This window comes from Daucus carota, chromosome 5 (assembly GCF_001625215.2).
Source record: "Daucus carota subsp. sativus chromosome 5, DH1 v3.0, whole genome shotgun sequence".
Lineage (NCBI taxonomy): Eukaryota > Viridiplantae > Streptophyta > Magnoliopsida > Apiales > Apiaceae > Daucus > Daucus carota.
The window spans coordinates 14,464,265-14,536,353 of record NC_030385.2 but is presented as its reverse complement, the minus strand read 5'-3'; the positions used below and the strand labels follow the sequence as shown (position 1 = coordinate 14,536,353).

General features: G+C 34.1%; 2 protein-coding genes and 1 long non-coding RNA gene across 3 annotated transcripts; all 3 read right to left on the bottom strand.

Moving 5' to 3' along the window:
• Window positions 1-45,986: 45,986 nt before the first annotated feature.
• Window positions 45,987-47,627, bottom strand: LOC108222354 (uncharacterized). The gene is made up of 2 exons (XM_017396274.2): window positions 47,331-47,627; window positions 45,987-47,012 (listed from the first exon to the last, which is right to left on the bottom strand). The coding sequence occupies exons 1-2, from the start codon at window positions 47,497-47,499 to the stop codon at window positions 46,093-46,095; spliced, it is 1,089 nt and encodes a 362-aa protein (XP_017251763.1). The 5' UTR covers window positions 47,500-47,627; the 3' UTR covers window positions 45,987-46,092.
• A 3,300-nt stretch (window positions 47,628-50,927) lies between these two features.
• Window positions 50,928-52,648, bottom strand: LOC108220388 (peroxidase 72). The gene is made up of 4 exons (XM_017394140.2): window positions 52,345-52,648; window positions 52,047-52,238; window positions 51,759-51,924; window positions 50,928-51,513 (listed from the first exon to the last, which is right to left on the bottom strand). Exons 1-4 carry the CDS (start codon window positions 52,561-52,563, stop codon window positions 51,101-51,103), a joined length of 990 nt encoding a protein of 329 aa, XP_017249629.1. The 5' UTR covers window positions 52,564-52,648; the 3' UTR covers window positions 50,928-51,100.
• Window positions 52,649-59,108: 6,460 nt separating this feature from the next.
• LOC135152602 (uncharacterized) lies at window positions 59,109-61,961 on the bottom strand. The gene is made up of 2 exons (XR_010291922.1): window positions 61,214-61,961; window positions 59,109-59,429 (listed from the first exon to the last, which is right to left on the bottom strand). It is a non-coding gene; the product is annotated as an uncharacterized LOC135152602 (long non-coding RNA).
• Between the last annotated feature and the right edge of the window lie 10,128 nt (window positions 61,962-72,089).

Sequence of the window (72,089 nt, the reverse complement as noted above, 5' to 3'; positions counted from 1 at the left end):
TCAAAAGTAAAATACAACAACAACAACAACCCTATCAACTAGTCAGCTATGCTAGTCTATATATGTATGTCAAAATCTGCTGACCTGATACATGCTACACACTACACACTAATATACATGGCACCTCCACTCTAAAACTACTATCATTTAGCTTCAAGGAAAAGTAGGACCTCCAAGAGTGCCTAAATCTCCCATCATCCAAATAGCCCAGTCTGCTAAGTCACCATAACCCTCAGTCACTATATTAAGCTTCGTCATCGCAGTCATCCTTACATCCACAATCCTCTGCCTCAGCTCTCGCTCAGCTCTACTAGGGTCCATCATCTGTATGATACGCTCCATTTCTCTGACCTGTCCAAGTAAGTTGTTCCATCCTCATCGCCTCAAACTCATGATAAGGAACATGGTCTAGTGCAGTACAGAAAGAAGTGTGAATAGAAGAACTTCGGGCGGAACTGGGGGTACTGGGTGGGGGTCCACGTATAAAAGGCCTAGCATGATAAGTCGAGGGTATATCTCTGAAAGGAATCACTGCTGCTGCGGCCAACACATCCTCTAAAGAGGGTGAAACAAGGGGGTGAGGCTCATGTCTCTGAGGAGGTGGGGGTTCATTAACTGTGGTGTCTGAATGTTGTAGATATAGAGGAATGATACGATCTGACATCGTGAATATCTATAAATCAATATAACAGGACACATACAAAAATCCCTGATAGCACAAGAGCCTACTTCTCACTAATACTCACCTCTCAACGTTCTATCTACCTACCACTCTTCTCTGATCCTAACCCTCTACCCAACCCAACAATCTAGGCTTGTTTCATTGACATATAACCTGTCGCTCTGATACCAACCTGTGGCGCCCTCCAAACCCGGGTCAGAAGTTTGGGTTCCACTACATAATATAAACCTATAATTATCATAATATGTGCAATGACCCTTAATAATCCACGGATCGCAACAGGTTAAAGTATAAAACAAGCCACAGCATAACTTAGTTATTACAAACCCAAATCCCAAATATAAACTTAAGTCTTACATAATAACGTGCTTACAAAGCTTACATATTAATAGCGCCACACTATCCAAAACTATTAAACATAGCCAAGTGCTGCTAATAGCTTCCTCCAACTCTCAGCCGGGAATCCTGGCCTTACCACTAACCTGCGGATCATCATTACCAATCTTCTCTGCCTTCACTGGAAAGAACATAAAGTATCGCAAGAGTGAGCTAACTAGCTCGGCAAGTATAACAATAACAAATTAAATATGACTTATAAGCTGATGATAACCAGTGTTCAATAGAATCAAATCAAGATATCAGGTTCATTCTGAGATATCAGTCAGAATTGGATATTCAATTTTATTTTTAAAAACAAAAGGTTAGGCTGCTGATCAGTCAGACACTAACCCCGAGCAGGCCCCGCCATGCTCTATCACTGGATCCAAGGCACACATTGGCCTAATGCGATCACTCATCTGGTCTGACCACTCATTTGGTCCACATTGAGAAAACTATCCAATTCTATCACAATTCAAGATGATCAACACTATAATTCAATAAAATAGAAACATCAACATCATAAATAAACTTTGATGCAGAAGCAGAATGCTACTCAGAGTATCTCAAATGTATTTCAAAGCAGGAATGAGAATTAACTTTAGGGTTTATCAAAGAATCAGGTATCGCATGATTGGATGTGAAAGCATATCAAAGATTATTGTTTATATGAAGAAGGGTTCTAGGTTTACAAAAGGATCTAAGTATAAATGAATGCCTTCAAGATCAAAGAAACCTGGGTTTATGGAAGGAAACAAACAACTGTAAGGTATATGTCATAAAAAGCGTTATTTGGTATTGATCAACTAGTTAAGGTCTGAAGGATATGTAATTAAAATGAATTAGGTCCCAAATGGTATTCATTCAAGGGTTTCAAGAATTGAAGGTATACAATTGAAATAGGTTACATAACAAGTATCAAGCAATCTGGTTGAAGGTTCAAGAATCAACAGGGTAAGCAATCCATGCTATAATTCAATGGGTCACAAGGCTTAAATAGAAAGCTCACCAAGTAATCACAACAGATACAATATATATTCGAAGGAAAGTTTCAAGGAACTTGCCTTATATTGATGATCTCAATTTCCACTGCACTTGCTCGATATACTATTCTATTGCCACTTGCTTTCCTTTTCTACGTCTTGCTTCCTCTGCTAATCACAATAATTATCTATCAATATGTGATCTTATACTATTCTCATCATCACACAATCGAAACGAGCTTCAATCTACCCTTTATTTTCGCCAAATCCGATTTACGGATTGAAAGATATGTCAAAACCAATCATATAATGTTCACATAGACACGTAACATATCAATCAGATAGCACATAACACGCATCACATAAGGTATTCAATAAAATTTATTTTTCAAAGAAGGTTTGAAGTCAAAAGGATTTTTCCGGTATTTATTACGAATTTTTGAACATTTTTCGAAATAAAAACAGATGAAAGAATCATTTTATAACCAAATAATCAAGTCTGAATGCTCGAAATCAGGTCTGAAATCATTTGAAATCAATTAACGAGCCTCGAACATATTTTAGAAAAATATTTCAAAACTCGAAACTATTTTTCGAAATTTTAAAATCATTTAAAATAATTAAATCTAATTAATAAATCAATTAAAATTAATTAATAAATAATTAAAATAATTAATCAACTAATATTTAAATTAATTGACTAATTATAATAATTAATTACTAATTAAAGTTAATTAATAAATCAATTAAGATTTATTTTTGAATTAATAAATATTTAAAAACTATTTTTGAAAATAATAAAACATTTTTTGAAATTAAAAGTAATTAAAATAATCGAATAAAACATTTTTTTGAAAAGTTTTGAAATTATAAGGTTTAAAATGAAAGTTTGACAAACTATCCGGGTGACTGATTTGTAAGAATTAAAACTATAGTCTTATAATTCCACCGCCTTCAGAAGTTCAGGGATGAAAATGATAATTTCACCTCGTCACCTCCTCCGGCGGCCGGAACGCGGTGGGGCTCTGCCTACTCGCCCAGATTTGCACATAAAAGTGCAGATTTCTTCCTCTCGAAGCCAACAACCTAACCGTGTGCTTGTCTCTGCAATTCGATCATCCATTTCGCCGAAAAAATCGAATTAAATGTCGCCGCCGGCGAGCTTCAATTCGAACGGCGAGCTCCGTTCGTTTCTCCTCCGGCTTTTATGATTACACGAAACGATTCAGCATCACACGCTCTAACTGTTTACACTCTCCGAACGTACCCAGAATCAATAACAAAGAAACGCCTAAATTTTAATTAAAAACATTCATCGATATTCAAGAACATTCAAGAACAGATTCAAAGAATCAAACCTAATTTTCTCTATGATGCCGAGCTCAAAATCTAACATATGATATACCAAATTGACCAGATTACTACGTACTACAATATAGCATCATCAAAACTATCAAAATCCATCAAAATCAAAAAGTCCCAATTTAAGCTAATTAAGTTCGAATTAAAAATCAAAAATCCGTGCCCACCTGTTGTTGATGCACTGATTCTGCTAGAAATGGATTCTACACCTCAAAACCTTCGACTTGGATACTTGAACGCTGAAATCCGAGTTCGATAACACTACCAAATCCTCGTTTGAATCTCAAGAACACGAAGAACACTCTCTCAATAAACCTGTATTTAACTGATATAATGATTTACCGAATAAAATAAAATACGGTTTAGGCTATTTATATTTATGAACAATTAATACCCCTCTGGATCATATATGACATGAAAATACGATGTTTAATAGATTTATATTAATAAAGCGGGTCCAATCGGTACTGGTTTTCGAGATAATTATTAAAACGGGGCTTTTTAAATCAATCATTAGTATGCGGGTCCCATTTGCACGTATTACGATAAAAGAAATAATATAATAATCAAAATATCTGGCTTTCATGTATATCGAGACAACCAGATAATTATCGATAATTAAAATACCCGAAAAACTCCGTCAGACCGGCTCTGGGGCAAACCGTACTCCGGATCGAAAAAGTCAAAACATGAAAAGTGTCCGGAATATTCTAATTAGGCTAGAGGGAAGCTTTGTTGAAATTTTCGGGAAGTAAAATCTCGGTACCGTTGCGGGTTGATAGTTTTCGAAAAATCAAAATAATTAATAATTAAATATAATATACGTAATTAAATCCATAAATTAATTATAAAATCATACGACAATACATAAATCAATATGAAAATATCTAAATAAACTATATCTTATCCTGAGCATATAAAAATTAATATTCCTGAAATTTGATCGTATAACAAGCAGCCAAATTAATAGGACAAGAAACAATTAATTCACAAAAATTCGCATAATATTCATTAATCTCTAAAATAATTACACGGATAATCCCAGATGTTACATTGAACATCCACTATCAAGATACCAAAGATTCTTTCTTCCTCCCTGCACAGATTCAAAACAATTTAAGTTGATTTTGGTACCCAAGCAGTCTTGGGTCCAGTTTTGTTAGACACAACCTTTGGTCTAGAAGAATTATTTTCCTTGGATTTGGAAGGTTTAGAAACAACTTCATCCTCAGAGTTAATCTTCTTAACTTTAGGCATCACAGCAGAGTTAGAGGAACCAACATTTGTAGAGTTCACAGAAAATTGATTAACATAAGCATGATTCATGTTATCATGATGATTGGGCATATCAGACATGTTAAATGCACCAAAATATGGATTAGGCATGAAAGGCATATTAGCATATTGAATGGGAGCATGTGGAAACATGGGCATATAAGATAAGTGAGCATTCATCATAGGATTAGGCATGTAATGATCAGATAGAGCATTTTTGCAGTTAACCGCAAGATGATTAACACTACCACATTTAGAACAGGTTTTTCTAACAGCATTTTTGTCTGGTGTGTAATCATTCTTTTTGTTGATCCCAACTTTGCCATTCCTAGAGCTCTTCTTCTTTCCTTTTCCACTTCCATTCTTCCTTCACTGTGACCAATCCCTTCTTTCTCAATTTTCTTGAAACTACTAGATTCCTTCACAAAGTTCTTATTGATGGGCCCATATTTCTTATTCAACTTCTTGAGTTTGTTGTCATCAACTGCTGTTTGACTCTTTAATGGATAGCTTTCATCCGTTGATGGGGCATCTATCAATGGATGATCACTATCCACTAAGAGATCAGATTCATCTAACAACTTTTTGTCCTTTTTCCAGGAATTTTTACATGATTCCTCAAGAACTTGTGTGGAGCACATGTTCTCAAGAACATTCCTAGAATCTTTCTATTTAGCAATTATCTCTTGTTCCCTTTCCAATTGCTTCTTGAGAATTTCTTCTCTTTTCAGAACAGTCAGTAACTCATCCTTAGCAAGCTCAGAAGCCTTTTTGAATTTATCCAATTGGATTAATTCAGTTTCTAGCTTTCCATTTCTTTCAGCAAGCAAATCATTAGTCCCTTTAATTCTAACATTTTTTCTTTTGTTAGAGATTTAAAAGAAACTCTAAGATTATAGATTTCATTAGACATATCATCAATGATTTGTTTGCATTCAGACTTAGTGAGATCAGATGTGTTTGTGGTTTTTACCTATCCACTACTAGTGATAGAAGAATCTACTTCATCTCCAATTGCCATTAAAGCAAGATTGATATGCTCCTCATTGTCAGAATCTCCTTCTTCAGCAGCCCAGTCACCATCCTCAGTTATGAATGCCTTTTCCTTGCTTTGCTTGAGTAGATCAAAATACTTTCTTCTGTAATCCACATTTTATGAGGAGGATCCTTTCTTTTCAGCAGAAGGTCTTCTGCACTCATTAGAAAAGTGTCCAAGCAGACCACAGTTGAAGCATTTGAATTTTGATCTATCAACCATACCAGATGGTTTGGATTAATTTCCTCTGTTGAATGGTCTAGAGCTGACAGCATTTCTTTTGAATTTGAGCTTGGAGAATTTTCTGGCAAGGAATGCTAGATGCTCATCAAGATCATCTAGCTCATCTTGAGCTGAAGATTCTTCATCTTCTTCAATGATTTTTCCTTTCTTCTTTCCATCTTCATTCTTTCCTTCACAGGCAGAGCTGCTTGAGGCCTTACCAGCAATCACAGACTTTAATGCCTTCTCTTCTTCCTCTTCCTTTTCTGCTACAAGAGCCACAGTTTTCTCCCTCTTGGAGTTCTTTTCCAGTTCTTCATCTTGCTGTATTTCAAGGTCATAAGTTTTAAGAATACCATACAATTTGTCAAGAGAGTATTCAATAAAATTCTGAGCCTGTCTTAGAGCAACAGTCATGGGTTTCCAATCTCTAGGCAAGGCTCTCAAGAATTTGAGATTTGAATCCTTGACCATATAGACTCTACCGTACAACTTTAATCCATTTAACAGTTTTTGAAATCTGTTAAATAAATCATTTAAAGATTCTCCAGACTTAGAATGAAAGCTCTCATACTGTTGAACAAACAGCTGCATTTTGTTTTCCCTAACTTGATCAGTGCCTTCACATAAAGTTTGAATAGTGTCCCATACTTCTTTTGCAGTAGGACAGTTGATAACACTATCAAACATATCGTCATCAATACCATTGAATAGGATGTTCATGGCCTTGTTATCCTTGTGCGCTTCTTTCTCATCTTATTCAGTAAACTCGGAGGGATTTTTAGGCACTTCAACATTTTCTGCTTCACTTCCATCAAGTCTCAGGGCAGTGTTGATTTTGACTGGAACATGTGGTCCATTCTCAATACAGTTGATGTAGCTAGGATCTAAGGAGAGAAGATGCATCCTCATTTTTACTTTCCAATGAAAGTAATGTTCTTTGACCAGCATTGGAATCTTGACTCCTTCATCTCTTCTTCCCATTGTTGATTGTCTTTAGGATCTGAAACTTCTTGTATGTTAGAAGCCCGGCTCTGATACCAATTGTTATTTAGACAATGCAAACAATAAGTTAGATTGTAGAAGGGGGGGTTGAATACAATCTACAAAAATTTCAATAAATTCTTGCACAACAGATTATATTCAAACTATAAGAGAACATGTAAACTAAAACAGAAATTTAAAGAACAAGGATCTTAAAAATTTCAGGTGGATTGTTTGATCCACCTGAGAGATTTTTATATTAAGAACCTTCCAAGTAGAATTACTTGGCTGCTTACAAAAGAATGAAGAGCAAAAGCTTACAATTGCTTGCTAACTTTCTCTAGTGCTTTGCTCTTCAGTTCTTGGTGTTTGAATACTTTGAAATGTAAATTACAAAGTGAATATATACTACTACAAACAAAACTAGTCTGTAAAAGTATTTTCCTACTCACTTTCTAGCTAAAACAAACATAGAATTTCTTGGACTTGATATTGCATTTGGCAGCTTGAAATTCTTGTTGCTTTGCCAGAAATGGTAGGCTTCGAGGTTCTCAATATTTGACTAAACTACTTTTGGTTTAGCTTCCAAAGCTGGTGCAGCATCTGTCACATCAACCCATGTGCTCTTTGAAAGGATATCTTCGATATAAATTTATTTATATTTGTTTTGGTATTTGTGATAAACATTAAATTTAAATTCACTTAGTAATCCTCCCAATAGGTCATTGATTTAATTGATTAATCAAAAGTTAAAGAGTTATTTTTGGCAAGTCATTTTAAAATACTTGTTTATTCCTTCGTACTAAAAATACATTTATTTTTAAAGGAATATTTCTGTTTCGCAATATGCGTGTTGAGGAATCGTAAGATATGATATCCTTCATCTTCCTATTGCAACATTAAAATACATGAAGCTCGAAAAAGGATTATCCTTGTGTGATATTCTTTAGACCACTCATGTGACATTAAAACAAAAATTTCAATTTAAAGTAATTTATTCCATATTTAAATGTTTTATTATCTCTCGGAATAAATTATTTTAAATCTTTTAAAATCATAAATCCTTTGATCTTCAATGATTTAATTTTTCTAAATCAAGGATTGTTAGGTCCTATGAACTCACTATATAAGTTAATATAGTGAACACAATCAATAAAGCAGAATGACAATATAAGAGATTGAAAGCAATTAACTCTTATTCACAAAGCTTGAATGGTTACAAAAACTCTCTCAGTGATTTATATATTATCACTAAGAGCTGCTAGGGTTCTTAACAATGTACTCGATAACTCAACTCATCTAGAGTAACCCTAATCTGTGTTTATATAGACACAGTTACAAAATCAATCTCTGATTTGATATCCTATAAATCAGCTATGTATTCTATCAATCAAAGATTGCTACTGTTTTCTGTTTAGTTTCCATAGTCAGCAAATCACTCCTCCGCTTCTATCCTTCCTTGAAGTATATCCGCTTCTGAGCTCTTTCCACGTGTAAACTCTGACGAGTCTTGACTATGTAAACTCTGATCAGACTTTATCAAACTCTGGTCAGACTTTATTAAACTCTGATCAGCTTCATCAAACTCTGATCAGCTTCCAGCTTAAACTCTGATCACTCCTGTTCTAAAACAAACTTTAAGAACATTAGTAATCATCAATTATATCTAACAATCTCCCCCAACTTGTGCATAAATATGTTATGTGCAAGTTAACAGATAATTGATGATGTCAAAACAGTTAAGTCAAATGCAACAGAGTTTAGCTATATAACAGAAAACTTTTAAAACTTACAGATACTTTACTCCTTAGCTTCATAGACACCATGAGCTGTCTTTAGATATTCTCTGAGGAGTTCTCTTTCAGCTTCTTCAAGTACTGTGATCATCTGTCTCTTGATCTCCCTTAGTTCTGGATCTGAAACTCCAGTTTGGTAAATTGCAGCTCTGACATCATAGATCTTGCTTCTTCTCAAGTCTCTATCCAGCCTGATATTGTAAGCTTTATCAGACTCTTCATTGAATGCAAGAGTACTGATTCCAGCTATTGTTACTATTTTTGCTGAATTTTTCTTCATCTCAACCAGCTGTCCTTGATGATTGAAGTATTTAGGAATAAAAGGTCCAGCATTTTTGTTTCCTGTAATACCCATCTTTCTTCTGATTTGATCTTTGAGCAGATTAGAGATGTGTTGACATGACTTGTTCTTTACTTGAAATATGTGTGAGACATATCTCAACTCCTCCCAGTGTTTAGCATAGAGATCAGCTTCAATTACTCTAAACACTGTTCCATCAGACATGAAGTAGATAAGAATGTTATCTCCTCTGTCATTCTTCACCAGTTGGACTGAATCCAGTTTGTCCATTCTTTCTTGCAATGCTCCAGTCTTGGGAGCACAGAGAGATGAGGGGTCTGTTGACATTGATCCTATACTCTGATCAAATTTTTCATATTTAGATCCTAGTCCTCCTTTATCTCTTCCTGCTTTTCGATGAGAGATTGGTTGAATTGAGCCCTTTTCAAAATTTATCTCAGTCATCAGACTTGGCTTTGCAAATCCTGGTAATGGAGTTGTGGTTGGTTTGAACACAGCTTGAGCCTTGTCAGAGGTTGTGTCTTTCTTTGCTTCTTTATTAACTTGAGCTGTGTCAGAGGTTAATTTTTCTTGTTGTGATTCTGCAACATGAGCTTTGTCAGAGATTGCAGCTTCTGTTTTCTTTTCCTTTACAACTTGATCTTTGTCAGAGGTTGTAGGCTTCTTCTTAACCCAGCCTTTCTCAAGGTTATCATCTAGTATGCTTTTTCCCTTGGATGTATACTCATCTTCAGAGTATCTTTTTGACTGGTAAACTCTGATCAGCAACAGTAACTTCCTTGATCAGTATTCCTTTCTCCTTTGGTCTGGCAGTTGATTTTGCAGGTTTCTGGATTTTTCCTGAATTTATAGCTTCAACATGTTCTTTCTTCAGTTCTGCTTCCTCTGCAGCAATCAACTCCAAATCCAATTTGGCTTCTGGATTCTCTTGTTCAAATATCAGTCTGGCAAGTTCTTCATCAGTCAATGGTTTATCTGCTCCAACCACTGGTCTTTGTTTTGATCCAGATGTGACATTATGTGTTGGAACTGGAACAGACTTTGAGCTTTGCTTAGACTTTGAACTGTCAGAGTTTGAAACTCTTCCACCAGTTCCTGCTTGAAATCTCTTGTGCTTTGTAAAGTCATCCACATCATCATCATCATCATTTTTCTTTCTCTTCAGAGTTTGAGAAGTAGACTTGCATTTGACTTGTGCTACTCTCTCCCCCTTTTTGACATCATCCTCATCAGGAATCAGTATTGAAGTTATCAGAGAAAGTGAAGATTGGATGGCTTCAAGCTGTTTGGACATTTTCTCTTGAGTAGACTCAATGGTGGACATCCTATGTTCCAAAGATTGATTTGCAGAGACCAGCTTCTTCACATCTTCTTTCAGAGGTAGGAGGTGCCTTTTCTTGTCTATGTTCTGAGTTTCCTTGAAACTGGCTACCTCTGTTCTGAGACCATCTATAGACTTAGATGTCTGATCATGAGCAGGATGAAATGTCTTCAGATAAAGAACTGTAGCTTTGAGGCTGGACATGACATCAGAGTTTGTGATTTTATTCTCTGTCATAGATAAGAATTCTTCAGCTTTAGTTGGCTCCAGAGAATGCTGGTGGCTCAGCCAGAGTTTATCCCATACCTCATTTGGTGGATCAACCTGAAGATCCCTGGGAAGAGGCTCAGAGTTTGTGTTCAGAGTTTGCAGCCTGGCATTATATTGGCTGGTAGACTCCCACTTTTGTTGTTGATGAGACAGAGGGACTTCATCATCATTTTCATCATCTGAACTTTCATCATCCTCATCTTCATCAGATGCAGGATCTTCAACATTCTCAACAAGAACAGATTTTTCTTGAACTTGAGTTTTTGATTTGCTAGGCTCTTCACCAGCCTTAGCAAGGGACTGCAGGGCTTCCAATGCTACTTTGTCAGATTCATCAACTACAGCATCTGACTTGTAGTTTTCTGGTGCTGTATCATGAATAATGGCACCCTCAGGAAACTTCAATGGAGAGTGAGGAATTGGAGTGGAGGGTCCATGATCAGATATTGGAATGTGAGAATCAGACATTGTTGTTCCAACTTCAGTTGTAACTGGTTCATCACATCTTATTTCTTCATCTACTTCAGAGGATGTAGTAGATGCTGTAGCACCATCAGAGATTGGAACAGTCTGAAGAGGAAGCACCATCAGAGCTTGAGAAGATTCTTGAAGTGTGGTAGATGGTGTTTGCTCTTCATTAACAGTAAAATCTGTGATCTCAGTAATGGGTACCCTGGGCCTCTTAGGCTTGTTTGCCCTTCTCTTAAATCTAGCTTTCTTTGCCTGAGGGCTAGCCTCAGAAGGTTCAGAGTTTGGTGCATGTGAAGGTTCAAGATCATCATAATCATAAGCAGCAACCAGTCTCCTTCTTTTCTGCTTTGGAGGAGAAGCAGCTTCAGTGTTTACAGCATCAGTTTTTACAGCATCAGAGTTTGCTAGTTTATCAGACTTTGTCTTCAGAACTTGTGTAGCAACAGAGGTTCTGGTCTTCACAGTGGAGGGATTTTCATCAGACTTTGTAGCCTTTTTAGACTTGGATGCAGAGGATCTGGGTTGTCTGGTGGCTGTAGGAGAAATTTGAGGTTGAGGCTGTTGTTGTTGTGGTTGTTGTTGTTGGACTGGTGGCAAATCCATCCTAGCTCTAACAGGAGCTGGAATTAGGAGGGGCCTCTGAATTGGATACTTCTCATCCTTGGAGATGATGTCCTTGAACACCCTTTTATGAAGCCTGAATGGCTTGATCTCATCATCAACATTAAAATCCACCTCACCAACAGTGGCATTAAACAATAATTGACAGAATCTTGAGAAATATATGACTTGTCTATTCTCATGCATTCTTTCACCAATATTTCTAAGAACTAATCTACCAAAATCAAAATTAGTAGAGTAGATCAGAGAATACCCAATCTGCAGCATGTCCATGGGTATAGCATCCCAGTTGGTAGACTTCTTCTGAAAGGCCCTGGTGATGCAGTCGAAGAAAAAACTCCATTCCCTTCTGAGCCCTGGACGCTTCAATTGTCCCAATTTTTCTAGTGATTCACTGTATCCCAGAGCATTCATCATAACCCTTAGATTTGTGTCTCCATTTGTTATATAGGCTGCACTCTCTGGCATGTTGAATGCCTGACGAACTGTGGCTGGAGTAACAACATACTCCTCCCCTTCATATGAGAACACAATTGATGGTGATCCATCTGCACTACCATTGTCATATTGACCCGTCCTCCAGAAATTGATGATTTGGCTTCCAGAGAGTCTGGCAAGAGCGGTAAGGGCGGTACCAAGGGCACTCTGTGCCAAGAATTGCTGGATGGGATGATAATCCCTTGGAGCATCGGCTGTGTTGAGAATGGCTGCATGGTTGTTGGGAACAAATTCAACACCTGCAAAGGTAAAAGCTGTAGTGGCCATTAGAACAGAGTTTGTGAAGGAAGGTGTTTGAGAAAGTGTGTAAGAGAAGATTTGAATTACAGAGAGAAGAGCGTAAGAGTTTGTTGAGAGAGTGTGTGTAAAGATTAAGTGTATAAGTGAATAATAAGCAATAAAATCTGATGTGATAAACTCTTCAGATTTTGTTGAGCTGTACACGCTTGGGCTTTTTGTTCAGCTGTACACCTGTCAGATTTTAACTCTCTAGGGACAAAGACAAACAAGTCCAGATTGGGCGCTTGCTCGTAATTTTTTAGTTTACCCAAACCTAATCTTGTCTTAAGAGACTTAATTCCATTAATTGAATGTAATAACCTTCCTCTTGTTTAGAATAAAGAGATCCTAATAATTTTTGGCTACCCCATTTAATTGGCATGGAGAAAAGAGAGTAATAATCATGAGCGCAGTAAAACATGTGCAGTTATAAATGCTGATTACACGTTCTCTTATTAAAATGTTTTTCATGTAAACCCACTAACAGTACATCCGTTTGGAACACTCTCTTCACATTCTCTGAATATTTGAACTCCTGAAATGTATAAGATTTTAAAAATCAAGATCAAATCCCTCGAATTTTAAACTCTGAGATTTAAAACAAAGAAAATAAATTTCTAAGTACCTCAGAATAAGACATAATGTTTAGAAAATTCATCAAAAAAATCAGAGTTTGTCATAAAATCCATAGCTCAATAATGTGCTTGTGAAATAATGTGTGTGATTTAACATATTAAATCAGAGACTAAAGAATTTCACAATTTCGTAATTATAAGGTAGACAAGAATAATTTATTTAAACTCTCAAGACATAGACAACAGACATACTCTGATGAAGAAATATATAAAATAAGCTAACCCCCTTTTTTTTTTTTCAGGACGCTTTTCAGTGTGAATGAATCACGACCTTTAAATATAATTGTGCAACAGTATTTCTCCAGTAATCAGAGATTGTGACTGGTCACCATAGATTATAAAATCTTGGCAATTACTTAATACCAGTAAATGTTTGGGTCTTCCCAGTCACTGTCATATAGACATCTAAGATCTCAAAGGAGTACTATGCTTATTTGCAGGGGTGTGTATAGCATCAGAGTTTATAATCACTGTCTAATTTACTGAGAGAAAATGCAAATTAATCAGTCTCACTTATAATTAAGATATGTGAAGTAATAGAGTCTCAATGATATCAACATGCATATAGTGTAAAATAGTAGCACAAAATTGAGATCAAGATTAAAGAACTTAACTGAGATTCATGATTACTAGTTCAGATCATGCTTCATAGCATCTTCACAGGTTATTTGTCTCAGAGAAATAAAATGAGATCATTTATCAAGATTCAGAGTTTACAAACATCAGAGAATATTGTCAGAGAATGACAATCAGAGTATGACAAACAGAGTATATCATCAGAGAATGTCATCAGAGTTTAACAATCAGAGTATATCATGACAAATTTGTGAGCAATACATATGGTAATTTGACAATTGAAATTTGAAAGATCTGACCATTATGTTTACTCAGTTCCTGATATCATTCCTAGCTCATTCACCAGCCTAGTAAAGGTTGCTTCACTTAGTGGTTTGGTGAATATGTCTGCTAGCTGCTGTTCTGTGGGAACAAAGTGAAGTTCAATGGTTCCTTCCAGTATATGCTCCCTTATAAAATGATATCTTATACTGATGTGCTTTGTCAGAGAATGTTGAACTGGGTTTCCTGTCATAGCAATAGCACTTTGGTTATCACAATAAATAGGAATTTTAGAAAAGGATAACCCATAGTCCAACAATTGATTCTTCATCCAAAGAATTTGAGCACAGCAGCTGCCTGCAGCTATATACTCTGACTCTGCTGTTGATGTTGATATTGACTTTTGCTTCTTGCTGTACCAAGAAACAAGTCTTCCACCCAGAAATTGACAACTCCCACTTGTGCTTTTCCTGTCAATTTTGCAACCTGCAAAATCTGCGTCAGAGTATCCAATTAGACTAAAATCTGATTCTCTAGGATACCATAATCCCAATGATGTGGTTCCCTTGAGATATCTGAATATCCTCTTTACTACAATCAGATGAGGCTCTCTTGGATCTGCCTGAAATCTTGCACATAGACATGTGGCATACATTATGTCTGGTCTACTTGCAGTCAGATAAAGCAAAGATCCAATCATTCCTCTATAGTTTGTGATATCCACTGATGCACCAGTATCTTTGTCTAGCTTGGTTGCAGTTGCCATAGGAGTAGTTGCAGCTGAACTGTCTTGCATACCAAATTTCTTCAAAAGATTTCTGGTATACTTGGCTTGATTTATAAAAATCTCATCTTTAGTCTGTTTAACTTGTAAACCCAGAAAATAACTGAGTTCCCCCATCATGCTCATTTGGTACCTAGACTGCATGAGCTTGGCAAATCTTTGACAGAGTTTAGCATTAGTGGAACCAAAAATGATGTCATCAACATAGATTTGAACTAAAAGCAGATCATTACCATGATTCAAATAAAACAAGGTTTTATCTATGGTACCTCTAGTAAATCCACTTTCAAGAAGAAATTGAGCCAGAGTTTCATACCATGCCCTTGGAGCCTGCTTTAGTCCATAAAGTGCTTTGTCCAATCTATACACATAGTCTGGATGCTTTGGATCCACAAAGCCTGGAGGTTGTTCAACATATACCTCTTCATCCAGTTTCCCATTAAGAAAAGCACTCTTGACATCCATCTGGAATACTTTGAATTTCTTGTGAGCAGCATAGGCCAGAAAGATTCTAATTGCCTCCAATCTTGCAACTGGAGCAAATGTCTCATCATAATCAATACCTTCCTGTTGTGAATACCCTTTTGCCACAAGCCTTGCTTTATTCCTTGTAATGACACCCTCACTGTCAATTTTGTTTCTGAAAACCCATTTTGTACCAACTATGGATCTATCTTTTGGTCTTGGTACTAGGGTCCATACTTTGTTTCTCTCAAACTCATTTAGCTCTTCTTGCATTGCTTGAATCCAGTCAGCATCTTGAAGAGCTTCCTCCACCTTTTTAGGTTCTGTTTGTGACAGAAAGCAATGATGTAAACACTCATTTGCTGTAGCTATCCTTGTTTGCACACCTGCTTCTGGATTTCCAATTATCAAATCAGGTGTATGTGATTTTGTCCACTTCCTAGCATGTGGAAGTTGGCTACTTTCATCATTGGATCCTCCCCCTTGACCCATGCTCTCTTGATTCTGTTGATCATTCTCTGTAGCTCCCTCTAAATTTGTGCTATCAGAGTTTGAATCAGTATTCTCTGATGAGTTTGAGTCAGCATTCTCTGATGAGTTTGAGTCTTGGTTAGAGTCTGAAACATTCTGATGCTCCCCCTCAACATGTGCTTCATGAACTTGTAAGTTTTCACCAGAGTTTGCTGTATTTTGGTCACAGTCAGAGTTTGACTGTTCATCAGAGTTTATCGAATCAGAGAATATTTCTTCATTTTCAAAATGCAGTTCTTCATGATCATCCATGTCTGCCAAACCCATAATTCTCTTGTCATCAAATGACACATGTATGGATTCCATGATCACTTTGGTTCTTAGATTATAGACTCTGAAGGCCTTTGTTGTCAGAGGATAACCTACAAAGATGCCTTCATCAGCTTTTAGATCAAACTTGGTAAGCTGTTCTGGATGAGTCTTCAATACAAAGCATTTGCACCCAAATATATGAAAGTACTTCAGATTTGGCTTCTTTTTCTTCACCATCTCATATGAGGTCTTGCCATGCTTATTAATCAGAGTTGCATTTTGAGTGAAACAAGCTGTTTGAACAGCTTCTGCCCAGAAATAAGTAGGTAATTTAGCCTCATCAAGCATAGTTTTGGCAGCTTCTATAAGAGTCCTGTTTTTCCTTTCAACTACACCATTTTGCTGTGGTGTTCCAGGTGCAGAAAATTGTTGCACTACACCTCTTTCTTTGCAGAACTCTTCCATTGTTGAATTTCTGAACTCAGTTCCATTATCCCTTCTAATGATCTTTACTTTGTCTTCAGATCCATGGTCCAGTTGCTTCACATGATCCATCAGATGCAAGGCTGTTTCATCTTTAGAGTGAAGAAAATATACCCAAGTGTATCTGGTATACTCATCAACAATGACAAGAGCATATTTCTTCCTTGCAATGGATGGTACATTAACTGGTCCAAATAGATCAACATGTAGAAGATGATATGGCTTCTTTATTGAGAATTCAGTCTTACTCTTGAAGGATGTCTTTCTCTGCTTGGCCTTTTGACATGAATCACATAGACCATATGAAGTGAGTAGTGATTCAGGTAGTCCTCTCACAAGCTTTTTCTTTATAAGCTCATTTATGGAGTTGAAATTGAGATGTGAGAGCTTCTTGTGCCACTTCCAACTTTCTTCTACAGAGATTCTTGTAGATAAGCAAATTGCTTTTCCTTCAGAGTTTGTAGGCAAGTGGATTTCATAAATATTTCCATGTCTGTGAGCAATCACTGCCACCTTGCCTGTTGACTTACTAACTATCTCACTGTGTTCTTCATAGAAATCAACATGATATCCTCTGTCACAGATCTGACTGACAGAGAGTAAATTGTGTTTTAGCCCTTGAACAAGAGCTACATTTGATATGATGACATTTCCAAGATTGATGTTGCCATATCCCAGAGTCCTTCCTATGTTGCCATATCCATAAGAAACACTTGGGCCAGCTTTCTCCACAAACTCTGACAGCAGGGCCTTATTTCCAGTCATGTGTCCTGAACATCCATTGTCCAAGACTAGGATATTCTTCCTGTTGCCCTGCAATCACAAAGACCACTAATTGTTAGTTTTAAGGACCCAGACTTGCTTGGATCCCTTGGCCTTATTAAGTTTGTTAGCTTTTGCAGCGGAATTATCATTATCAGAGTTTGAGCTAACAGACTTTGGATCAGAGTTTGCACTAGAAACAGATTTTGTACTTGCAGAGTTTTTATTAACCTTTCTCAAAGAAGGTTTCAATTGATAATAATCATAATACAAACTATGATATTCTTTGCAAGTATAAATAGAATGCCATAAACTACCACAATGAAAACATGGATCTTGTGGTTTATATCTAATACTACTTTTTCTAACTCCAGACTTTGTAGGTAAGGAGTTAATGTCTTTGTTCTTCCTGCAAAAATTAGCAAGATGATTAGTATTTCCACAGTTATGGCATGTCTTCCTAGGTGCATTTGGAATAGGCATGTAGTTATTACTCTTGTCTATTCCAATCTTGCCATTTCTATTTTTCCTAGGCACCTTGTTTTTGTCATCAGACTTTACCTCTTTAAGCTTATGTTTAAGCTGTTTCTGAGTCATCAGTCCTATGTTAACCTGTTTGGGCTTATCAGATTTTAAATTGTTGTTATTCTCTGATTCTGGTCTAATCTGTTTAGACTTAGAGGATTCAGCAACAAATTTAACAGGTTTAACCTTAGGTTTTTGAGTTTTAACAAACTCTGCTTTTGATGACTCAGCTTCTGAGTTATCAGTGTAACCTAGTCCCTTCTTCCAGTTTCCACTACCTAAGATATCCTGAGTAGTTTTGCCTGAATTAGTCCATGTTTTAATAATATCCCTTTCCTTAGCAAGTTCTGATTGAAGAGATGCATACCTCTTTAATAATTCATCTTTGACAATGACAGCATCATCTCTCTCTTTCTGAACTTCTAACATCTGAACTAATTCTTTTTCTAGATAATCATTCCTTTTCTTTACATTTAGAGTTTCAGATTTTAATCTCTCATTCTCTAAAGTCTGATCTCTAAAGCTGATATGCAAAGTTTTAAGGAACAATCTTAACTCAGTTATATCTTCAGTATCAAAGGCAAGAGTAGAATGAGGTACCTTAGCAGTAGATTCAGAGTTGTTGTCAGTGTTTGCCATCAGAGCATAATTGACTTCTTCTTCTGAATCAGATGTATCTGTCCAGTTTCCTTTCTTGGTGATAAAGGCTTTTTCCTTTTCTTTCTTGGCTTTCTTGCATTCAGATGCAAAGTGACCCTTTTCACCACAGTTGAAACAGGTATACTTGTCAGCTTTTCCAGCTTTCCCTTCCTTGCTCTCATTCTTCCTAAAGTTCTTCTTATCATAAACTCTGTCAGAGTTTCTGTCTTTCCTTGAAAAACTTTTGCCTTTGTTGAACTTTTTGTAGGCCAACTTCTTGAAGCTTTTCACCATCAATGCTGCTAACTGCATCATCTCATCATCACTTTCCTCAGAGTCTGAGGGTACATCAGAGTTTGAGTCATCAGAGTTTGATGACTCAATGTCAGACTTTGTGACATGAGCTTTTCCTTTGCTCTTAGCAGCTTCCTCTTGAACTTTCAGAGCAACAGACTTAGATTTTCCTCCATGACGTTTGCTCCTCTACTCCATCTCAAGTTCATGAGTCTTCAGTCTTCCATAAACATCATCAAGAGACATTTCTCCAAGATCAAGATTGTCTCTTATTGTAGTGACTTTCAAATCCCATTTTTCAGGAAGAGCCAGAAGGAATTTGAGGTTTGAGTCTTCAAGATCATATTCCTTGTTCACCAGAGATAAGTCATTCAACAGTTTGACAAATCTGTCATACAGATCTGTCAAGGACTCACCAGATTTTGAGTCAAAGTGCTCATACTCCTGTGTAAGGATTGTTTTTCTGTTTTTCTTTATGGCCTGAGTTCCCTGACATCTGGTTTCCAGAGCATCCCAGATTTGTTTGGCAGTTTTGCACCCAATCACCCTATTAGACATTGCATTATCAAGGGCACTGTGCAGAAGGTGTTTCACCTTAGAGTCTTTACCAATTGACAAGGTGTCCTCAGGGGTATAATCGTTTTTTTCTTTTGGAACCATCTTCTGAGGTTCATCTGCAAGCCCAACAGAGAGCTTGGTGGGCATATGTGGTCCATCATAGATCCTGTCAAGGTATTCTGGATCAACAGAGTCTAAGAATATGATCATTCTCTCTTTCCAGACTGGATATTCAGATGCCTTAAGGATTGGAACTCTAAAAGATGAAGCTTGTGATTTTTCAGACATGATTGTGATTAAGATCTCACTGTAGTTATCTTAACAGAGCTGGCTCTGATACCACTTGTTAGGTCCTATGAACTCACTATATAAGTTAATATAGTGAACACAATCAATAAAGCAGAATGACAATATAAGAGATTGAAAGCAATTAACTCTTATTCACAAAGCTTGAATGGTTACAAAAACTCTCTCAGTGATTTATATATTATCACTAAGAGCTGCTAGGGTTCTTAACAATGTACTCGATAACTCAACTCATCTAGAGTAACCCTAATCTGTGTTTATATAGACACAGTTACAAAATCAATCTCTGATTTGATATCCTATAAATCAGCTATGTATTCTATCAATCAAAGATTGCTACTGTTTTCTGTTTAGTTTCCATAGTCAGCAAATCACTCCTCCGCTTCTATCCTTCCTTGAAGTATATCCGCTTCTGAGCTCTTTCCACGTGTAAACTCTGACGAGTCTTGACCATGTAAACTCTGATCAGACTTTATCAAACTCTGGTCAGACTTTATTAAACTCTGATCAGCTTCATCAAACTCTGATCAGCTTCCAGCTTAAACTCTGATCACTCCTGTTCTAAAACAAACTTTAAGAACATTAGTAATCATCAATTATATCTAACAAGCATTTATCTTCTCCATATTAATATTGGTCTTGAAAAATATTAATATCGTTTTAAATGTACCTTTGGAATATTTTCTCCCAGTCTCTCAAATTCTTTATTTTTCGGAGAAAAATATTCACAATACTCAGAAAGGCTTTTCAATGTATCAAAATCATGATTTATCATGAACATTTTATTTCTAAGTATTTTGGTATCAAAGTATTCGTCAAAAGGTCTTCTCGAGTATTTAAAAGACGAATTGTTTCGGTTTTTCGTAAACCAGCTTAAATCTTAGAAAATCGGTTTAAATACTTTAAAATAGTTCTCAACCCACCAAAGTATTTTATCTTTATGGGAATATATTTTAAGTATTTATTCAAGTTTTAATTTTGGCCTAAATCCCTCTTCGGATATTTCAAAAGAATTGTCGTATTTTATTCGAAACCCGAAAGGCTGATTTAATCGTTTTAAATCCAAATAAAATACTTCCACTTGCCAAATTGACTTGAAACTTGAGATTATCCAGTTATATATTATTCTTAATGCATGATAAAAGTTTCGGAATTTTTCGAGAACTTTCATTTTTCTGCGTTTTCTAGCTGTCTGTCCGAACTTCGGCTGAACGTTTGACCAAGCTAGGCTTGACCAAAAATCACCAAAATTTCCAGAGTGCCATTTTCCAATATTCTAAGATTTATCATAATTTTTCTGGAATTTATTTCGCACGTTCAAAAAATCACATTATTTAAGTGTAACGGATTTATTACCGTTATCTCGATTTGCGTGCAACTTCTAGAAGCTTTTTAAAGTGCTGAGAATTCAAAAGGAAGGTGCTAGTTGGCTTCCTTAATTGAACACATGGGATAATGGAAGTACTTGGTGGCCAAGGTTTGCTTGTGTCATGGATGACTTCATCTTTTGCTTATGTCATGCATGACATCATCCTCCACCATTTGCCTATAAATACCAAGCCTTCCCCCACCCATTTTCTTCGAGCTAAGAGCCAAATATATTCTGAGATTTTGAAGTAAAAATACTCTCCCAAAGTTTATTCAAGCACCCACCATATTTACTTCATCTTTAAAACCTTCGATTCTTCATATACTTCGTTATATACACAAGGTTTTAAACCCCGAGGCTTCGTTCCACCCAACCTAGCCAAATCTCGCCTAGCTCATTTTCATACCACTCTTTTTGTCCTCCCGAAGGGCTCTCCAAAGTTCGTGTGCAAAGCCAAAATCCGGTCGAACCTCCGACGAATTTTTCCGGCGAACTTTTTATAAGTGGTTATTTTATCTTCGTTTTACTCGTGTCTTAACCGACCATTTTTGACAAAGGGCTTTTGAACAAAAATATTCTCTTCATCTTTAAAGCTCTCCTTGTTTACAAAACACACGAGTTAGCCACTCGTTATATATTTGTGCGTGTGTTTTGTCCCAGAACCTAACTCGTATCCTTTGAGATTTCCTCACCAAACTTTGGAGGGATCTTTGCCTTGGCACGGAAAGCCGGATATAAGGCCAAAGGTAATAAGTTAGTTATTGTTGTGCGTGTTATCTGTGCTTAACTGATTATATCTCTACGCCCAACATACCCTTTCTCGTTTGGTGAACGTTTCCATATGTGTCGTGCTTCGTGGAAATACTAACCTTACGAGTTACGTGGTTCCCGATCCCGTGTGTGTGAGTGTGATTATCGACTGTGTAAGTCTAAATGTAAAGACAACCCTATCTGTTACATAGGGATGATAACTCAACAATAGAACAGGACAAGTAAATAATACTACGCCTGCACCGGAATCGGAAGATACGAAGACAAAGGTTGAAGAAGCCATCTACAGTCTTGAAGGAATAAGTTCACTGGAAGAAGTTCATTAATATGTTCATGCCTCGGTGAAGAATAAAGATTGAAGTATTCAAGATTGTTGAAGCAATGAAGATGTTGTCCAAGTACTCGAAAGATTTCAGTGCAACCCCTGAAGCAAGATATTTCTATATATCTTGGTTGGTTATTTATAATCAACAAACTGAAGCATAAACTAACCCGGAATGACTGATCAAGTATATTATCAAGCAAAGGATTCAAGGAATCATTTCAGTTCGAGTCGTTCGTGAACCAGACCAGTGCACAGGACGTCAGGACGTACGAAAGTATTCAGTGGATTCGATCAACGAATTAATTGATCAAGTCAATCGAGCTGCTCCAGGATATTGCCAAAGGAATTTATTAATATATATATATGTATATATATATATATATATATTAATTGTGAATTACTTGAACATAAATAAGTCAAGTAATTATTTAAACACAATTAATTCTATATATATATGTATATAAATATATATTTTAATAAGTGTTACAAATGAGAAGTTCAAGGCAAAATCTCCTAAGTATACAACCATTGTATACACTGTGAATAAATCAGGCGCCAAGTTTGACCAAAAGTCAAAACTTGCGCTTGGTTTATTCATCAGGATTTTGGCTAAGTGAAGCTATCAGTATACTGAAGGAAGGAGCGCAACATTTGACTAAAGTCAAATGTTGCGCCTCCTGTCATCCCTCTTGGCGCAACTCTACACACATCTCTTCTTCTAAGTACTGTCTACAGTGGAGTCACCAGTAGTGGAGCGCAACCTTTGACCAAGTCAAAGGTTGCGACTCCCACCCATCTCTCAAGCGCAACTTCATGAAATTTACTAAGTCATTTCTACAGGGGCTCAGTGGAGCATTGTGAAGTCAAGCGCAACGTTTGACCATTTCAGGTCAAATGTTGCGCCTCTCACTCTCACCATAATACAGGCGCAACTTTCACTCCTTGAAGAATTTCTCCAAGTACAAATCAACAGTAGCATCAGTGAAGTATTGAGGCGCCATGTTTGACTTTCATGAAGCGCAAACTTTGACCCTGTACTTAGAATTCTGTCTAAGGCAATACAGTGAAGTAAAAGAGGCGCAACATTTGAATATATGTGTATATATATATATCAAGCGCAACTTTGATATATATATACACACTGTATACCTCAGGCGCCACTTTTACCTTATGGAGTTAGATTTATTTTTATAAATCGAATCCGTCCAGGACGAACTCAAGTCGTCCAGGACGAACTCGTTAACCATGGTTAGTTTATGAAAGCCTATAAATATGTGATTGTGGTTCTCACAATTCACATCATCCTTCGGGATGGATGGCCAAGTGCTTTGCACAAACTCTCTCAAATATACACACACCCTAGCCTAGTTTTGTACCATAAATATATGTAGTGGATAGGGCTTGTAATATTTAGAGGAGTGGTCATTGTAGCCAACCTTCGGGTTTGGATTTGTAGCACCCTTCGAGGTATTTATCAATATACAGATATACCTTGGAAAATATTGTGTGTTGGTTTAATATTTTCATATCCTCAGAAACCGACCCAATAAATATCCGGAACACGAAACCCATTACAGAACTGCAATTTGTTTATCCGCAAGATTCGAAAGAATTTTAAATTGTAGTGAGTATCGTATTCAACCCCCCCCCCTTCTACGATACTTTGGACCTAACAATTGGTATCAGAGCCAGGTTGATTGATATACAAATCAGGATCCTTATCGTACGGAAAATCAAGAACCTAGCTTTTGATATTTGATTAGGGGAAATGTTCTTCCGGTTTGTGTTGCTGAATTTGTCCGTAGGCCTAAGCAAGGATTATCTGTCGGATACTGAATTTTGGACCGGGACTTATAAATTTATACTTTAAATTTTAAAAAGTTTATTTTATAAATTTGACTTAATTTATTTTAAACTTATTAATTGAGTTTATTATGAATTAATTAAATTTATCTTATAAACTTAATTAAATTTACTTTATAAACTTTACTAAATTCATTTAATAAATTTGCTTAAATTTATTTCAGACTTGTAAAGTTTACTCTTAGACTTTATCAAGTTTATCATAAATTTTTATAAATTTATTATTTAAATTTGTATAGTTTATGATTTAAATTTAAGTTAAAATATAAAATATAAATTTAAGAGGATTTAACTGATTATGGATATAAGTTCAAGTTCAAGTTCAACGGTTCAATTTAATTTGTTCTGGAAGCTATGATTTAATTGGAGACGAGACACTTGAATATTTTCAAAAATTAAATTTATCTAATAAATTTTAATATATTTACTAAATGAATTTGAAATAAATTTGTTCTAAACTTATTCAGTTTATTATGAATTTATTTGAATTTATTTTTTAAATATAATTAAATTTACTTTATAGATTTAACTAAGTTTATTTTATACTTTATTTTCTTTATAATTTAAACTTAGTTTAAATAATCAAGTGTCCCGTAACCTTTTTAATAATTCTACTCCAAGACAAATCAGATTGACATTTAGTTGAGACAGATCAGGCTGACAGATTACAAGACAAACACCGGTCTTTCAAATACCAGATTCTCAGAACCGGTAATGGAATTACATTGATGACCCAATCCAATTGATTACTCAAAGGATTATTAGAAGCAGTTTTCTATGTTCGACAAAGCTGATTGTGATTCGAAGAAGATTCTATTGAAGACTAATTTGGTACTACTGACAGTGGACTTTGAAGAAGGTACTTCAGGCCTTGATCTGAGTAATTACTCCTACTTGATTATCAGATCACCAGATCAGGATGGGAACTTGCTTTATGTGTTGAGTGCATCTTCCCAGGGCTCGAAATGTCAACTTTGAATGGCACCACTGGTATTAGGAAAATAGAAGTTTTTACGGATGAATCTTCAAGGATTTCAATCTAACTCAGTGATTCAGGGATATACAATTACACAGTAAATTGTACCAATGCTAAATCTATTTGGAATCAGCTGAACCAAAGACAGAGAACTGTGGAGGTTTATGGATATAATTATCGAGTTACTACCGCACCAAATCAGTTTCGTGCATTTATGTCAGAACCTTAGGATTGAACAAAAGAGTTTGTAACTGCTGAATTTGAGGAAGCTCAAGTCGACGAAAGTTAACACTTTCGAAGAATGTGAGGACAGAACTTCAAGGATTAGCATAACACTGTCTGAGAGGTTTAGTCATGTCAAATTCAGATGGAATCCATTGGTTTCAAGTGGAGACTCTTCGAGGTTCTGTTCGACAGGTAGTTTGAAAACTGAGTTGGTCGGTACACACAATATTGATTGGTATCTTTAGCAAAGAAAGGTTGCTATATATATTGAAGCCTCGACAAACAAGGATGATAGGGCTTGTCTGAAATTCAAGTGGATGTTTTGAAACAAGCATCACAACAAGTTCTTATGCTATTTTAGGAAAGGTGTGAGATGGATCAATTGCCGATGAGAAGGATGATTATGGTTATCTGGATATCCTAGCATTCTCTGAAGATGACTCACCTCGCACTTCTCAGGTACGAATTCTTTCTAACTATGCAATACTTATTTCTTTATATTTAAAGCATGTTATAAATCTTCGAGTAGAATTGTTTAACACACAAGCACAAGCATGATAGCATCACAATAGATAATGTTAAACTAGTATGCTAGATGACTATTCTGGTAACTAGGACTGATGATAATCTTGTGCATGTGTCTTTAGCAGATTCTTAACATGTGTATGAATATTTAGGATTTGATTATTTGCAATAGTGAGATTAGAAGCTTTCCTTTGGAACACGGCTCTTAGTTTTAGGGGTTATGATCCTAGCATATATAACTTTGTTAAAACACTTACTTTCAGATTCCCTAGTTTAACTAGATTTGCTTATTTATCTGTATTGTTTGTTAAGGATTTTATTTTGTTCTATGATGGAATGTCTACCTTGTGTCAGTAGAACTTTTAGAACTTCATGTTAGATCTAAAACTAACTTAGGTAATAGAGATAGTATAATGCCATATAACAACAGATTGGGATTAATATGAATTGATGATGTGATTATCTGTCCATGATCCTTATGCTCTTAGAAGATTATTGAATATCTGTAATTCTACTTGCTACCTGTTACACTTGTGTTAATTGGTTTAAGTAGAGAGTACTGAATCTTCTGAATTGCATAACTGCCTACCTTGCTCTTGTCTTATCTTTGATTGTTTGCCATGTGTATTCAACATCATGTCTGCTTATTTTCATGTCATGAATGCATGTCTTTGTACTTGCATTGATTTTAGAAAAGCATGTTTGAGAATCACATTAGGGCAATGTCTAGATAAGAATTAGCATGTTAAGGTTGTTTCTGTTGTTACCACTGTTAAAGAAAAATCTCTAATCCATCCGGACCCAGTTATGATTGGGGACCATAGAACACTTTCCATTTGTGATTGCAGGTTACATATGTTCCATATGATTTTTGGTGCACTCTGTTTGCTGAGTAGCTGAAATCATATATTTACCAAAAGTACCCTGTCAGCAAATGTGATCGTGTGAGCAGTTCCGTCAATAATCTTTGAAAGATGACAACAAAGATTCTCTTGCGGGACATGCTTGTTTTCCTGGAATGTCATCATGGAAACATATCTTTCTTGAAAGAGTCAAAGCACACAAATTCCTAGTATCAGACTGTTCTCTGACAAAGGACATTATGTCAGTTCATGGAATAGTGTTTTATCTCAAATCAGGAAGGATTTGAATTTGCTCGTAGCTAATATGTAACTTCAATTGAAGATGGAGTGAGCTGTTTTGATAGTAAAGCTTCATGGGATGAGTATTAGCTATGGCACTTGAAGCTCTCGCACTTGTATGTCAAAACAAGGAGCTCTTTCTATTCGTAAGAAGAGAATTGGTGAGAGGACTACCTCATCTGGAATTCAATATGGATGAAGCTCATGAGGTATGTCAATAGGGAAGTCGAAGGAGCATCGCACAGAAGCAAAGATATGACTAACATTACTGAGCCGCTTCAGATGATACGTATGGATTTCTACGGATCAGCTAATGTCATGTCTGCAAATAAAGCTAGATATCTTTTTGCGATGATCATTGACTACTCTAGATTCTTTCGTGTTGTTCGTATGTATTCAAAGGACAAGACGTCACATATGAAGGTTGATCAAGATGAACCCTGATCATTAATAAATCCAGAAAGAAACCATTCTTGGCAGTGGCCAATCAGAAACAAACACTAACTCTTGGTATGTGTTTGGAGGAAAATGCCTCTTTGCAAGTCTTGCATTTGAAGCTCAAAGCATATTTTCCTCGGCTACTCAATGGAGTCTACAGTCTACAGGGTGATTGTGATTAATCAACAGAAGGTGATTGTAAGTCCGGACAGGACATTGAACGACACTTTGCTCCAAGCTGTTAAAGGTGATATCATTGGTATTATAATGATTCAGATCCAAGCAGAATCTCTTTGCAAGGATAAGGATTATTAAGGAGATCCCAGCAATAGCTTAGGGGGAGCATTTGGTGGATCTACTAGTCAAACTCAACACCACATTGGAGATGAACAGGACATATGAAGAACGTATCTGCTTAGACAAAGGGTTTGAAGTCTATATCATTCCCGGATTCTAGTTCTTAAATGTTCCTAATGGTGAAGTGAAGACTAGGAGAGCTATTATGAAAGGATGTTGTTTCTTTGGGTTTCAATCTGAAGTGAAACTTGAGGAAGATTCAGAAGCTCTTAAAGGGATCCAGATTGAGTGATTGCACAACAATATGATCTCAATCAAGTTGTAAAGCAGATTGTGCGGATTCTGATACCCTGACCTAAAGACAATTCAGTACTTAGTACTTGTCGGGTATTCAGATTCCAACTGGATAATTTTGGCTCTGTTACGAGGGACAAGCCAATTTGGTTGCTTAGAGTTACTACAAAGGAGAAGGTTATGAAGATGATGGAAACAGAATCTTCAAGTTCAGGACTCTACATCTTAGGGGACTCAACGACCTTCATGATTAAACTAAAGCACCATTGACGAGACTACGGTTCATGATACTACAGTGAGCTAGAAGATGAAGATTCATACAACACTCAAGGACTTTGCAGTTGCAAATCCAACGAAATTTGTATATCTCTTTTTTTCACCAGCTCTTTATGAGTTGCTATTCAGGACCTGATGATCGTCACAGACATGGTATGACTTCTAACTAGCATATTATTTTAAAATCTGTTTGCTAGAGTTATATTTGGTATCCAAATAATTACCTCTCATGATACAAGGCACAAACATATGACTATATGTGCTGTGATACCATGATTATATTATATGTGGACTAACGTCACTTGTGCAAGATAATTGCTAAGTGAATGCAGATTAGTGATATGATGAGTTTGTTGGAAAGTTGCAATTCATTATGGTCTACTAGTTAGCCTAAAGAATGATGGCAATAAAAGGAAGTCAAGGATCTTTTGAATATGCGCATTTTGGAAGATATTAGACCTGCCAAGACTTAAGCCAACAACCACTGAACTTGATCAGTACAAGAAAGGTACATCAACTGAAATGTCAAGTCTTAGAGATATTGTTTTACAGATTGTCAGAAAGACAGGGGATTTATTCTCTCATGAAGCTGTCATTCGTGGAAGGAGGTTGATTTCTTGTTATAATAAGAAGATGTCAAGAACAAGGAAATAACTCCATTTCCAGCAACTCTGTGAAGCACTCTCTACTCCCTGGAATCTAAGGATCTTGCTATTGGAACCTCAGGACCTACTGCCCGATCTAGTGCTCGTTGACATAAGGTATTACTTCTTTCATGAGCATGTCTATCGTATTTCTTGAATGAATTCATGAGTATTAAAATTGTCTATACATAGGACTTGTGAATTTATTTAAAATCCAGTACCTCGTGCTTTTTGCTATTATATGTGATTGCTATGTTTATTGCTTTGCATGATTAGATGGTGATTATATGTTTTAGCATGAGTATTTGTTATTTCAAATTATTTAAATTATGGTGCATGACAATTAAGTGACTTATTTGTTCATGATTTAAATGATTAGAGATGACATGAAGCATGACTTAATTATGTTATTTTTCTTGATCTATACCTCTTCAACAATTGGTATCTAGTAGAGAACTTTGTCATAATCTAGTCATGATATATCTGTATTTGTGAACATACTTAGGATTATTTTCTAGGTTGAATTCATTTTTTTTTATAGGTATAAAATCTGAAGCATGACTTATTTGTTTCTAGACTTGTGACTTGTATCAGTAATTGGTATGTGGTTAGAATCTAGTTAGAATTTAGTCATGATATACTAGTATTTGTGGAGTTACTTAGATTCTCTCTAGGCTGAATCCATTTATATTAGTGTATATATTTGAAGCATAACTATTTGTGTTGGATATTTGATGATTTATTAATTGATATTTTATTTCATGTCTAACTGCTTATAGTTGTGATACTTTTAGTGTTAGTGATATTTTTGCATGCTTATATGTAGATCACTAATATTAATTGTTAATATTTTTCTGCGAGGAGTTGTGTGAGTTCACTTATGTTTAATGATTATCTATATAAGACTCGTGAACTTTTCTTCAACTTTCCCTCGGGCTTGCGAATATCTTTGTATGATTGTCATGATTTTAGTTGTTATATGCTGATCTGATAATTATATGATATTCTGTAAGTAATTATTATTTTATCTTAGTTAAATTGTGATCCATGACAATTATATGCCTATTTGTTTCATGATTGACTTTGATAGGATAATAGAAGCATGATTAATTCATTTTTGAAATATTTAATTGGTATCTATTTTTGATGCTTTATTAATGTTTTATTTGTGAATTGATTGTGATGTATTGGCACTGGTGAAATATTGTTGCATATTTCTTAAAACCACTGGTGCTAATATATTTTAGGTGTTTAATATTCTGAGTACAAGGGAGACAACATAATCTTTATTATGTCTCATATTTATGTTCTGGAGTGGTGAGTTTCTTCAAAGAAATTTTCTTATCAATTGATTTCAACAATTGGTATCCACTACTTTATTTCATAAATATTTCTTAGAATATTTTGCATCTATATATGTAGCGTCATGGGACGAGACATTGATTATCTTGTATTTGTGTACTTGGTGATCTTTGTCACTTACAGCGTCTGTTTTGACGATGTGCTAGTATGATGCCTTTTTTACTAATTATTGTGATGAGTGCTTTATACACTGTAGCGCATAAATTTTCTTGTTTCCTTTTTAAATTGTAGTGAGAAACAAGAGTTTGTGTCTTTTTCAAAGACAAGTTCATTTAAACCTTTTATGCATAGATTCAGACTCTCGTACTCAAACCAGTTTTTAATGGAAAACTTTGATTCTTTCATCGGTTGTGATTGTCATTCTTTATGAAAATCATTTTTACAATCACAACTGATTCATTTTTTCCTCAAAAGATTAAATGCAATTGCTCTCATTCAAAATCATAGATTTTCTAAAATGCATTTATATCTCCTTCTGTTCTTCGGAACTTAATCAGCCTCTTGGCTTTCCTAGATAGTCATAAGGTTGAAAACCAACAATCTTTATCCCAGACTATAAAACCAAATTCAGAACACATCCCAACTTTCCCCCTGGAGTAATAAGGAACTTTTCAAAAAGTCAATAAGGAAGAAACTGTACTTGTTGCAGCAAATAAGTATGTAAGGGATATTGTACCCACAGCTCTACCTCTCAAGAAGAAAAGGTGTTTTCAAACTTGAGGTAACTGTTGCTCATCTGTATTCTCCCAAAAGAATATAGAGCTGAAAAGGCAATTAAACAGTCTCTGGAATCATTCTCTCAAAAGGATGAGTCCATTGAAATTCGCTCGTCAGCCAGAGCATCTTGTATTGAGTCAAGCACATCATCAGTAATCACTCTGATGAAGAGCCTAAACAGAAAATATTATGGACACAATACAAGAGAGTGCACAATAAGGTTAAAGGTTTTGTTCCAGAAGCAACTTCTTCATTCACCATTTTACGGTAAATAAGATGGTTGATGCCTTTACAGGTGTAAGGAGGAAACGAGGATCTCAATTGCCAAATCTTCAGGATTCTCGTCTCCCTCCCCAGTTAAGAACAGATCTGGATCCAATCGGAATGGATTTCCTATTTATAGGAGATCGGCAACTCTTTGACTATGAGTCAATTTATTGACGAGTCAGTTGAGGATCGAGGATTTACGAAACCTCATTGCACCGCCAGTGACCTCTCTTGAAGGGGCTATGGTGATTTTCTCATGCAGGTACAGAAGACCATACTTTGAGTGCTGAGAGAAACACTGTGAGCCAAACACTGAGAGTTAAACACTTGGTGAGATTCTGAGAAGATTCAGTGAGATATCAGAATGAAAAATATGTGAGCATGAGTGAGTGTAAACACATAGGATATTGAGAAGAGTGAAACACTTGTGAGGTACATATAATAATAATTGGTATTGAAAGCTCACAAGTTGTTGAAAGAATTGACGGAAGCAACTACGGTTCATTCCATTTCACGGTGTGAACTTATGGTTGATGATTCTCTTGAATCAAGTGTCTTCACAGACATTGAGGAGGACTTAGGCCTTTGCCATAATTATGCCTTTGTCTAACCTCCCAGAGCAAACAACTCTGGATCCTTAATTGGATAAGCCACTTAGTGGTTGGCAACTTGTGGACCATGATTCGGATTTATCTGATGAGTCTACAGGGACTGGGAATTACGAACTCCCATTGCACCACCGGTGACCCCCTTTAAGGGTGGCTAAGGTGATTTTTTTGCAGGTACTTAGCATTTTGGAAGCTCAGTATTTGTGTGGAGGGATACACTTACAGAACTCGTGAGTGACACCCTTACCCAAAAACCGAGAGAAAATTGAGTGTTGACTGATACACCTGCAGAACATTTTAGTGAGACACCCACTAATTACCAAATTTATACCTAAAGACAAAGTGGATGTTGTTACTGGAATGTCAGTTTTTATTCCTTACTTTTCCGTTTGGAACCTATTCTTTCAGCATAGGCACCAACCCAATCAAAGTAAACCCTTCTTCTGAACTCTTTCTTCGACCCCAGCTTTAGCGTTGTTTAGTTCTCTACGGGGATATTATCTTTTGGTACAGGATGTATTGGACACGTTCCTTGACCATATTTGATACCACATATCCTCGGAGGATTCCACAACTAAGGGGGAGAATATATTTAGGGGAGAATATATGAAAGGGGGAAGAAAAAGTAAGTTAGCTTTCTTCTGCTGTCTACAACTAAGGGGGATTAAACTACTCTTTAGCTGTGTACTACTGAGGGGGAGATTCTTCTTTCAACTAAGGAGGAGGATTGATCTTTCATCTAAGGGGAGATAGCTACTTATCACCAAGGGGAACCTGATCAAGGTAATGGGAGGAGAAGTAATAACAACTCATGTACACCTCACCACTGTGTTGTATTCTTATTTAGGTGGTACGTGGTATGATTCCTAGGAAGTGAAGACTTGTTCTTTACTTATGAGGAATCATGGTGATACATTTATTCTTCAGTAAGTGGTAGACATGAACTCATTCATTACCACTGAAGAATTCAATGAAGCTGCTGATTGTTCTTTGCATAATGGAATGTTTTGAATTCTCTTCAAGACAGACTATGAGGATTATCTGGCAGGAAAGCAAGAACCAGAGAAATAAAGGTGATATGCACATTTGTTATTTCTATTCATGAAATCTGGAAATGTATTATATGATCCAGAAACTTTGTAGCATTATTTACTAGTCCAGGACTTTACTTTTTCTAGTGTTAGTTGAGTTATCCTCCAGAGGATTTGCTTGTTGTGATTAACAAACAAATAGGGGGAGATTGTAAGTCTAAATGTAAAGACAACCCTATCTGTTACATAGGGATGATAACTCAACAATAGAACAGGACAAGTAAATAATACTACGCCTGCACCGGAATCGGAAGATACGAAGACAAAGGTTGAAGAAGCCATCTACAGTCTTGAAGGAATAAGTTCACTGGAAGAAGTTCATTAATATGTTCATGCCTCGGTGAAGAATAAAGATTGAAGTATTCAAGATTGTTGAAGCAATGAAGATGTTGTCCAAGTACTCGAAAGATTTCAGTGCAACCCCTGAAGCAAGATATTTCTATATATCTTGGTTGGTTATTTATAATCAACAAACTGAAGCATAAACTAACCCGGAATGACTGATCAAGTATATTATCAAGCAAAGGAGTCAAGGAATCATTTCAGTTCGAGTCGTTCGTGAACCAGACCAGTGCACAGGACGTCAGGACGTACGAAAGTATTCAGTGGATTCGATCAACGAATTAATTGATCAAGTCAATCGAGCTGCTCCAGGATATTGCCAAAGGAATTTATTAATATATATATATGTATATATATATATATATATATTAATTGTGAATTACTTGAACATAAATAAGTCAAGTAATTATTTAAACACAATTAATTCTATATATATATGTATATAAATATATATTTTAATAAGTGTTACAAATGAGAAGTTCAAGGCAAAATCTCCTAAGTATACAACCATTGTATACACTGTGAATAAATCAGGCGCCAAGTTTGACCAAAAGTCAAAACTTGCGCTTGGTTTATTCATCAGGATTTTGGCTAAGTGAAGCTATCAGTATACTGAAGGAAGGAGCGCAACATTTGACTAAAGTCAAATGTTGCGCCTCCTGTCATCCCTCTTGGCGCAACTCTACACACATCTCTTCTTCTAAGTACTGTCTACAGTGGAGTCACCAGTAGTGGAGCGCAACCTTTGACCAAGTCAAAGGTTGCGACTCCCACCCATCTCTCAAGCGCAACTTCATGAAATTTACTAAGTCATTTCTACAGGGGCTCAGTGGAGCATTGTGAAGTCAAGCGCAACGTTTGACCATTTCAGGTCAAATGTTGCGCCTCTCACTCTCACCATAATACAGGCGCAACTTTCACTCCTTGAAGAATTTCTCCAAGTACAAATCAACAGTAGCATCAGTGAAGTATTGAGGCGCCATGTTTGACTTTCATGAAGCGCAAACTTTGACCCTGTACTTAGAATTCTGTCTAAGGCAATACAGTGAAGTAAAAGAGGCGCAACATTTGAATATATGTGTATATATATATATCAAGCGCAACTTTGATATATATATACACACTGTATACCTCAGGCGCCACTTTTACCTTATGGAGTTAGATTTATTTTTATAAATCGAATCCGTCCAGGACGAACTCAAGTCGTCCAGGACGAACTCGTTAACCATGGTTAGTTTATGAAAGCCTATAAATATGTGATTGTGGTTCTCACAATTCACATCATCCTTCGGGATGGATGGCCAAGTGCTTTGCACAAACTCTCTCAAATATACACACACCCTAGCCTAGTTTTGTACCATAAATATATGTAGTGGATAGGGCTTGTAATATTTAGAGGAGTGGTCATTGTAGCCAACCTTCGGGTTTGGATTTGTAGCACCCTTCGAGGTATTTATCAATATACAGATATACCTTGGAAAATATTGTGTGTTGGTTTAATATTTTCATATCCTCAGAAACCGACCCAATAAATATCCGGAACACGAAACCCATTACAGAACTGCAATTTGTTTATCCGCAAGATTCGAAAGAATTTTAAATTGTAGTGAGTATCGTATTCAACCCCCCCCTTCTACGATACTTTGGACCTAACAGACTGCGTCTTATATCTATAAATCACTACACACTAATTTATATAACTCTCGTAGCTTGCCCGTACGAGGCTTGCTCAGGTTATTAAAATCAATCCGAATTAAAATCAACTATTTATATTTTCCGCGCGATATAAATTGTTGGACTAATCACCGTTAGTGTTGTTATAATTGATGAACCTTATACCTGACCGTGATTATTGGACTGACTTAGCGGACTAAAATCTTATTAAAACAAGGATATATTTTCGTAGATATTGTGTTCTAACTTTTGCAGTGAGGTCAAGTGAAGTGAGGTGATCTTCGTTCTAAGACCCAAGTCCTTGACGTATTGACGGGGAGTTAATAGTCATTGCACCGTGAAGAAGAGGAAAGACCCGAGATCTAATACCTAAGACCCGAGACCGGCAAAATTTGTAGAAGTACAAAGACTACACAAGGTTCTACATCGACTTTGAGGAAGTAACGGGGAGTTACGTTCCGAGACAAGCTTTGTAGGTGTTTTTACATTTATAGTGAGAAGGTAACGGGAAGTTACGCTCCAAGATATATATTTGTAAAGACTTCTCCGCCTACTTTAAAGGAGTATCTTTTTAGTAGAGAAAATCTCGAGTCCGGGGAGGAGCTCGGGGACTGGACTAGGGGAGAGTGGACTCCATCGGTTGAGTTAGCCACCGCGAACCAGGATAAAATCCCTCGTGTGGTATTTTTCTTTCTTTGCTCTTTGCTTCCGCATTTACAACTGCCATTACTTTAGACACAAGCTTTTAAAAAGGGGATAAATTTTTTAAAACGCCATAAAGTTTTTAAACTGGTGATTAAGCTATTCAACCCCCCCCCCCCTTCTAGCTTAATTATCCCTATATAAGGACCTAACAGTTGGTATCAGAGCAGTTGCTTTTATTTGTGCTATTTGATTTTTAAGCACTACAAAAAGTAGATCCGATATGGCTTATATTAATGCCATCGGTTGTAGTGAAGGTCTCTCAAATTCTAGACCTCCTTTATTTGATGGCACGAACTTTGCCACATGGAAAACAAGATTTCGCATTTATGCTAGAAGTCAAGGTGTCAAAGTTTGGATGGCCATAGAAGATGGTACAATTATTCCGACTAAAATAGTCGACGATATTACTATCGAAAAGAAAGTAAGTGAATATACTCACGATGAGGAAGATAGAATGAATATCGCCGCTAAAGCGGAAATGGTTCTCACAAGTGCACTTGCAGAAAAATAATATAAACGAGTAAACAATTGCAAGTCCGCACAAGAAATGTGGAACAAGTTAGTAGTAACCTATGAAGGAACTACCGACATAAAAGATTCTCGAATGGATACTTTGATCCAAGAATACGAGAACTTCAAACTCCAAGATGGAGAAAATATCATCGACATGGAAACAAGATTTACTCGTATAGTCGATGAATTAGCTCAACTCGGAAAGAACTATACTCGAAATGAGAAGAATCGTAGGGTTCTTAAATCTTTACCTCCGAGTTGGAAAGTTAAAGTTACAACTATCAAAGAGATGCACAATCTCAATGATTACCACATCGATAACTTATTCGGAAATCTTCGTGCTTACGAAGAAGATAATGTTCCGGATATTGTCGTTCCTAAAGTGGAAGACAAAAAGAAAAATATGGCTTTAAAGTCCATATTAATCGATGAGGATGAAAACGACGAGGAGTTGAATGAAGAACTCCAAAATCTCGACGAAAGCGAGATCGCTCTCTTAACGAGACAACTCCGTCGTGTACTTCAAAGTAAAGCTCAAAGGTATGGAAAAGGCTTCCTTAAATCGAATAATCAACAAAGAGTTTTTAACTCTAATGGAAGGCCTAATTACTCTCAAAACTACACTCCTAATTATAAGAGTAATTTTCCTACTACGGGCTATAACAAAGGCAAAGTCAATCAAAGCCCTAATGCTTATAATCATGCCAATAACAACCATACTTACACTCCTCCTAAACCAAAAGAACAAAATCCGGAGGAAGCACAGGATGTGTGTTTCGAGTGTAAGCAACCCGGTCACTTTAAACGGGAATGTCCTAAACTTTCTAAAGGAAGGATTCTCGTGGCCGAGAATGGTTGGGATTTAAGTGAAGATGAAGAGATCTCGGAAACTAATGAAGAAGTGGTCAACTTGTGCTTGATGGCTCTCGAGGATGATTCTTCGTCATCGGATGTCTCCACTTCAAATGATGAGGTAAGTTCTCGATCTAAAGTTTTACATAACTTACATCACTTTAGTGAATCTTCATTGCATTTATTGGATATGAGTAAAAGTGATTTGATTGATTTGGTGGTTGAAATAAATAGAATAAGTAGTAGTGCTAATCAACGTGCTCTCTCTCTATGGTCCGAGAAGGAAAATATTGAAAAGATGAACAAAACTCAAGAAGAAGAGTTATCTCGGATTAAGGATTTAAATCTTAAAAATGAGGAAGAAATCTCATCTCTTTGTGAACAAAATGATATCTTGAAAAATGAGCATAATAAGAGTAAAGATATTACTATGAGATTGGAAGTTGAAAATGTTTCCTTAGTTCTACAAACCGAAGAACTAGAAAATGAGAAACTACAATTAAATGGAGATAATACTAAGCTTCATATTGACTTGTTGAATTTGAAAATCCAAAATGAGTCATTAACTCAAGAAAAATCAACTTCGGTTTCTCAAAAAGATAACCTTGAATTAGTTCATGCCTTGAAAGAAAAAGACAAGATATTTGAGTTAGAAACTCAAAAGTTGAAGGATGAACACTCCAAGATTTTAGCTCATGTTTTAGATCAAGAAAGGATTCTTAATGATAAATTAAATGTCTTGATCAAGGAAAATGAAAATCTTGAAGTTGTAGTTCAAAGGTTCACTAAGGGAAATAAGATGTTAGATAGAATGGTACATTCTAAGATATCATATAATCATGAAGGAGAAGGATATGATAAAAATGCTCAACCTAAAAAGTTTGTGCAAGATAAGAAACAGACTACCTTTGTTCCCGCTTCACCTAGATATAAATGTTCATATTGCAATAAAGATGGACATACGGTTGAATATTGTAGAATCAAGAATGGTGAGATTAAGGGGAAGTATGTATGGGTTCGTAAAGGAACAAAACCATATCATAAGGTTGATCAAAAAGTGAGAAATAAAAATGTTGATAACACTCAAAGACAACCACGGTTTAGTTATGTTCAACAACCTATTTCGTATCAACATAGAAACACAAGGTATAATGCTTATTCGAATGGAAAAACTTCTAGAAGTCGTTCTATTCCTAGTCAACATTTCTATCCACAAAATACCATGTATTATCCAAATGATAGAAAAAACATGTATCAAGGTGTGAACTTTCAAAGAAACAATCCTTTAAGAAACCCAAGATACTATGACTATTCTAGGAATGTTGCATCTAGAAACTCCTATGTGCTTAATCATGATTATGCTATGCCTAGTTTCTATCGTGCGAACTCGAATGCTTATAATGATACACTAACCCGAGGACCCTTAAGACGAAAGGGTACCTATAAATTTAATTGATTTGTTTTGTAGGTGTGCCTTGTTACTAAGCATGATATGTGGTACCTTGATAGTGGTTGTTCGAGACATATGACCGGTAATAAGTCTCTCTTGAATGGCATTAGAAAGGTTGCCGCTGGAAGTGTCACGTTTGGAGATAGTAGCAAGGGTAGTATCATTGGTATTGGAGATATTGGTAATGAACATTTCAAGATTGCTAATGTACAACTAGTTACGGGACTAAAGTATAATCTTCTTTCCATTAGTCAACTTTGTGATAATGGATATAAGGTAATTTTCTATCCTACTCATTGTTCTATTTTAAATAAGGATGGAAAAATGATGCTTACTTGTCCTCGTAGCAAAAATGTGTACACATGTGATATTAGCAAACATTCTAATGTATGTCTATTTTCTACTCTTGATGATCCATGGTTGTGGCATCGTAGATTAGGACATGCGAACATGAAATTAATTAAAAGTATTTCAACTAATGATCATGTTAGGGGTATACCCAAGTTAAACTTTAAAAAGGATCATATTTGTGAAGCTTGTGAAATAGGAAAGCAAATTCGAGCATCTCACAAAGCTAAGTTTATGGTATCTACCTCTAGACCTCTCGAGCTATTACATATGGATTTAATTGGACCGGTTCCGGTACAAAGTCTTGAAGGTTGTTCATATACCTTGGTCATTGTTGATGATTTTTCACGATATACATGGACAGAATTTCTCAAAGCTAAAAGCGATGCTTTTGAATCATTCTCTTCTTTATGCAAAAAGATTCAAAATCAACAAAATAATACCATTGTCTATATAAGGACTGACCATGGTAAGGAATTTGAGAATTCTAGTTTTACTACGTTTTGTGAGTCTAATGGAATTACACATAACTTTTCTGCACCTTATACTCCTCAATCTAATGGAGTTGTAGAAAGGAAAAATAGGACTCTACAAGAAATGGCAAGTACTATGCTTAATGAATATCGTCGTCCTAAATATTTTTGGGCCGAAGCTATGTCTACCGCTTGTCATATCTTAAATCGAGTATTATTACGTCCTATGACTCAAAAGACTCCCTATGAATTGTATTATGGTAAAACTCCTAAAGTTAGTTATTTTAGAGTTTTCGGGAGTAAATGCTTTATTTTAAATTCTAAAGAATACCTTACAAAATTTGATCCTAAATCAAATGAAGGTATATTTCTTGGTTACTCTACCAATAGTAAAGCATATCGTGTATTTAATCTTAAAACTCTTGTGGTGGAAGAATCTATGAATGTTGCTTTTGATGAATCAAAACCACCCTCGAAGTATATTGATCTTGTGGATAAAGAAGATGCCGAACAAGATGGTGTCGAAGATGTTATTCGTCAATTTGAAAATATGGATATAGGAATTTCCCCTCCTAATAATCCATTAGAATTGTTACAAACCGATGAAGAACTTCCTAAAGAAATCCCGGTTATTAGAAGTCATCCTTTGGATAATGTTTTAGGGGATTTGACTAAAGGAGTTCAAACTCGGTCACAAGTTCAAAATGTTGTAAATCATCTTAGTTTTCTTTCGCAAATTGAGCCTAAAACTGCTAAAGAGACTTTGCTTGACGAGGATTGGATATCCGCAATGCAAGATGAATTAACACAATTCTCTCGTAGCAAAGTATGGGAACTCGTTCCACTACCCGAAAATACTTCCATAATTGGAACTAAATGGGTATTTAGAAATAAATTAGATGAGAATGGAACGGTTGTTCGAAACAAAGCACGTTTAGTGGCTCAAGGATATACTCAAATGGAAGGTATTGATTTTGATGAAACTTATGCACCCGTAGCTAGAATCGAGTCTATTCGTATGTTTTTAGCTTTTGCATGTCATAAGGATTTCAAAGTATATCAAATGGATGTTAAATCTGCATTCTTAAACGGGATATTAGAAGAAGAAGTTTATGTTAAGCAACCTCCCGGTTTTTGAAGATGCAACTAATCCTGAGTATGTATACAAGCTATATAAGGCTTTATACGGATTAAAACAAGCTCCAAGAGCTTGGTATGAAAGGCTTAGTAAGTTCCTATTAGAGAATAATTTTAAGATGGGAACGGCCGACAAAACTCTATTTACTCGACAAGAAAAAGATGATATACTACTTGTCCAAATTTACGTAGATGACATTATTTTTGGATCAACAAATAATGATCTATGTAAGGAATTCTCTGAAAATATGAGTAAAGAATTCGAGATGAGTATGATGGGTGAATTAAATTTCTTTTTGGGTTTGCAAATTAGGCAATCCGATGAGGGCATTCATATTTCTCAATCTAAATATTGCAAAGAAATGCTCAAGAAATTTGAAATGGAAAATGCTAGACCCATATCATCTCCTATGTCTACTTCCGATAAATTAACGGAAGATCCTAAAGGGATTCCTATCGACACTAAGAAATATCGGGGAATGATTGGAAGTTTATTGTATATTACTGCAAGTAGACCCGATATTCAATATAGTGTTTGTAAGTGTGCTAGATTTCAAGTTGCACCAAAGGAATCTCATTTATCTGCTGTTAAAAGAATTTTACGATACTTAAAAGGCACTGTTGATCTAGGCCTTTGGTATCCAAAAGGAGTACCTTTTGATCTAGTATGTTTTTCTGATTCGGATTATGCCGGACACTTAATTGATAGAAAAAGTACTAGTGGTACGTGTCAATTTCTTGGTGGATGTTTAGTTTCGTGGTTTTCAAAGAAACAAAATTCCGTATCCATTTCTACCACTGAAGCTGAATATATTGCCGCCGCAAAATGTTGTGCACAAATATTATGGATGAAGCAAACATTAGCAGATTACAATGTTAAATTTGATGTTATATCTATTTTATGCGATAACACGAGTGCAATTGATTTAAGTAAAAATCCCGTGTTACATTCAAGATCTAAGCATATAGATATAAGACATCACTTTTTGCGTGATCATGTCAATAAAGGCGACATAAAAATGACTCATATTGAAACTGAGTATAATATCGCAGACATTTTCACAAAGCCTTTAGGTTCCGAAAGATTCGCTAAACTCCGATTGGATTTAGGAATGCTGGAACACAATAAGTAATATTTTGGCCTATTATTCATTAAATATTCTTGGTAGAATATTTATCATGTTTTTAGTCATCTTACGTGTAAGAAATATTGTCAATTAATTTTCTTGTGTGCACTCTGAAAATTCAGATTTGTCAATAAAGAAATTGATTGATCGGATGTTCATGAGCTATCACTAGAGAATTTTAAGTATTGATGATCATTCTTAGGCGAGCGAATATTTTTGATTTATCAAAAATGTTTTTAAGATACTAATCATATGGCATTTGTTCTATTTATAAAAGAATTATCTTCTGCCAAAGCATTTACTTTTTATATTTAAAAATACCATATTTAATGAATACATTTATCCGGATATTCAATTATTTATTTCAAATGGATAAATTTTTTTGTTGTATGGAAATATTTGGGAAGGAGAATTAATATTATTTTGCTAGCAAGTTTATCCAATAATATTTTAAATATATTATCTTTCGAAAATTGGATAAATTTGTACTGAAATGCAAAATATTATTTATTCCTGTAATTTCTGTTTATAGATATTTACGAATAATATCTATAGATTATCGCTCTTTATAATATTTTATCCAGTATTTTCTTCAAAAGATATTAGTTTTCAAAACTGGATAATTTATTACAATAAGAGGATAATTTATTAGTTATTGATATTTTTGAAATTATTTCTTCCTAAAATTATTATTTGATAAAATAGTATTAAATTATTAATATGGCTACGTTTTTTTTAACTCAGGCTTATATTTTGATCAAACAATGTTTTTATTTCTGAGCCCAGTTTATTTTATCAGCCCAGGTCTATATATTAACCCTAACCCATCTGATTTAACCCAGTCCAAATAGAAGCACTTAATCCAAGCCGTTGCTTTCAACCCTATCTAATCTCAGCCGTTTATATACGATTATATATATATCCTAACATTTCAACAACTGTTCACAGACTCTCGCCTCCTTTCTCTTGTTGTGCCCTGTTTTCTCTCGAGTTCTCTCGACTGTTCTTGAGTCTCTTCAAACAAAATTCGGCGAGTTTCTGTTAAAAACTTTTCAAATACTACTTCGATTACTAGAGTTATCAATAGAGTTTGATAATCTCTACATTTATTGATGGGTTTAGGTAAAAATGAAGCTGATTTCGGTCACTCGCTCTCGCCGACGTCGAAATCGACGGCGAGGCTATGACGGAATCATAGATCACATATATATATACACACAATCACATCTCAGTTCATTGATTTTGTTGATTTTATGAAACCCTATCTTTAGGGTTTTGATTTTTGAACAAGTACTGATGATTTTCTTGAGTATTTTTGCAGGAAATGACTCGATCTGAGGCTATGGAGCTCTATTAATGACTAATTGGTTGTGTTTCGCAGCTGTTATGCTCTAGGGTCTTCAAACCCTAAGTCGGCGAGTGTTGATTTTGGCGATTAATGGTGGTCTCATGGCTCATCCCTGGCTGTAAGAGACTTTGTACGCCTCTCGGGTGCGATTCAATCGCAATTGAGAGTTAGGGTTTTAAAACCCTAACTCGAACTCGAATGGTCTACGAGTTCTTTTAGAAAAGGATGGACTAATCTATGATGTATTAATCTTCTATGGAATAACCCTGTGTTTTGCAGGTTCTGTGATAAGTGATTCCAAACCCTCAATCGAAGATGGTACTCTTCTACCATGATTCGCTCTGCCTATGACTCATCGGAGTCTCTCCCGCCTCTCGAGAGCGATTCCATCGCAAGTGAGAGTTAGGGCTTTTTAACCCTAACTCGATCTCGAGTTGTGGAGATGTTGTGTGCTTTGCCGCTGATTGAATAGAGTCGATTCGGGGCCAAACGAAGCAGTGATGAATAAATCGAGACTCCTACCTCTCCATCGTTCTAATCTGTTCAAAGGTAAGGATCCAAGAGGCAGTTGAGGCCTTGGACCCTGGTAAGAATCTAAATCCCTCTATCTCATATGAGCTATGCATGCTACGAATGTGTGATATCTAACTGATTATATGAGAAACGTTGTTTAATCGATGCTGTTGTCATAAGTTTTGAGGAATTTGTGAACTTTTTCGCATGACAATGAGGTTTTAACTTGCTGGTATGCTTTGTTATATTTGTGAATTGATAAATGGTGTTTTGGCTTGTGAGAAATCGTATGTGCGGATATGTTAGTTTCTTAGTTTTGCCACTGACTAGTTTTATATATATTTGTCTCTATCTGCTCACAATATAATTGATGGCTTGTGTGGATTGAAAAATGATTGTGTGAAATATGTTTGGTCATGTGTCCAGTTAAATGATTTCATCAGGTCGAAACTGGGTGTAAAAGTTTATTTTGTTTATAAAGGGGTGTCCTCAAAATGTTTATCGGATATAAGTGTTAAAATTGGTAGTTAAAGTTGATGCTCTGCTATGTTCTATGAAATAGTTCCTTAGCATAATTGTTTGGTATTAAAATGACTTGGTTCTCTACAATTTGCCTTTAACTGAACTGGTTTAATATGTGAACAATGTGGCCTTGAACCTCTTTGGAGAATGTTTCAATAATATCTAACTGAGAAAATTGTTAGTGTTAAATCATGTGATAGTATGATTTCGATTTTATGTTATCTACCATAAACTGGACTGAACTCATGCTAATAAATTGTTTTTGCCATGATATGAATTAGTCTGTGTGCTAATTTGTGGTAAGTGAAATGTCATATAAAAATATTGATTATCTGTAAATCTGCCATTTGATCGAACTGGAACTTTGACTATGAATCTATCTGTTGCAATCTGAAAATGTCTGAGTGTTACTTGACCTTTTGTTACTTGACAAATATGTTGTTCATGCTTCATGCTATGTATGTCTCCTGCCATTTTTATGCATATTGTTCTATCGTTGCAATTACCGTTTTCTAACTTGCTCGTCGAGAGTTTTTGCAGGTGGAGTTTGGGAGGGATGGATTTTGATTGGAAATCTTACATGTCTGGCATGATTTTAAGTTGTGATAACATGAACTTCTTGAAATTATGCTCTATGTTGCTTTTGAAAAATCGATTTCATGAAAATTTTAAATGTCTTTAACAACTTTTTCATAAAATTTGATTCGACTCAATCTTGATAAATTGGATAAAATGTTTTCACAAAATCTCGAATTAGAAATTCCTTTAATCTTTCAAACTCAACGTGCTAAGAAATCAGTATTTCCTTAAAACCGACTTGATATAATTGTACTTGTATATTAAAAATGAATAACTTCGGTTTTGCTGGATTTGTTTCTTGGATTTGAGTTGATACTACTTATCTGTCTGCCATGCTAGTCTGTGTTATTTGAAAAATTGTGTCCTTGCTCTGTTCAAAATCTGTAACTTGTATTCATAATGGTTGTATCTTGTTTTGGATAAACTGAATGCTTTAAAATGATAACTTATAAATCTACGCATGCTAAAATGAATACACAAGCACACAAATGCCTAACACCCTAAGACTTGGCTGGGAGTTCCATGAAATTCCCAGTATCTGGAACACTGGGGTGTAACATGGCCACATAGATTTAGGAGTTTTCCCAAGAGATTTGAGCGAACGAATTTTAATTAAAATGGATGGACAAGTGTTTAATATTTTTAAAACTGGAATTATGTGCTTCGATTCTTATGTGCAAAAAAAATGGAGTTTTCAAAAGTCTTGATGCTTATCACATCAGTCAGTCCAATTGATTTTCAAAAACTTAATCAGAAGAGTTTTTATTTATTAAAATGGTTAAAATTGGCTAAGTGGCGCCTTGACTTAGAGAAACTTCTCCTCTGTACCAAGTCAGAGATGTCCTTGCACATCTCTTGCTTACCTCAGCCGTCCTTTGCCAGTTGGAGCATTTAAGAAGAGTTAATGCTTCACTTTTGGATATGACCCCACCCACAAAGAAACAAATTTTAAACCAACACACACATTCACAGACACTCGGCAGTGTCACTTTCCACTTATTCTCTTATTCCTTTACCCAAACAGCACCTTATTTATTGCCTATTTAAGGCAACTGCCCAATCACTTTCACCTCTACACCAAAAGCCATACACTATCACTATCACCTTTCCCCTACCCTTTAACCATGGAGTTTAAACAACTCTCCAACCCTAACCCTAACCCTGATCCGGTTTACTACCCTGATCTACTTGAACCTCAACCTCATTCCCTTAACCACAATAGAAACTACCACCAAAGCCAATCCTCACACCCTAAAAGACACAAAACCAACCACCACCTTAACCCAAATGCCAAACCCTACCACCCTATCACTAACCCAAATCCACTACACAATCACCCTTTCCCCAACTTTTATCCCACGGGATATAATGTCGGGACTCCACCAGCCCCTGCATTTCCCTACTACCCCAACCAAAAACCTCACAAACACAACTATCCTAACCCTCCTGCCCCTACCTTAACCTATCAGAGGATGAAAAATAACTTGAGTCAGACGGTGCCGCGTTTGGTGAATCTGTCTAACGTTGGGAAACTAGGAAAAATGATGAAGGCTGTCCAGCCTGGGATGATGGCTTACACACATTAGCGGATTGAAATGGTCAAACCTCTAAACCACCCCAAACCTCTAATTTTACCCCAAACTTTTAACTTTCAAACAGAGCCTTAACATTCTACTATACACACAAATTTTTTTTAGTTCAGTTACTAAGATTAGTTATGCTCTAAATTTAAAACATTTAGCATGCTGATCAATACAGATTTATAACAATCAGAAAGCACGGTATGAACAACACGTAACAATAATCAAAGTTCTTGATTGCAAATACCAGTTCTTCATCTTAGGGCTACTCTTTTTGTCTTTGTGCTCCTTTCCAATCTGTATCATTAATCCCTCGACACATACTAGGCTCTCTACATGACTGTATGACTCGTGCCAAAATGGAATTAATGCCTCAATTTCATTGTTACGGAACACACGACCAGTTTCAGGGTCACATATACAATGATCCAGATTTTGAACAATATTCGGGTCCTGTGTCGACAGCTCAAATACAATCTCACCTGTGCTAAAGCACTGAGGAACCCATGTACCTTCCAAATCACTTATTAAACTGGGTGGCACGAGACTATACATCTTTGTCCACTTAGATGTGTCCTCATCCAGCAGCACATACAAATCGACCATCTGATTCGGATCCCCATCTGGGAAAAGAACTACAGTAGCAACTGAATCTTTCCATTTCAAAGGATTCACCCACACACGACCCTTATTCTCGAGATGGCTGGGATACACTACTTTCTTATACAGCCCCGTAACAGGATCAATTCTCCCCAAAATATTTAAATATGCATCTCTTGCCTGTACATCAGTCCCTATCCAATATGGAACACCTTTGACGATAAAATGACAATGATGCAAACCAGAAATAGGCAAGAATGGAATGATGTCTTTTCCATCAACATTTTCCCAAGAACCCTGGTTTGTAGAGTAAATCTCAACCCGAGACCATCCTATATTTCCAAGGCGAGTTTCAGGAACAATGCATATAACTTTGTAATCACTTTGCAGCGCATCAAAACCAAAACCAACTGACACATTATCCCAATTCTTAAGAGCAATCGGATTCCAATAATGAGTACTCGGGTTCCATAAAACAACAAAACGCCCCGACATTTCTTGATGATGAGCTAAACAAACAATGCCATTAATTGAACCAGAAATAAGCATTCTCTTAGTAAAATCAAGAAAATTAATTTTCTTCGGGTAATTAGGCCTATTAGTAAAGTGTCTATCAACTCGAAGGAGCGGAATGGGAGGCCCGGTTACGCTTAACAAACCAACGAGTCTACGACTATAATCATTAAAATGACTATTTTTTGCTAACTTATGATCACAGCCAAAATTACATATAAGCAGTGTGTTTCTTGAAGTGTTGAACTCAAGGTGCTTTTGTATAAATGTAGGGTGATTAATAAGAGCATACCAAGATTTTGAAACACACTTACATCTTACAAGTGCCTTAACTTGAGTCCTGTAGAGTATTTCAAGAACAAGATCTGCTGGAAGTGTCTTTACAGTGATGGTTTTGTTCTTCTCAGCTGCTGATGAGGTTGAGTGATGTTGGGGTTTTGGGGGTTTGTGATATCTTTTCTTTGTTCTTCCATTTTTCACCATTTTTTGACTTCACGAGAGCTCTAGGGTTTAAGGGATGTTTATTCTAAGACAGAGAAATGGGAGTTTTAAGTTCTGTTCTGCTATCTTCGAGTGACTTCAAGTTCAAGTAGAGCTGGAGTCGTGTCTTTTCGTATATTTTCACCTTTAGTATACTCGAAGTTCAAATGATTTGTATCTGATCTCAAGCTCGTATTGGTTTCGAAACGGGTAATTTCCGTGCACATTTAATATAAATATAATAATAAGATTTAATTATAATATATTTAAAAGATATATTTTTTATATATTATATAATAAAATATATATTAAATCTGTATATTTGTATGCACTTAAGTTCAAATCTGTACACTTACGTGCTATATATATATACATCAAAATATATTTTATTTTTTTAAAAAGATATTTATATCGTGTAATTTCGTGTACTTTCATATATATAAACTAAAAACACGAACCCGACACTAAATTCAACGTGTATTATCGTGTCCGTGTACCAAATATTGAAAACCAAACATACACTTTTCGTGTCGTGTTTTTGAAATATTTATTTTAATATATTTATATTTTAATTTCAGTATATTGCAATTTAGAGGTTAGATATTACTTATATATCTTTATAATTTATATTATAAATTTAAATTTATTAATTATCAAAATTTCTAGTTGTATCTAACCAAAAGTAAACCCCTTTGGTTAGATTTATTAGATATATAATTTTTCATTTTATTTGAATCATTTGATTATTTGATTTATTTTTTTATAAGAGTTTTTTTTTATAATAATAGCTCTTTAATTATTTTTTTGATTATTATTTTAGTTTCATATAATTATTGTTCTAACATTTCGTTATTTTTTCAGGTTTCATTTTCAGACATGAATGTTTTATTATCTAAATGTTCGGAAAATTTTTGTATGTTTTTCGATTAGATGATAAACGTTCTTGAATGAAAAAAATCCTATTTTATAAATATTATATTTTGGTACAATTCATCCACGTGAAAGTGAAAGTGATTATAATCATAAAAAAAATAAAGCCTATTAGCCACTTTATAGATTAATATAATATCTTCTTGTTAAAACACATTTATTATTAGACCATCTGGTCCTTGTTATAAGGCATCAAAATTTTTTGCACACAATTTTGGGTGCTTTGACCACCTACTTAAAATTATTTTTTAAAAATTTTTCTTTTTCTGAATTAAAATATGTGATATATATTTTAATTCAGAAAAAGAAATTTTTTTTAAAAATAATTTTAAGTGTGTGGTCAAAGCACTTAGAATTGTGTGCAAAAAGTCTTGGTACCTCATAATAAGGACCAGAGGGAGTAAAATTTCACCCCAATAAATATAGACTCTCTTGCTAATTAAAAGTACTGACTCACTTGTTAATTAAAATTTCACCCCGATATTATTAAATGAGTTAATTATAATTTATAATTTTTTATTTTCACTCAGACACACATGAGTATTTAGTTGGGATGATAGAATAATCTGATACGAGGAATATATTCAAAATCTGAATTCGAAATTTAGATATAACGAATCTGATATTTTGAAGTTGGATTTGTTTTTTAGACCCGTATTTTTTTGAATTTGGATTTGAATTTAGTATTTACTAATTTGAAATTCGATCGAAAACCGAAATCCGGAAAAATGTCTGAAATACACACACAAGATTATGTATGCCATATACTCCCTCCGTCGGTTGAGTAGTATACATTGGGGACGGGGACGCGGCATGGATTTTAATGCTCTTGTAAAGTGCAGTTGTGTAATTTATTTTTAAAACTTTCTTTTTCTGAATTAAAGTTTGGATGTTATATTTTTATTCAGAAAAAGAAAATCTCAAAAATAAGTTACGGAACTATATTTTATGAGAGCATTGAAATGCGTGTCGAGCAGTTGAAAAGAAACGTATACAATTAAATGGAACAGAAGGAGTATCAAATATGCTATTTGGTATTTGTGTAATATGTCTTAATTTAATAAGTCATTTTCATAATATATCTGTTTTAATACGATAAGTATAAACATGTTTTATAGTTCTTATCACATAATAATAATAAATATGTTTTATAGTTCAATTTTATCGCATTTTTTCATACGTGTATTTTGTTCTCAAATAGATCTCAGGTTAAAAAAAAATTATAAATTAATAAGTGCCTCTTTTCTAAATCAGTAAGTGAGATGATGTATTATAATCATTAATTAAATCTGATGATTATATTCCTATGTTGTTTACTACTACAATATTATTAATGTATTAAATTTTAATTCTCAGATTTTGGGTTTTAAATATCAGTTTTCGAGTATTCAAATATTCAATCCAAAATTTTTAGATTTTAAGTGTACCTAAATCCGATTCAAAATCTGTCAAATCAGGTTCGGATATTCATTTTCGAATATTTTTTGGGTTTGGATCAAATTCGGATATAGATAAAATATTTTGGTTTGAATATGAATTATGCCATACCCGATCTGATCTGACCTGATTGTCCTTGCCAGTATTTACACTTAATTTTCGGGTGATAGTTTATAATGCACTGTGTAATCCAGCTTGTTTTTTCGTTAAAAATTACCTTTAACATTATTTATTTTTATATTTTTATGATCGTATTTGTCTTATCTTATTTTTCAGAAATAAATCATTTATTTTTGAAAAAACAGACCTTGTGTACTTCTTGAATCATTGTTTAACAGGGTATGTTTGGGTGAATTTGAAAAAATTAAATACGCATTTACATATTTTTTAGAAATGAAATGACGTATTTATGAAAAATAAGACGAAATAAATAAGATCACAAAAATCCAAATAAATAATATTAACGATAAACTTTAACGAATAAAAAGTTGAAAATTACAAAATATAAAATATTATGAAATTTATATCATAAATACAAAAAAGTATTGACAAGTTTCGATCAAAGTGATGCATCTTACAATTTTCTTTCTTTTTTTCATTTGGTTTCAGGTTTCCCTTTTCTATTATTCTTTTGTTATATTTTCTTCTAGTTTTTTTTTTGAATCCTTCGCTTTTGGTGTAATTTTCTTATTTTTTTTGTTTATTCCTTTTTCTTCTCACATTCTCCTCTCTAGTGTAGACCGCATGTCTCTTTGTTTTGCGTATTCAGGCTCTGAAATTTCAGTGTCTAAATGTCCGAAAACATATATGCATGACTTTCGGTTAGATGGTGAACTTTAGTGAATGAATCTTCTTAGTCTTTCTTCATATACGGGTATTGTTTTGCTTTATGGGTGTTTTCTGGGAATTTACTTGGTTGAAAAAAGCTTTTTCTTTCGGATATTGTACCTTGGTACAACTGAATACGTGAAAGTGTTTTGTGTCTCGTGACCAAAAAAAAAAGTGAAGAGTTACAAAATATAATTAACTCTTGGTAAATCAGGTACTCATAAAAAAATAAATCCTAAGAACAAACGTATAAAGATTTTAATTACTATAAACCATAAAATACAAATTCCACTACAGAAGTGGATGGATACCCACTCAACGTCGAAAAAGAGAATCACAAAACTGAGAAAACGAAATGCCTAACATGGTATCATATTTATTCCTGAGGGTGCCAACATACACTCTGTTCTTACTTGTTCATCTTCCTGCAAATCTTTCGGATCTCACCTTTGGAACCCGTTAATGGAGTTATGTTTCCCATTCTGATCATGGACTTGGCAAATTGCTCAAAGAATGCCTTGTTATCGTTTGCATATTTCTTTACTAGCTCCAAAGATGCTTCACTTTTGGTCACAAGAACTTGGTCAGAATTCAACAAGCCCTTTGAAGCTAACAAGTTTTTGAAGTAGTTGTTATCAAACTTTAGTGGAGTGACGAAATCTAATACGAAAAGGTTCTGGTCACCACCCGATCTTGGACACCGAGGTTTCAACTGAGCTGCGTACGACTGATCCAACGCGTAATCAGGCTGCCCATTGCCCGACTGATTGTACAGCCTCTGCCTGAAGCTGGTGCATCTTGAGTTTCCGATTGTGTGACTTCCTGCAGTACAATTATCCATAAATAAGTATCCGATATTACTTGGGCTATAGGCTATACTGGATCAATTCATGCAGGGGATGCTGGAATATGATAGGGTGGGCTCAGTCTTTTTTTTTTTTTTTTTTAAGTTCATGGGCCATTAAGCACTATTTTTGATTTGATTTTTTGGTGGTGGTGGAGGCCAGCCATAGCGTCGGTCCTGCCCTGTAGAGTGTAGACGCGTGACAAAATAAGCAATAAGTTACCTGAAAGAGCAACAAGATCAACCACATTTAAGCCTTTGAGCTTGAACTTTGTGAGGATGGTCTGGAAAGTGTTGTTTGGAGCAGGAATATTGTTGTTAGAGCCACTCAAACTTGCATCTCTAGCATCCCTTCTTCCCAACGGAACCTCCCAACTAGGTCCTCCCGTCTGTATGCACGTGAAAAATTAATAATTAGAACTGTGATTTTGTGCGTTTAAGCTGGGGAAAAGAGTTCTGATATGGTCATATACATTACATGGACAGAATTAACATAAGGCGAAAAATTTACCAGAACAGTAGAGTCCCTTGCAGCCAAGGCCATGATATCTGCACACGAGACGGTTTGAGGGCACTCCTTCTCTAGTGCAGATTTTATCTGCTCAATGACTTCAAATCCGCGAGCTGAATTTCTGTTAGGGTTGGACCTCTTCTCACTGATTAAGGTACCCGTGCTGTCTAATAATATCGACGCATCACAGCCCTGCATGACACAATAAAAAATATTAATCAGACCTTGTCCGAAACTCTCAACTACAAAGTACTCTTTGTGCATGAAGTATTAATACAAAAAAAAAAATGTGTCAAACCTTTACGAAGCAGTCATGGAAATGAAGGCGGAGCAGTGAAGCCGCCATCCGAGTCTCCTTGGCGACAGCATTTGCGACGACAGACTTCACAATTTCAACTGCCTTAGGGCAAGACCGGTCATAGAATTTTGGACTCAGACTTCCAGTTTTTTGAGAAAATGCAAGAGGAGCAAAAGCTATAAGAGATAAGAGCATGACAATGCTCATGGTTTGAGCCATATTAAGTATCAAGTACAACAATAACTAAATAATTTATGCAGGCTTGTTGTAAAATGCTAAGTTGTAGAAGTTGCTATGGATTGCAGGGGTATATAAAGAAGAATCCAAACTGAGGAAACAGGGGAGAGGGTCACAGAGTGTTGGAGTTGGTAACAACTTTTGGTTAAAATACTGTAGCAGTGAACTTTTTTGTTTTTATATCATCTGTGTAACAAACACAAAGTTCATCTCAACTAATCTGCCTCTGAAGGGAAGAGTGATTTGATTAGTGTAATCAAATACTCCCTCCATCCCAGTGAATTGTATACAGTTTCTTTTTTGGGACGTCCCATCAATTGTATACATTTCAAAAATAGTAAACTTTTATAATATAAAATATCATTACACCAACTATTTTCCTCCACTATCTTCATTCTATAATAATATAAACACTATTACACCCACTACTTTCCTCCACTATCTCAAATCTATTATTAAATATACATGGGTCCCACCACTATACCCACTTTTCATCTAACTTTACTAATTTCTTACCCAATTTCTTGGTCTCCGTGTCCCAGCCATTTGTATACAAATGACTGGGACGGAGGGAGTAGTGACTATTTCACGTGGAAAAAGCCTATTACTGTATTAATCATTGATCAATCATGTTAGTTAAAGCAAATCAGGACATAGTATTATCCTCGGTCATATTCACTTGTGTCGGTAAATGAAGATGTCAATTTTTATGACCAGAAGCACGGAATCGGAATTTCCGTTGGTAACGGTAAACTTGTGTTCATAATGCAATTATACTTGTTATCAAATTCCTAGTTGCACAATTGTAACTTCAGCATAACTCTTAACTTGAGATGATGCTCCGCACGAATCTGGTTGCATAGTCTCGTGATAAGATTATTAAATTACCCGAACCTTTTATTTTGTCTCGAAATAGTGTGCTACATAATGGACATAAACATGAAAGTTGGATGACATTACTTATTTTAGATCGACATAAACATCAATAGCTGAATCTGACACACGTATTCATGTTAGATATATATAACCGAGTACGAGTTCTTTGTTATTTCAAGTCCGTGTCCATGTTCTCAGCTTCTAAGTAGATTTCATAAGAGCTGATAACTTAATACTATTGATAGTAAATTTCAAAATTCTCGATTACAATGATATAATAATGAAATGCAAAATTCAAACGGATAGAGTAGATATGATAAAAGGTGAGTACAATAACCTGCTCTCTTTGACTGTCGCAATAACATATGACACATACGCTAGCTTGATTCAAGTTTCTGACACGTTACATTCGGTAGTTATGATTAATTATCTAAACTCAAGAAATTTAATTATTTGAAATATTTTATCCTAAGATATAGTATCTTAATACAACTGCTCCACTGGACCACAACTACAAGTAGGCGTCTGGAAATGAATAGCTTGCTTTAGGACTGTTACAAGTTACAAGCCTTAAACAAAGGCACTATTTCTTACTGATTAAGATTGCTTCGTGAACTGGATCGAATTGATCCTTGAATTATATAGTATTTTGCGTAGTCCACAATATAAAGTGGTAAAGAGTCCGGGCACTTTGGATTAAATATACTTTGGGCTTCAATAAGACACTTCAAGCATGTTGTTATTTGTTGGACTTCAATAAGAAACTTCAAGCATGTTATTCGACCATCTCACTAGCTAATTATAATGAGGGGGTGTTTGGCCCGGCTTGAAAATCCTGTATTCGTAAGTTAGAAACATTTATTCATATCGTTTACCTAAAAAGACAAAAAATATTTATAAAAAAAAGTTGAAAATACAACCTTTTATTACATGGCTTTTACTTTTTCCCAAACATTTTAATCATCTATAAATTTTTAACTTACTTCTAATTTCTATTTCACTTCTTTATTTTAAGTAAAAAACACTTATTTTAATCTCACCGATCGGTTCCTGAATGTACGCACTTCGGCACTTGTATTATATAAACATAATAGATTCATCAGATTTACATGCATATTGAAAAATAATGGTTAATATGAAGCTTTAGTTAAATGTACCCAAATTGAAGTGTGAGGACCTTTTATGCACTATCTAAACCGGTTAATAAAAGCGGATTCAGATGTATTAATACGGTACGACGGATATGAATATATTTTAGTCATGATCATCTATTTTATTATAAACTAGCATTTTTTGTCCGTGCTACGCACACGGGTATGATTCTCTGATTTTTTTATCTACTCAACCTATGCTTTGTACTTTGTGTCTTGATTAAGCTCAAATATGACAGGTAATCGTCGCAGTCAAAGTATTTATCATGGGTATTAAGTTATAAAATTTTACTTGTTTATAAGTTAGAATAGTCATGTAATGTAAAAGTCACACGATGGGTTGTAGTCGTTAACGATAATATAAACGTTATTACTTATTTTAGCGAAAAACACGCAACATATATTAATAATCACGCGAATCAAACAAATCCTCAAATCCAAAGACATCAATCAATTATCAAATATTAATATTAATAAAACAAATAGAGCAGGAGAGGCGATAAGTCTGCCATTTAGCTAGCTTCCAAAAGGACTCCAATTTCCTACATAGAATAGAAGGAAACAAAGGTAAATCAGATAACTCCGAAAAATTCGTATTAAATCTTTATTTGAATGAACCCAATTTTTAATTAATTAGAAGCGTACTAATTAATTAGAAATTTATTGTTAAGTTATTTAAACATAAATATGCTCATTTATCAAATTTTTATTTAAACATAAATATGCTCATTTATCAAATTTTTATTTAAATAAAAATATGCTCATAGTATTTTGGCCAGCGCTACGCACATAGGTATAAGTTTTTGTTTTTTTAATTCAGTAAACCCATACATTTTTTTATGAACAAAGAGTATGCTATGAGATATAGTTATGAAAGACAACGTATGTAAGAGTCAAAATACTCGAGTTATGTTATTGGCGATCAGTACGTTGTAAATGTTAAAGATAATATATACGAATGTCGATTAAAAAAATAAAATCACGCAACAGAAATTATAACGACGCGGACTATATAAATCTTTGTATTTAGCCACATAAATAATTATAAACTTAACCTGATTATGCAGATTATAAAGCTTCCATCCATTCCCTAATTAAAAAATTAAGGTGAATATGCTGATGATAGAGTTTCCTCCCGTCCTTAATAAAAATTGATAAATATTTTAAGAAATAATTAACCTTGAAGGAATACATCAATAAAGTAACACGTATGTTGTCATAATTCAGTTATGTTACTAAAATTATATGCTATAATTATTGCCTATATTGATAATTGCTAATAAGAAGATATACGTCATAAATATTAATAACGGAATATATTTTTCATTAGTATCATTAATATAACAAAATATTTCATATAATAATAATAATTCATGTTTGGAATAAAAAATTTATAAATTTATGGATCTATTATTAAATCATTATTTGTATAGTTAAAATAATAAAAAATATTAGGTAATTTTTTCTAAAATATTTACAAAAGACATGAAAATAGTAATGACTATATAATTAAAATTTCTCGGCGACGCCTCGTATCTTAAATAAAATAACGAAAAATAAAATAAACTGTATGTAAAGAAAAAATTATTGTTAAGTTATTTAATAAAACGATGCTCATTTATCAAATTTTTATTTAAATAAAAATATGTTCATGCATTTTGGCCCGTGCTACGTACGCATGTATGATTTTTTGTTTTTTTATCTAGTTAACCTATACATTTTTTATCAACAAACTGTATAATATGAGATATAGGTTATGAAAGACAACGTATGTAAGAGTCAAAATTCTCGAGTTATGTTATTGGCGATCAGTACGTTGTAGATGTTAAAGATAATAATATATACGAATGTCGATTGAAAAAAAATAAAATCACGCAACAGAAATTATAACAACGCGGAATATATAAGTCCTTGTATTTAGAAACATAAATAATTATAAACTTAACCTGACTAAGGTGAATATTCTGATGATAGAGTTTCCTCCGATTCTTAATAAAAATGGATAAATAGGTTAAGAAATAATTGACCTTAAAAGAATACATCAATAAAGTAATACATATGTTGTCATAATTCAGTTACATTGCTAAATTGATGGGCTTTTTTTATTCATAACCAAGTTTTCAATCTTATTTCCAAAAATATTACCTTCTCCAATAGTGATGGGCATTCACCCCGCCCCGCTCGACCCCGATCCGATCCCCGCCCCGAACCCCGCCCCGTTCGGGTCGGGGATTCGGGAAATTTTTCGGGGGCGGGGCGGGGATCGGGTAAAGTTTTATAAAAAATTCGGGGATCGGGGCGAGGTCGGGGATTCGTGTCTCCCCGTCCCGATCCCCGACCCCGATTGTGTATATATATATATATATATATATATATATACAATAATATGTTTATATATATTATACTAAATAAATAACGAAAAATTGATATCTTTTATAATATTATTAAAATTAAGAAATAATCTTTATTTTTATAGGTCGATTATAATTATATTGTGATATAATATATTTTATAATTTTAAATCTATCTTTTATTTATGTTATAAATCAATTTTAATATGATTTAATGTTGAAAATATGAATTAATATCATTTTATTAGTATATTAGGAGTTAATATTTTGTTTTTTATAAAAAAATATATCATATATTATAAAGTCATTATTTTTTTATTAAAAAAATAAAATTGCCCGAATCCCCGCGGGGATCCCCGTTCCTCGTTCGGGGCGAGGATCGGGGAGAAAAAGAATCCCCGTTCGGGGTTCGGGGTGGGGTCGGGGATGGGGTTGGAATTCGGGGATCGGGGGCGGGGATAGCACTCTCCGACCCCGAAGTACCCCCGCGCCCATCCCTCTTCTCCAATCTTACTTTCATAAATACTACCTTCTCTAAAATATTTTCAAAAATACGGTGGTTGCATATGCAACCATATATGCAACTGAATTCCTGATTTCAAGTTCCAGTTTTCAAATGTCATTGATGAGGTCGAAAATGACATTTGAAAACTGGAACTTGAAATCAGGAATTCAGTTGCATATATGGTTGCATATGCAACCACCGTATTTTTGAAAAATATTTTCAAAAAGATAGTATATTTGAAAGATTTTAGGAAAGGTAGTATTTTTGAAAATAAGATTAGCAAATGTAGTATTTTTGAAAATAAGATTGAAAAAACAGTATACAAGGTAATTTCCCTAAATTTATATTGTGACGGTCCGAGAATCCGGGGGCCTGGATCCTGACGTCACCACACGAAACCATTTTAAAACACTTTGAAAACCTGTTTTATTATTTTTTTTTTATAAAGATAATGAAAATCCAAAAGAATTTTAAAACTTGAAATTCAAAACTTGAAAGCCATAATAAGAGAATTTCAAGAGAACATTTAAACTTTAATAAATGATTCGAAAGAGAACATATGAACCCCCTAAAACAGCAGGATCGCATCCAGGTTACAGTATTGAAATTAGAATCCACCACTAATATTACACAACATTTCTTACCAAATCAGATCATCTTCGATAAGAAGAATCACGGTCAATAATTCCAGCTATGACTTACACTTGAATCCCTAAAGCACAGCTCTAGCTTGCACCAACCTCATCAACTTTCCTGAACACTCCTCGACCACTGGATTCTCAACTCTGTCTCCTCGCCTAGCATTAGCCTTATTCACAATCTCAATCAATCATCTCATCTTTAAGCCTTTCTGAAATGGTTAGAAAGGAATAGCAAGGGTGAGCAACAATGCTCAGCAAGTAATAATAAACAATGATAGTTCTGAAATGATATAACAGAAGTTCACGAGTTCAAGATATAAGAGGATTCAACCTGAGTTCATGAGTTCATGGTATTGTATAGAATGATTTACAATACCTTGCAGCATTTAAACTGAGAAATTCAATCTTTCCAAAGAATTATTGAATTGGACTATCACATTTTAATTAAAACCAAGGTTAGGCAGCTGATCAGTTCTGCACTAACCCCGAGCAGGCCCCGCCATGCTCTATCACTGGATCCAAGGCACTCATTGGCCTAACATGACCACGAATCTGGTCCACAGGTTTATATAAAAACAATAATCCAATTCTCTAATTCAATTCAAGAAGCCAATGTAAATTAACAGAACATCATCATAAATATCATCAACAACAGAATAATTCCAATTCAAACTTTGATAATAATCTATTCATAAATCATGATCCATCATTTCATAAATCACAGTTCAGGAAATCCTCAACTATTCAGTATCCTCCATTATCGGCTAAGCAACTGAATTTAGCCTGCTAAACCAGCATGACAATGGCGGGTTGAATAATCAAGAAGATCCCAATTCATTCAAAGCTCTAACTATCACTGAGCAACACATGCTTCAATGACAATCTAAACTTCGAATTAATTTGTAAAACGGAAATTCTTTAGAAACTTGAAGATTAGAAAGAATGGGTCAGAATACTTGCACTTTCAAACATTGAAAAGAAAGGTATGAATACTTGAAACATATACCAAAGGAATGGATCAGAATATTTGCAATATATCCAAGAGAAAGGTTTAGGATACTTGCAACACATATAAAAAGAATGGATCAGAATATGCAATATATCCAAAAGCAGGGTGCAGGATACTTGCCTTAAATCTGACTCCAGTCTCACATCTCTATCTCATCTTTCCACTTTCACAATCTATGCATCTCATAATCTCTAGACCATCTCTAGCTATACTCTATTCGCCACATCGCTTCGCTTACTCGATTCATCCCTTATTCGCCTTGCAATACCATTTCGACTTCCTGACGTCTTCGAGCGTACACGTCTCGTCCCAATCCTTTACGAGAATAAGATAATACTATAGTCACTAAACAATATATCGCATATACATATCACGTATACCGACACCCACTTATATATCCCTTTAAACTTATCAGATATCACGTAACACATAAGCATGCTTTGACTCTAACATATAGTCAATCATATTCCACACAACATATCGCCCATCAATTATCATATAAATCCTATCGAAAATCCAACATCGTCTCGTCTATTTATTAGACTATCCACCTGTTATCCTATCTCAATCAACAATCAACCAACAAGATCCAATTACTATAATCCATATATTCTTATCCAATATCAATCAACTCACGACACTATGTCATCCAAATCTTTTATCATGTATATAATATCAAGAATAAACCTATATATCACGTAATCATCAATTAATAGCAATCAAATAACATATAATCACATTCTGTGTATTTAACAACAATTATTCACATTCTCGACTCCATCATATTATTATGTCACATTAAAATAGACTTTATAAACTTCTGTCTCTCTTTCGTTTCACTTGATTCCGACTTACGGATCAAAAGTTATGCTCAAAACAGTTTTCTCACTCTCCTATCGGCACATAACACATCCAACCAATAGCAGACAACACACAACACATAAGGTTTCCCATCCCAATTGATGTCAAATCAACTCTTGGGTTAAAAATGATTTTTCGGGAATTTTCTGGAATTTTTAAACATTTTTCGGAATTAAAATCGATAAAAGAATCACTTTTCGGATAAATAATCAAGTCCCAAATACTTGAAATTGGACTTGAAATCATTCATAAACAATTGTCGAGCCTTGAACATAATTTAGAAAAATATTCCAAAGCTCGAAACTATTTTTCGGAATTTTTAAATCAAAAAGGATAATTAAATCCAATTAATTAATCAATTAAAATCAATTAATAATTAATTAAAATAATTAATCAATTAATATTTAAATTAATTGACCAATTAAAATAATTAATTAGTAATTAAAATTAATTAACAAACTAATTTAGATTTATTTTTGAATAAACACAAATAATTAAAAAGCATTTTTGAATTTAAAATAAATAAATAAAAACAATTTTTGAAAATTAAAATAAAAAGGTTTAAAGTGTAACTTTTGAAAAGTTTTTGTCCAGGGTCTATTTTGTAAAAACTGGAACTGCCAGGGTTTGTTTTGAAAGAATGAAAACCCGGGTGACTCAAAGTCACCATCTCCAAACGTTAGGGGTGCAAACGGCAATTTGCCGCCGCCACCACCCTAACTCGTCGGAGACGGCCACAGAGGCCACCACTGCCTCCCAGAATCTCCAGAATCGAACTAAACAACACCCCCAACTCCGTTCATCCATCAGATTCATCAATCGTGGACATATATGGCCGGAAAAAGCTTGGAAACCTCGCCGCCGGCGAGTCGTTTCCCGGAACCTGGCAACGCATACACGCCTCCAACAACACACTTTAACACATGAAACTACTCTATTTTACACGATCTTCGTAATAGAATCATCAATTTTTACCCAGAACGTCTCGAACTAAAAGCCCCAAATTTTCAATTGGAAACATTCATAACCTCCCAAGAACATTCAAGAACAAGCTTCGATAATCAAACCCCTTTTTCTATATGTTATCGAACTCAAAAATCAACATATAATATACCAAAACGACGAGAAAAGCACGTACTACAACATGGAATCATCCAAACAATCAAACAAACACGTTTGCAAAAATCCACTATTTAAATCTTAATAATTCGAATTTTAAAACTTCAATTACTCCCTACCTGTGAATCTCATGTTGTTTTTGATGATTGATCTGGGTTCTACTCTTCGATATCTTCGATTTGACTATTCGCACGCTTGATTCTGACTCCAATAACACCTTCAAATCTTCGTTTGATTATGAAGAACACGAAGAACACCGCTCGGTTTCTCTCGGTATTCGTGCAGAGAAAGTAGTGAAATGATTTTACGGTTGAAAATAGGCTCTAGAAAGGTTTATTTATACTTACGAATAATTGGTACCCCTTTGGATCGTTTATGACATGAAAATATGTATTTAGTAGCTTTATATAATAAAACGGGGTCCAATCGGTACTGGTTTTCAAGATAATCATCAAAACGGGGCTTTTTAGTCAGTCATTAGTATGCGGGTCCCATTGCAATTATTACAAGATAAGGATGAATCAAAATATCTAGTTTCACGTTTATCGAGACAACCAGATAATTATCAACAATTAAAATACCCGCAAAACTCCGCCGGACCGACTCCGGGAAAAACCGTACTCCGGATCGAAAAAGTCAAAACACGAAAAATGTCCGGAATATTGAAATTAGGCTAAAGGTGAGTTTTGTTGAAACTTCCGGGAAGAAAATTTGCTACCTCGTTACGAGTGGACGGTTTTACGGAAGTCAAATAATTAATAAATAAATATAAATATACGCAATTAAATCCGTAAATCGATTATAAAATCATCTAACATTCCATAAATCGATATGAACATAACCAAATAAACTATATTTTCTCCTGAGCATATAGGAATTGAAATCTCGCGAATACAAACACATACGAGCATTCAGCTTAATAAACTAGATAACACAAAATTCACAAAAATTCATATATTACTCATATAATATTAATAATTAATCATAACTAATTAACAAACAAATTCACCCATACCACTTAATCACATAACACATATATTCACAAAATATTCATACAGAATTTTCAAAACAATATATGAAAATCAGTTTTGAAAATACAATTATTTATCAATAACACAATAACCCGGGGGTTTAAATATAAAACTTTGAAAACTCATTAAACTGGAATAAAATATTAAATCTTATTCCCTTCTTTAAAGAAAAATCACTTTTAATACTAATAAAAATATTTTTAAAAATCCGGGTCATTACAATCTACCCTCCTTATAGGGATTCCGTCCTCGGAATCAGAGAAAGAAGGAGGATGCATAATCTGTAAAATCCATACTAATCCATAACACAAGTATAATCACATACAACTATTCACATAATCACATCAATATTCAACTAGAGCCAACAATAATATCTAGACAAATACATTTATAATAATCAAATCTGAATTTAATAATATGGGATATTACATTCTACCCCCCTTATAAGGATTCCGCCCTCGGAATCCGCAAAGAGAACTCAAACGTATCACTTTGAAGATTCCACTATACACTTCGTAATATCATATCGTCATCTACCTTTGATTGATCTTGGCATACCTTTAACTTTAATGGAAAAGGAAAATCAAACTTTCGTGATTGCAACATTCATTTCCCAAGAATCAATCTTTGGGAATTTTCGAATAGAACAAGATGTTTTCAAAATAGGTAACATTGGACTACAAGAGTGACTGGGAGATCAATACGATCAAATGAACTTAATGTTGCGTGTCCACAGTAGACACTACTAAAGGTTGTTAACCTTCTTGTAATCACAACACACACAAGTGATGGCGTCCCATCCAACTCCTATCACACAGACAGGTATACCTTGTGTCCCCTATAAATAGGGTTGTTCATCCCAATCAAATTGAAGAAATGTCAAGAAATATCAACGAATGTCAAGGAATATCAAAACTATTAAATAACATCAAGGAATATCAAAGAAGATGAAAGGGTATCAAGGAATGTCAAGAAATGTCAAACAATATCAAGGAACATCACTGTCTCTTCACAACAACCTTTATCACACATCTTTGCCTTCCAACTCATACCAATAATCAATATCAATGTCATCTTAGAATTTGAGAAATTGAAGATCGCATTTATCAAAACTTTTGTAGAAAAGATATCATGATAATATCGCACTGATGAGAAAACAATCAAAAGAATCTTTAGTTGAAGAGAGGTATTGCCAAGGTCTTCTCAAATTCTCACTCTACTTTACAAAATCGTTTATTCGATTTATGTCATCCTTTCAACGTTCTCGATAATCCATCGATTTGACTCGTAATAGCCTCGTAAGATGTCATCGTAGACGTTATCGTCCGTAATAACTCTGGCCCATGTAGTTTACATTCTTCAACTTTATCCCAGTTGCCTTTGAAATCCATAGCACAAACACGTAACGTATCTTTGATTGTCTGGATCATCAACCTGTGGGTTATGGGCCCACCTTGATGCCATTTGAAATCCCGATTAGCTCGAAGCGTTGTCGTCGAGGACTAACGTTCTAACTTACTCGTAGACATCATCTCTAATAACTGGACTCAATTCCACATACTTTCTATCATGCACTTTTCCTCTATCAACCTCTATCTACCAATCTCTCCTTCTACTTCAGTATAACTCATATCTTACACTAACTCTTCATATCTCACAAAAACAATATACCTCTTCCAAATATCTGACATGGTCAACATACTATGAACCATGTATATAATATCACGAATAAACCTATATATCACGTAATCATCAATTAATAGCAATCAAATAACATATAATCACATTCTGTGTATTTAACAACAATTATTCACATTCTCGACTCCATCATATTATTATGTCACATTAAAATAGACTTTATAAACTTCTGTCTCTCTTTCGTTTCACTTGATTCCGACTTACGGATCAAAAGTTATGCTCAAAACAGTTTTCTCACTCTCCTATCGGCACATAACACATCCAACCAATAGCAGACAACACACAACACATAAGGTTTCCCATCCCGACTAATGTGAAATCGAGTCTCGGGTTTAAAATGATTTTTCGGGAATTTTCTGGAATTTTTAAACATTTTTCGGAATTAAAATCGATAAAAGAATCACTTTTCGAATAAATAATCAAGTCCCAAATACTTGAAATTGGACTTGAAATCATTCATAAACAATTGTCGAGCCTTGAACATAATTTAGAAAAATATTCCAAAGCTCGAAACTATTTTTCGGAATTTTTAAATCAAAAAGGATAATTAAATCCAATTAATTAATCAATTAAAATCAATTAATAATTAATTAAAATAATTAATCAATTAATATTTAAATTAATTGACCAATTAAAATAATTAATTAGTAATTAAAATTAATTAACAAACTAATTTAGATTTATTTTTGAATAAACACAAATAATTAAAAAGCATTTTTGAATTTAAAATAAATAAATAAAAACAATTTTTGAAAATTAAAATAAAAAGGTTTAAAGTGTAACTTTTGAAAAGTTTTTGTCCAGGGTCTATTTTGTAAAAACTGGAACTGCCAGGGTTTGTTTTGAAAGAATGAAAACCCGGGTGACTCAAAGTCACCATCTCCAAACGTTAGGGGTGCAAACGGCAATTTGCCGCCGCCACCACCCTAACTCGTCGGAGACGGCCACAGAGGCCACCACTGCCTCCCAGAATCTCCAGAATCGAACTAAACAACACCCCCAACTCCGTTCATCCATCAGATTCATCAATCGTGGACATATATGGCCGGAAAAAGCTTGGAAACCTCGCCGCCGGCGAGTCGTTTCCCGGAACCTGGCAACGCATACACGCCTCCAACAACACACTTTAACACATGAAACTACTCTATTTTACACGATCTTCGTAATAGAATCATCAATTTTTACCCAGAACGTCTCGAACTAAAAGCCCCAAATTTTCAATTGGAAACATTCATAACCTCCCAAGAACATTCAAGAACAAGCTTCGATAATCAAACCCCTTTTTCTATATGTTATCGAACTCAAAAATCAACATATAATATACCAAAACGACGAGAAAAGCACGTACTACAACATGGAATCATCCAAACAATCAAACAAACACGTTTGCAAAAATCCACTATTTAAATCTTAATAATTCGAATTTTAAAACTTCAATTACTCCCTACCTGTGAATCTCATGTTGTTTTTGATGATTGATCTGGGTTCTACTCTTCGATATCTTCGATTTGACTATTCGCACGCTTGATTCTGACTCCAATAACACCTTCAAATCTTCGTTTGATTATGAAGAACACGAAGAACACCGCTCGGTTTCTCTCGGTATTCGTGCAGAGAAAGTAGTGAAATGATTTTACGGTTGAAAATAGGCTCTAGAAAGGTTTATTTATACTTACGAATAATTGGTACCCCTTTGGATCGTTTATGACATGAAAATATGTATTTAGTAGCTTTATATAATAAAACGGGGTCCAATCGGTACTGGTTTTCAAGATAATCATCAAAACGGGGCTTTTTAGTCAGTCATTAGTATGCGGGTCCCATTGCAATTATTACAAGATAAGGATGAATCAAAATATCTAGTTTCACGTTTATCGAGACAACCAGATAATTATCAACAATTAAAATACCCGCAAAACTCCGCCGGACCGACTCCGGGAAAAACCGTACTCCGGATCGAAAAAGTCAAAACACGAAAAATGTCCGGAATATTGAAATTAGGCTAAAGGTGAGTTTTGTTGAAACTTCCGGGAAGAAAATTTGCTACCTCGTTACGAGTGGACGGTTTTACGGAAGTCAAATAATTAATAAATAAATATAAATATACGCAATTAAATCCGTAAATCGATTATAAAATCATCTAACATTCCATAAATCGATATGAACATAACCAAATAAACTATATTTTCTCCTGAGCATATAGGAATTGAAATCTCGCGAATACGAACACATACGAGCATTCAGCTTAATAAACTAGATAACACAAAATTCACAAAAATTCATATATTACTCATATAATATTAATAATTAATCATAACTAATTAACAAACAAATTCACCCATACCACTTAATCACATAACACATATATTCACAAAATATTCATACAGAATTTTCAAAACAATATATGAAAATCAGTTTTGAAAATACAATTATTTATCAATAACACAATAACCCGGGGGTTTAAATATAAAACTTTGAAAACTCATTAAACTGGAATAAAATATTAAATCTTATTCCCTTCTTTAAAGAAAAATCACTTTTAATACTAATAAAAATATTTTTAAAAATCCGGGTCATTACATATATGCTTAAATTATTGCCTATATTGAAAATTGCTAATAAGAAGATATACGTCCGAAATATCTATATCGGAATATATTTTTCATTAGTATCATTGATACAACCAAATATTTAATATAGTAATAATATTTCATGTTTGGAATAATAATTCATAGGTTTATGGAACTATTATTAAAACATAATTTGTATAGTTAAAATAATAAAAAAATATTAGGTAATTTTTTCAAAAATATATATATGAAAAACATGAGAATAGTAATGAGCATATAATTAAAATTTCTAGACGACGCCTCGTACCTTAAATCAAATAACAAAAAATTATAATAAACTGCATGGCCAAAATTTTATTATTAATTTATTTTAATAAAAATATGCCCATTTATCAAAGCTTTATTTAAATAAATATATGCTCATAGCATTTTAGTTCGTGCTACGCAAACAGGTATGAGTTTTTGTTTTTTATATAGTAAACCTATAGATTTTTTATAAACAAACAGTATGATATGAGATATAAGTTATGAAAGGCAACGAATGTAAGAATCAAAATTCTCGAGTTATGTTATTGGCGATCAGTACGTTGCAGATGTTAAAGATAATAATATATACGAATGTCGACTGAAAAGAATAAAATCACGCAACAGAAACTATAACGACGCGGAATATATAAATCTTTAAATTTAGATCATAAATAATTATAAACTTGATCTGATTTGGCAGATTATAAAGCTTCCATCCATTCTTTAATTATAAAATTAAGGTGAATATGCTGATGATAGAGTTTCCTCTCGTTCTTAATAAAAATTGATAAATAGGTTAAGAAATAATTGACCTTAAAGGAATACATCAATAAAGTAATATATATGTTGTCATAATTCAGTTACATTATTAAATTTACATGCTACAATTATTGCCTATATTGAAAATTGGTAATAAGAAGATATACATCATAAATATCTTTAACGGAATAAATTTTTCATTAATATAACCAAATATTTAATATAATAATAATATTTCATGTTTGGAATAAAAAATTATGAGTTTATGATCTATTATTAAATCAATATTTGTATAGTTAAAATAATAAAACATATTAGGTAATTTTTTCTAAACTATTTATAAAATACATGAAAATAGTAATGACTATACAATTAAAATATCTCGGCGTCGCCTAACGGTGACGCCTCGTATCTTAAATCAAATAACAAAAAATTATAATAAACTGCATGGCCGAAATTTTATTGTTAAGTTATTTAAATAAAAATATGCCCATTTATCAAAGCTTTATTTAAATAAAAATATGCTCATAGCATTTTGGCTCGTGCTACGCACACGGGTATGGGTTTTTGTTTTTTATATAGTAAAATTATACAATTTTTTATTAACAAACAATATGATATGAGATATAAGTTATGAAAGGCAACGCATGTGAGAGTCAAAATTCAAGAGTTATATTATTGGCGATCAGTACGTTGTAGATGTTAAAGATAATAATATATAGGAATGCCGACTAAAAAAATATAATCACGCAACGGAAACTATAACGACGTGGAATATATAAATCTTTGAATTTAGATCATAAATAATTATAAACTTAACCTGATTGTGCGGATTATAAAGCTTCCATTTTTTCCTTAATTATAAAATTAAGGTGAATATGCTGATGATCGAGTTTCCTCCCGTTCTTAATAAAAATTGATAAATATATTAAGAAATAATTGACCTTATATTAAGGAATCCATCAATAAAGTAATACATACGTTGTCATAATTCAGTCACATTAGTAAATTTTTATGCTACAATTATTGCCTATATTGAAAATTGCTAATCAGAAGATATACGTCATAAATATCTATAACGGAATAGATTTTTCATTAGTATTATTGATATAACCAAATATTTAATATAGTAATAATATTTTATGTTTGGAATAAAAATTTATAGGTTAATGGAACTATTATTGAATCATTATCTGTATACTTAAAATAATAAAAATATTATGTAAGTTTTTCAAAAAAAATTATAAAAAACATGAAAATAGTAATGACTATATAATTAAAATTTCTCGGCGACGTCTCGACGTATCTTAAATCAAATAAAAAAATTTATAATAAACCGCATGTAAAAATTTATTGTTAAGTTATTTAAATAAAAATATGCTCATTTGTCAAAAATTTATTTAAACAAAAATATGCTCATAGTATTTTGGCCCGTGCTACGCACATGGGTATGAGTTTTTTTTTTCCCTTGTAAACCTATACATTTTTTATTAACAAACAGTATGATGTGAGATATAAATTATGAAAGGTAACGTATGTTAGAGTCAAAATTCTCGAATTATGTTATTGGCGATCAATACGTTGTAGATGTTAAAGATCATTATATATACGAATGTCGATTGAATAAAATAAAATCACGCAACCAAAATTATAACATCACGGACTATATAAATCTTTTTATTTAGATAAATAAATAATTATAAACCTAACATGATTATGCAGATTATATAACTTCCATCCATTACTTAATTATAAAATTAAGGTGAATATGTTGATGATAGACTTTTCTCCCGTCCTTAATAAAATTGATAAATAGGTAAAGAAATAATTGACCTTAAAAGAATACATCAATAAAGGAATACATATGTTGTCATAATTCAGTTATATTACTAAAATTATATGCTACATTCATTGCCTGTATTGAAAATTGCTAATAAGAAGATATACTTCATAAATATCTATAACGTAATTGATTTTTCTTAAGTATCAATAATATAATCAAATATTTAATATAACAATAATAATAATATTTAATATTTGGAATAAAAATATATAATATTATGCATCTATTATTAAATCATTATTTGTATAGTTAAAATAATAAAAAAATATTAGGTATTTTTTTCTAAAATATGTATAAAATAAATGAAAATAGTAATGATTATATAATTAAAATTCATCGGCGTCGCCTAACGGCGACGTCTCGTATGTTAAATAAAATAATAATAAACTGTATGTAAAAAAATTATAATTAAGTTATTTACATAAAACAATGCTCATTTATCAAATTTTTATTTTAATTAAAATATGCTCATAGCATTTTGACCCGTGCTACGTACACATGTATGATTTTTTGTTTTTTTTTTATCTAACAAACAATGCTCATTTTGACCTCGTATCTTAAATATAAAAAACTTATAATTAACCACATGTAAAAAAATTTTATTGTTAAGTTATTTAAATATAAAATATGCTCATTTATTACCGCATGAACATCCCATCGTACACACACGGGTATGAAAAAAAAAATACTCAGTTAATAATTAAATTATAATAAAAAGTCTTGATCTGAAAATTGAATATAATGAACATGGAAGCCGCATAAATTAAACGAAAAAGTATTGTAGTAATAAATGCTAAAATAAGTGGAAATCAAATTATGTTTGACTACGTTTCCTTTTTTGCTAAGTATTATAGTAGTCTATATCCATGTATCGGAAAATATAAAAAAATTAATATATATAAATTTCATTATTAAGAGCTAAAATTGTGATGTTAAAAAGTGTTCCATTGATTAGAAATTATAACAAAAAATATTGATTTGGAAGTTGAATGTATTGAATATGGAAACAAGTATATATTATACAAAAAAGGATTGTAATAATAACGGCCAAAATCAGTTAAATCAAATAAACTTTGACTATTTTTCCTTATTTACATATGGGTTATAGCAGGCTAGACCCATGTATCCAAAAATTTAAAAAGTAAAATATATAAAAAACTTCCTTATCAAGAGCTAAAATTATGGAGTGAAAAAAATACTCTATTAACCTTGATTTTGAAAATTGAATATAATGAACATGGAAACCGTAAATATTAAATGGAAAAGTATTAGAGTAACTAATGTCAAAATCAGTGGTAATCAAATAAAGTTTGACTTCCCTATTTGCATATGAGCTATAACAGTCTGGATCCATGTATCGAAATATTTAAATATCTAATATATAAAAACTTTCTTATCAAGAGCTAAAATTGTGGAGTTAAAAAGGACTTCATTAATTTGAAATTATAACAAAAAGTCTAGATTTGAACTTAAATATAGTGAAAATGGAAACCACTACATATTATACAAAAAAGGACTAATGCCAAAATTATTGAAAATCAAATATATTTTGACAACTTTTCCCTATTTACATATGAGTTATAGCAGGTTAGATTCATGTATTTGGACGGAAATTGCGTCATATACATTCTCGGTGGCTCTTGTCAAAAAACAATGACACACGATAAGAAGTAAACAAAAAGTCTAGATCAATAAGCAGATGTTGAGGAAAAGTGAATATAAATCTTCACACGATGAGCATCCGATAGTGGCCTTGACGAATCATCTCTATTAGCAGCTGCAAGGAAAACTTGATAACAAACAGAGGCTCAATAAATGCATTAGAGGACATATATGCATCATAATCACTATCAATACGAAAGGAAATTATGTAAAAATAATGTAAAAAAATTAATCACAAATTATCATGTCATCTATACAATATAAAAAACTCAAAAACTAGAATAGAAATACAAAAAAGAGAACATAGACCAATGCTAAGCCACAATCCCATATATTGGTCGTATACTTTCATAAAAGCCTCTCCAGCTTTCCAAACTTTCACCCAGTGGCTGCCTTAATCCAATATCAGGTGAATCAAATGAGCGCCCCACATGAGAATATACCTATTAAATAACAGACACAAACTTATTACAAATTATTGTGTATCACACAAATGATTCTGCATGAAGATGTTTACAACAATACGATCACGTCCAAGACAATCTAGAAAGCAAGACCAAAAGTACTGTATCTTGAAAATAAATGCGTATGGAAACTTTACCCTAGTGCGGAAATCAGTTATGAAATTATTTTGTAATACCTGAACCGATTTCACTCTAAGATCATCATTCATTTCTTTTAACATTAATCTGAAACACAAATAGAGTTTGAAGAGATTAACATGTTAGGAATAAAAAATATATCAAATGAATCAAACAACACAAAGAACAAACAATTTAGTTTAGGCATTCAAACAAACACTTTATGATCGATTAATTATGCTAACCATAAATCAGAAATCATACATGACAAACTATAACAAAATCAAAATATATTGAATCCAGAAGAATTAAAAGACAAAACACTAAGATTTTGCACAACACAAATCCCAACACGAAGAGTTAAAAATGATGTTTAAAAAATAATCCAAGTTCTATATCACAACACAAATCTTTCATTTGCACAAAAGTGTTCGAACCTTTTCTCAAATTCCTGAAACATGAAATCAATAGAAATCGTGATAAGCGCAAAGCAAAGTCCGTAGATAGAGAAATTAATATGTAAAGAAAGCCAAGATCAGTAGTACGGCAGCAAAATCTGACTGAGGACACAAATCTGTTCAAAAGCCAAGAAAGAAAACATACCCGTCGCGATTAGAGGCGTGGAAGAAAGAATGGTTTTGAATGTGTAATTCAAATTATCTGCTTTGATGTGATAAGAATATCATATGCAAATAAGTTGTAAAGCTTAAATCTGAACTGACGTCGTGATCAGTGGCACGATTCAAGGATGCGTGATTAATGCTATTTTGAAATTATGATCTTGGCATGATCGAAGGAACTGCATTCAATGCTATTCTGAATAT

Coding starts and splice junctions, on each gene's coding strand:
- LOC108220388 (XM_017394140.2), bottom strand. CDS start 52,563: ATGGCTCAAACCATGAGCATTGTCATGCTCTTATCTCTTATAGCTTTT. Junction 51,925..52,046: donor CAAGGGACTCTACTGTTCTG/GTAAATTTTTCG, acceptor ACGTGCATACAG/ACGGGAGGACCTAGTTGGGA. Junction 51,514..51,758: donor TGATCTTGTTGCTCTTTCAG/GTAACTTATTGC, acceptor ATTGTACTGCAG/GAAGTCACACAATCGGAAAC.
- LOC108222354 (XM_017396274.2), bottom strand. CDS start 47,499: ATGGTGAAAAATGGAAGAACAAAGAAAAGATATCACAAACCCCCAAAA. Junction 47,013..47,330: donor AGTTAAGGCACTTGTAAGAT/GTAAGTGTGTTT, acceptor TTGTTTGTTTAG/CTCATCATCAAGAAATGTCG.